Source organism: Haemaphysalis longicornis, unplaced genomic scaffold, assembly GCF_048455015.1.
Source record: "Haemaphysalis longicornis isolate Haplotype H1 unplaced genomic scaffold, Haemaphysalis longicornis Haplotype H1 scaffold_12, whole genome shotgun sequence".
In the NCBI taxonomy this organism is placed as follows: domain Eukaryota; kingdom Metazoa; phylum Arthropoda; class Arachnida; order Ixodida; family Ixodidae; genus Haemaphysalis; species Haemaphysalis longicornis.
Window position 1 is genome coordinate 66,978,633 of NW_027526225.1, and position 68,083 is coordinate 67,046,715.

At 46.2% G+C, this 68,083-nt stretch overlaps 1 protein-coding gene across 1 annotated transcript; it reads right to left on the bottom strand.

Annotated features, from left to right (window-relative positions):
* Positions 1-43,213: 43,213 nt before the first annotated feature.
* On the bottom strand, positions 43,214-55,647 carry LOC144162788 (uncharacterized). Its single transcript, XM_077693453.1, has 11 exons — positions 55,228-55,647; positions 54,451-54,592; positions 54,226-54,342; positions 53,051-53,161; positions 52,257-52,316; positions 52,078-52,154; positions 49,586-49,706; positions 49,018-49,233; positions 48,659-48,928; positions 45,998-46,326; positions 43,214-44,873 (listed from the first exon to the last, which is right to left on the bottom strand). Exons 1-11 carry the CDS (start codon positions 55,387-55,389, stop codon positions 43,647-43,649), a joined length of 2,832 nt encoding a protein of 943 aa, XP_077549579.1. The 5' UTR covers positions 55,390-55,647; the 3' UTR covers positions 43,214-43,646.
* Positions 55,648-68,083: the final 12,436 nt, after the last annotated feature.

Sequence of the window (68,083 nt, forward strand, 5' to 3'; positions counted from 1 at the left end):
GCTTTCTTGCATGGCTTTGGTGTCGTGCTAAAACACCTACCCAAGGAACAAGCCATGCAGTGAGGCTTGTAAGTTTGCATGTTGTGCGGCAGAGCCAACTTTTATTTCTGTATTAATAAGCTTAAAATCAGACCTTGAAGTGAACCAGAGAGCAGTAGGCCATTTGCCCTTAGAAGCGCATGGAAAAACAAGTAACGAAGCAGTGCACAGAGGAATGGCCTGAGCAGCATTTCCAGTTCGAGAAGCTCAGAGTAAAATATGTTTTGAGAGGAGGCTGAGAGCAATGGATCGACGTAGGTGGACAGCTAAGGTTTTCAGGTACATATACATGAAAAGCGTGGACACGCAGTGGTTAAGGAGGACTAGATGAAATGCAGAAACAATAGTGGAGAAGCTAAGACAGCCAAAGCAACCAAAAGGAGGCAAGGCAGATAGGAATGAATAAATGGAAAGAAGAAATGGAAGCTAAAACGTCGTTAGAAATGTACAGGGCTGAGAAATTGGACAATAGAAAGGAAAATTTCTACGATAATTCTAAGGGAAGCATTTTGCTTCTCGAGGCTAGGACAGATTGCTTGTGAACTAAGAGCTTTGTGGGAAAGTATACACAAAGTGATGGGGTATGCGCGGTCTGCGGAAAAGAAACAAACTATGCGGCACATAGTGTTTGAATGCGAGGGTATCCATCCAAACCTAGAGGGAAATGTTTGGCTTCCAGAAGCCACAGGGTTTTAGGGTAGCACAGAGGAAGTCAACTTCAGGGCTGTCGAGGCGACAAAGAGAAGATATGCTAATAGAATGCTGGTGGATGAAAAGCAGACGGGAATATTGCCTAGGACAGCTACCACGTGTAACAGAAAGAATAAGTAGTCTGTGCCTAATAAGTTTTTTTTGTGCCTGCCCTAAGAGCAGAGCTAGTATTAAATGCGTGTAAAACACAGGTATATTAGTTGGTTTTTTTTTGTAAGATGACATGTCATCACCCCACTACAAAAGGGATACCACTATCAGTTATCATCATCATTATTAAAGAGGTGCAAGCCTTATCTGCTCCATGAGGCGAAATATTTAGTGTTATAAGCAGTGAATGGCCTTGATATTTATCAGGTACGCGTGGAGCGTGGCTTATGAACAAAAGTGTGCTAAAAGGAGAAATAACATAAAAAACGAAAGCAAGTCCTTGGTGGCTCTTACAAGACTGCGTGGCTCAATAACCTCCCATCTGAACCCATCAGATTGCCTGGTATTTGTCGGAGCTGTTGGGGGACTACATAATTGTGCCTCAATAGCACGCCAGGCGAACCTATCAGTTTACATGATGTTTCTCAAAGGTATTGGAGTTACTAGCACCGTGTCTTGGTATGGAATGTGCTTGACGTCGGGTGTACTGCTAGATTCTGCACCAGCTAACTTTGGTTGACCAGGCAAGTACAATGACAAGACCAAAGTGCAGGAAGCATATAATGCCAGATGAAGCCACAATGCTTGTTATTTCAAAACCACGTAAGCAGACTAAGTGCCCCAAGGAATTTTTGTAAATTATAAATGCTTCAAACAGTAAACAATGTTGCAAATTGAATTAATAGCAAACACTAATCATGAAGAATTTTATTTTTCCCAACTTTAACATAGCAAATAAATAGACATTTCATTTTGTCTTTAAAATATTTATTGCCTTGGTGGACTTGCTTATTTTACCCATTTTTTAAATGTAAAACTGATGCTTCACTTAATTATTCAATTGCTTCGGTTAAAGTGAAGCAGGAAATTTGTAATGCAAGTTAAAGGTGTCATGGCCATACAACTTTTCATGTGAAACACATATAAACATTTTTTCTTGCATGCTCATGCTCCCAGCGCTGCTGGAGCAGCAAAAAAAGTAAGGAAAGAACGGAAAAAACACTTTTCAAAAATGAACAAGGGCGGGAGTTAAACAGCTGTATATCATGCTTTTGCTGACTGGGGTAAATTGAACAATGCCAACTGTTCAGCTACAAGGTTAGGATAGGTTAGGTATAAAAGAAATTTCATTGAAACACAGCTTTCTAAGGTAATCTGCTTGCCATTTCTTATTTAGAGGGCACCCCTTCAGTGCCCACTTCGCTTCTGTGGTTTCACGTCGCTGTCGGCTTCGGTGTAACCGAATAAAGAGGGCACCAGAGATAAATGAGATAGAGCAAACAGGAAGATGGAGGAGGAAAGTATGGTGAAAGTGTGAGGGGGAGGGCAGTAAGCAGAGACCGCGCGAGACATGCTCGGCGGCAGTGATGCACTGTGATAAAACACCAGAGTTGCGCCCGCTGTCGTGTGTTCACTGATGACGCGGTCACTTCTGAGACACAGCAGCTACGCGCCGTCACAGAGAAGACTGCAGTTTGCACTGCGCTCCGATTTTGCATTGGGGGTATCGTAATCTTGAGCAACCTTTTTTTTCCCCCTTTCTTTCTACACTCTTTTTTTTTTCTTTTGAGAATTATTTCTAGTTCAGTGTTCAGAGAGATTCACAGTATACTAGCTCCGTATTATCATGTTTGCGATTTCTTTTAGTGCAGCCAGTGGTGAGCAAATTCAGTGTCGGATATTCTGCTACCAATCATATCAAAATCACTCTGTACAAACTGCAATGGAGGACAAAACACGCATGGACTGCCGACATAGCTCAGAACATTTATTTTGCATTCCAACTTTTTAAATGCTCCTTTATCTTTATACGCACAGTGGGCAATGGTATCATCATGCTGGACTCCAATGTGCCAGTGTATTTGTCCAACAATGCTCAAACCATAGAAGAAATCATTGTTTCTGAAATAAACCAAACAGAACAAGCTATTCTTAGTTGAGCGCCAGTTTTCTTGTGTGAGCCATGAATCTGGCGGAAAAGCCAGGTTGTTCTATTTCACGCATCTGGAGAATGTAGAAATGTGTGGAAGCTTACCTCAGGTGCCACACACACCTGATTGAACATAGCTTGCAGCATATGGAAAAAACAGTGAAAACATGTATGTTACTGGTGGCTGGTCACAGAAAAGAACAAATAAATGCCGGACTTTTTTGAAAGACAACTCTAGCAGCAAGCCACACGGTCCGCAGAAGCAGCGCGACACAGGACAGTGAGCGTGCTCACCCACTGAAAGACAGCATAACTAAATAAAAATACCTTGTATGTATTAAAATTTTCTGCCAATCCATTATGGTGACACAATTGCTACAAGCGCATTCTCATTGCACCATAATTTGCAACAGGGAATTTTGTGTTTTGTGGATGAATACCATGCTACTTTCGCTTTGTTTTTAAGCTTAATGAGTACCCAAAATCGCAATAATTGTAAGTGGCCTTTTAATTTAGCGAAATGTCGATGCTCGTCTGGTAACATTGATGTAAACAAACTTCAAAGATGGCGCTCCTTTTTTATTCTGACCTTGCCTTGAGTTTGATGCGTGGTACAAAGCGCAGAGAGTTATCGACGACGTTACGGTGCCAGCGCGCCTCCTACACCGCAAAGAATAAAGCATCGCGCAGGTCGCACGACGCTGCGCACAATATTTTTCCAGCTCAGTGGGAGCGTGGCGCCATCTAGACTTGGGCCTGCCCAACAACTGGGCGGCTGCGGGTACATGACGCAGAAGAGACCGAAGGCTTTGATTGCGGGATACAGATGTCGCGCACATACCGGGAGTGTTCTGCCCGGCTGCTGTCATCCTTCATGGCTTCTGTGTAGGGTGACCACACGTCCCGTTCTAAGCGGAACAGGTCCCGTTTTTGAGGTTCGCTTCTACGTAATGTCTGTTTGTCCCAATGAAAAATTTGTCCCAATAAATAAAATGGCGCTGAACAAGTTGATCAAACCAAAAGTGTGCCAACTCGCTACAAGTATATCGTAAAAATATGGCCTTCAGTATTTTAGAATATTTACCAATAGAGTAAAATCTAGATCTGTTCTTACCGAACAATGGTGTGAAGTTTATTACCGAAGACGGCTTTGAAGAGGCATTATTTCACCAATAGACCATTGTCAAGCAAAGCGTCGAGAAGAAACTAGAAGATTCAAACTCTTCAGGTATTTCGGATTCTGAGAGATGGGTGCAAGTCAAGGAGGTTGTATAAAACTTGTGAAGTGGAGGTCTCCCGTAGGCAGCAACGCAGGAAGTTTTATGGAGAAGTGAAGCCTGTTGGCGGCCATATTGGCGTGGGCAGAAAGGGCGCTGAGCTGGAAGGGACGCTCGAGCGCATTGTTTAAATGAGAGAGAACGATAGCTGAGTTGGCCTTGTCGATGAATATATTTGATGGCAGCCGAAAGATAATGATATGATTCGAACAGTGAGTTAGCGTTTACATCCCTTTGGGTGGTGCAGAGAGGCGTCAACTTGGGAAATTACCTAGTTCTGGTCTACAGACACCACTCATGGTTTCATTTCAATAAAACTTTATTCAGTGTCGTGAAGGTTATAGGACAACCCTTGAGGAATGAAATCGCGTTATGTTGCACGCCATGCCAATTAAGAGATGCCGCCTGAACACGGCTGATAATGCGGGATTAGTGAACGCTTGTGTCTTCGAGCAGCAGTGCCGGAATTAATAAGAGCTTGTTAGGCAACTCTCACACCCAAGCAGGCTTTCTCGGAACAGTGTAGCCAGCCGACTTGTTCTTAAACAATACTGCGAGTAGATGAAGATATTACAGTGCTTTAAGTTTTCACGGGTACGTCTTCCGGTTTATACAACATCAATAAAATTGACAGTTGGGCTAGTTGGTTTCGATTCATCGTAAGTAGCGTTTGAAACGGGACACAGAAGAGACGACATACCGTCGTGTGTGTCGTCTCTTCTGTGTCCCGTTTCAAGCGCTACTTACGATGAATTATACAACATCCTCACTGGTTGCACGTGCAAAAGGCTATATTAAGTTTATAGTGGTAGCTTGTCCTGGGTCACAGTATCTAGCCACCGTAGTTACGCGTAACGCGGCGCTCGGCACCCGAAGAGAGGCTTCGAAAAGATCACCGCTTCCCTTGGTCGGCATCGAACCTGGTCGCCTCGCGTTACGAAGCCGATGTCAATTACAATAGGCCAAACAGGCACACGTGACTCATACGCAAAGTTTTTGGGGTGACTTTTTCACTGCGCCATTCCCACGGAAGCTGCCATTGCCTGGCCACAAATTAGTACACAATTTAAAAAATAAGAAAACCGATCTAGTATTAACGCATTTATTACCCCTAATTACTGAAAACGTCACCCAGCGTCTCTTTACAAGTCTTTTCAGGAGCTGCACGCCCTCTCTTGACTACTTTCGTTATCAACGTCCAGCCGATAGTGAAGCTAGGCAAGAGAGGGCGCCACAGCCCCTCCGGAAAATCACTGCTCCACACTTCACATTCTTCACGTTAAGTGGTGCTGCTTTAATTTTCCGCTCCCTCCGATCCGCCGTTCCCATGCGCCTACCAATGTCGCTAGGAGCGGAAGTGCAGCTACGTGTCCTATAAGCCATATTCATACGATCAATCAGGTGATAGAGAAGTGCGCTGAGTGTACTGGACCCCTATATATAGCCTTCGTAGACTGTGAGAAAGCATTTGACTCGGTCGAAACCTCAGCAGTCATTCAGGCATTACGGAACCAGAGTGTAGATGAGCGTTATGTAAAAATACTAGAGGATATCTACAATGGGTCCACAGCTACCATCATCTTCCATAAGGAGAGCAGTAAAATACCTATAAGGAAGGGCGTCAGTCAAGCAGACACAATCTCGCCAATGTTGTTCACAGCATGTTTACAAAAAGTATACAGAACATTGGTTTAGGAACAGTTGGGAGGAAGGGTTAAAGGAGAATACCCGAGTAACCTGAGATTTGCTCATGACGTTGCCTTGCTAGGTAACGACGAATTGCCAAGCATGCTTTCCGCACTGTACAGAGTAGAACCGTGGGCCTGAAAATAATATGCAGAAAAGCTAAGTAATGATCAATAACCTCGGAACAGCACAGCGGTTTGGGATAGGGGGCGAGGCAGTGGAAGTGGTAAGCGAATATATCTACTTAGTCCAGGTTGTGACCCCGGATCCCAACTATGAGGCAGAGTGCATACGGCAGACATTCTCAGATAATGAATGCAGCCTACCATTGTCCCTGAAGAAGAAAGCGTATGACAGCTGCATCTTACTGGTACTCGCCTACGGGGCAGAAACTTGGGCACTCATAAGAGGGTTCAACTTAAATTAAGAACGACTCAGCGGGCAATGGAACGGAAGATAATAGGTATAACATTAAGGGACAAGAAGAGAGCAGAGTGGGTCAGGGAAAAAACGCGTCGAAAGGATATATTAGTAGAAATTAAGAAGAAATGGACGTGGGCAGGGCATGTAATGCGAAGGCAAGATAACCGTTGGTCATTAAGGGTAACAGATTGAATCCCTTCCGCTTATGTTATCCGGTGTCCGCTTATGTGTTTCTCTATGGCTTCGGGCACGGCGGATACCCACCGGCATGTGAGATTGTACCTATCCCGCCGCACTTCGACATCAGCAAACTGGCCGATGAAGCTTGAAGTCAAGTTGTAGGCATGTGGTTTTGGCCAAAAAATAATTCCTGGGGACACTTAACTCTCCATGAGTGTTTTGAAGACGAAAGCCTCACAATACTTATTAAAAACTTCTTTGCTTCAACATTAAATTCAAATCGCTTTCGTCGCTTCTCTTTCTTCTTCTTTTAGGCCCGATTGCGTCGACCGCCTTCCGCTGTGTAACACCATCTATCCATCTTTTTATTCGATTCCGTGTCTTCGTGTTAAGGCATGAATTACGTCAACAAGCAGACTGAAAAGCGCCACAGCTACCATATATTCAGAGTTTTGCGCCGCTAATTTGGACCTCTCCTGCTCAGGTGCAGGTGTCACGTTCACGTGTCATGTTCAGGTGTCTCGGCCCAGGCATTATTCTATAACGTTTACATTGCAAACTCATAGTCTTGTGAATTTTGTGAAGCAGGCACATTGCCCCTCATAGCTCCAGATTCCTTGCAAATCACCCAAGCGCGTTTGTGCCACGGAAAAGGGAACAGCAGCAACGAGAGCTTTTGTTCTGTGCGGTCAACGTGCAGAGATAGCGCAGATTAACCGACAATTGTATCGCTACAGTGAGTCTATTTGGCTATAACAAAGACTTACGCTGTTCAAAACAACTTAACCAATGTTCACATGACCCAGGAGGGAAAACAGAAACCACTGGCTCACAGGATCGAAAGCCTCAGAAAGGTCAATCTGAAGCGAACTGCTCGTAAATTCCAAACAAACATCGAGATACATTCCCGCTAGGCAGTCGTGGCACTCCGCAAGGAGCCGTACTGTCACCATTACTCTTTAACCTTGCAATCATAGACATGCCGAAGAAATTAGCACGGATCCCCCACCTTTACCACAGCCTCTACGCAGACGATATCACCCTCTGGATGAACCAGGGGAGTGATGGGCCCATTGAAGAAACACTGCAATGAGGCATAGAGGTAGTGGTGGAGGAGGCCAGGAGAGCGGGTTTGGCCTGCTCTCCGGCAAAGTCTGAGCTACTTGTTATTCCCCCGAACCAGAAAAAACGGCTACACTCCAGCATCAAACTCCATATTGAAGGTAGAGAGATCCCGGAGGTCCCGGCCGTCAAAGTCCTAGGGCTGCACATACAATCCACTATACTAAATCACAAATTTATCCAAACAATAGAACGGCACATAAACCAAACCATTGGTTTGCTCAAAAGGGTCACCAACAGGAACTCAGGTTTGACCGAGCAGAACAGGGTTCGCCTAATCCAAGCCTTCGTCGTGTGTTAAGGCAAGAGAAGACGGGCAGCAGGGTTCGGTGTCATGGCTGACCGAAAACGGGGTTCTGACCTTTAATGACAGGATTATGTACACGATGATGATGATAGGGATGCTGACAGCACATACCCCACGGAGGGGATTCAACATACTCCCGCCGCCGCAGTTCACACGTCTGCCGCTGGAGAGTTGAGGCACCAACCACACGATGCCACTGAACCTGCCGCTAGTTCGCACTTTTCTCAGGTGCCCCGCGGCTCGATCAAACCCCTTGCAAGCAACGAATGGGACTGGTGTCGGTAAACCAGCACGCGTGGCTCTGCTGATACTCTGCGTTCTAGAGGAGAGGTTGCTAAATTCTTCCTCAGGTCGAAACGGCTCACAACGGCTTCTTTTTCTCCCGCCCGCGAGATCACCAATAGACAAGTAATGAATCCTCAGTCCTAGCTTGTGGTTTTCAGTCCGTAATGTAGATCCTTTCATGCCGTCGTCAAGTCGGGGCACCTCTTCCGCTTCCAGCGGTGCTGAAGCCGGCGTCTCAATCTCAGAAGCGCCGACCGTCGCCAACGTGATGTGCCGCAGAACCACACCGCGTGTCCAGTGTCTGTCGTGAAAGAATTCCAGATACGGCCTCGGACCACTTTCAATGGGTTGGCGGTTTTGGAATAATTCTTGTGGCCTGAGTTGGATGACGCTCGCCCATCGGTCTCACGCATGCCAATAGCTGCCCCTGTTTTCTTGTCGGTTGTCTCCGATTCGGACGACGTTATTTCCACGATGAACGTCAACGGAAAAAGCGATGCTGCCTTTTCTCGATCAGGCGTCGCTATTGCCTCATGTTGATCAGCAGCGATGAGCTGTGGTTGCTCAGGCTTTTCAACTGTAATTTGATGCAAAGACTCATGCTGACGCACTAGTGCGACCTCCCACACTTCGTCGATTGCATCTAGCGAGGTTTCGGGAAGTTGCGGGAAGGATTCGCCCTTCACGAAGTCTGGAACACAGATGTACTCAAAGTCCAGGGAAGGCTGCTCAATGCGTGTTTCTCCAGGAGCTTGTGCTACGTTCGGTTCGATAGGAGGCGTTTCTGTTTCCCCAAGCTCCATGCTTGATGGCAAGTTGTCGCCATCCCCGTTGTGGCGACTGGGCATGTTTTCGACGAACGAGTATAAGAACTCTCCCGGGGTGTTGAGGAAGACGGTCATTTCGGAAAACGATGTAGATTTGATGTCTAAAGGCTGCTTGTTTTTTAGGCACTGTAACCAATGTTGGAGGTAAGCATTTGCTCTGAAGAAGCAGAGGGTGTATCTATCCACCTCCTCTACCTCCTGCTCAATTTCCTCTTCAACTAGGTTAAATATATCAGAATCCAATTCGATTAGGTCACTTCTGATTTGTTGCAGGTTCTCCAAGTTAGCCTTCAGCTTCGTCACGTCGCAAGATTCTGTAATCAAGAGCCGGTCGCTACTGGTCAAAATTCCCTTAAAGTCAGTACGGATATGGTTCCGCAACGAACGCAGAGCATCCAGCTCACCAGCTTGCTCTTCGGTAGCGGTGCTCTTGGTGCCAAGCATGGTGAACTGGACGGGACGGGGAGTGTCTGCGTCGGTAGGAGAGTTGCGGTCGGTTTTCGTCGGTGCACCGGGAATGGCCGCGCCCGGTGTCGGTCGAGTCTGGTTGGTCACAGGTCCCTAGAGGCCGGCGGTAGGAACGCCAGTGTTGGCGTCGGTGCCTTCGAGGGGGTCGGTGGTCAAATGCGGTCGCTGTCAGCCATGGTTACAGTTAGCTCAGGGTGAGTCGACGGTAAACAGTTCTGGGTCTCACATGCCTGCAGCCACTGGCATCCCTGCTGCTCTCCACTTCGGTCCCTGGTCTTCTTCCCGGGTTTGTCGGCATCAAAATGTTAAGGCAAGAGAAGACGGGCAGCAGGGTTCGGTGTCATGGCTGACCGAAAAGGGGGTTCTGACCTTTAATGACAGGATTATGTACACGATGATGATGATAGGGATGCTGACAGCACATACCCCACGGAGGGGATTCAACATCGTGAGCAGAATACTTTACTCGATTCCATACCTTAAACTAACAGCTGCCGAAACCAACAAAATTGATGTCCTCATTAGACGCGCCTACAAGGCAGCATTACGCCTTCCCCCCGGCACGTCCACTGCCAAACTGGAAGGGTTAGGCCTTCACAGCAAGGCCAGCGAACTAGTTGAAGCCCACCTAATGGGACAGTACGAACGCCTCGCTCGCACACCCACAGGGAGACACATACTCAGCAAACAAGGAATAGGATATCACACACCATATCAGGACGCGAAAACAGTTCCCCCTAGTATTCACTCACATATTGTAGCCAAACCGCTTCCCCGCAACATGCACCCCACGTACCACTCCGAGCGCAGGAAACAACGAGCCCGCGCCCTGCACAAGAAGTATAAAAATGATCCGCAAGTCGTGTACGTCGACGCAGCAGAGTACAGACACAAGGAGGCTTTCACCGCAATCGCCGTACAAAATTAGCCCAACACCAGCATTCTCGATTCTATAACAGTCCGGACGCCCATCCCAGAACCGGCGGAAGAGGCAGCAATAGCGCTCGCCCTTTCACTCACCCCCACACCCGCAACAATCATTACCGATTCTAAAACTGCTCTCCAAAATTTTGCCGCTGGTCGCATATCCCCAACGGCGCTCAAAATTTTGCTCAGGAACCCCCCGCAATCCCCAGTACAACTGATCTGGACACCCGCGCATTCTGGGCTCGAGGGAAACGAGACGGCCCATGACCTAGCCGGAGGATTTACTATCCGGGCAGGGCTGAACCCGTATCCTTACCGCGGAGCCCGGTCCGCGCGGGACCGTCTGATCGGTTTTCACGATATTACCACCTACTACCTCCTCTCCCGCCGGCTCTATCCTCGGGCGGACAAATCCCTGACATTAGAGCAAAGCCACATCTGGCGCCAACTCCAGACGGGAGTCTTTCCCAATCCGGCCACCATGACCCATGTCCACCCCAGCCTCTATCCAACCTCGGCGTGCCCCTTATGTGGCGCCCATGCCAACCTGGCCCACATTATGTGGGCATGCCCCCAGGACCCCTTCCCCGAAATACCCTCTGAGGAGAGGTGGGAGGCCTCGCTTCGCACCCCGACCCAGACCTACAGGCCCGCCTGGTGAAGAGGGCAGAAGAGGTCGCCAGAAGGCGCCAGCCTATGGCCACCACGGGACCACCAACCTAAGCCAAGGAGAAGACGTCCAGGACGGGGCGGGCCTGCAGCCCGTTACCTGCCACCATTCGGACTTCGATTCTCCTCGAGGCACTTCCTCAAAATAAAGTTTATCTCTCTCTCTCTCTCTCTCTCCAGGGCTGTACGAAGAATGTGCATATTGGTCTGTATACTGAACGTCCATGCAAGCCTGATGAGGGCCTATGAGCATAGGCTATGAGCATAGCCACAGCAAATTGAAGTCGGTTGAACAGAACCTACACGAAAATCTTGTAGTCCACATTGGAGAGTGTGATTGGCCTGTAGCCAGCGATAAATGAGATCACATTAAAGTAGGTTCCACGCGTCGCAGGCCGCTCGTATTTCAGTCAAGATATTCTGAAAGCAGTTTTCCCTTTTCTGTAAACTTGGGGATTAGGACAGGGTGACTTTGAACGAAAGACGGGGGAAGAGAATATACATCAAGGGCATGGGTCAGAATGTTTAGTAGGACGGGGCACGGAAGAGACTTGAAAAGTTAGTAAAAGTTTCCTGAAATTTCGTCAAGGCCAGGTGCCTTGAAAATTCCCACATCTTTTCGCCCTTTTTAGAACCCCTATGTTTGTAAATTCTTGAATGACCCTGCATTCATAGTTTTAATGTTTTGGACAATGAATGTAAGGTCCTGGCATATGTCGATGTCTTCGCCTTCTGTGTTGACAAGCCAAGTAGTAACAAGGTGATCTCATTGACCGAAGAATTCGGGCTTGCTTTAGGCTCTAAAATTAATTTTACTAAGTGTTCTGGCTTCCGTTTGGCTCATTAGCGCTCATCGCATCCCGATATGCATGCATGGAAGGGTCATGTCGACCCTAAAAATACCTTGGCGTACCAATAGACTGCTATACGAACACCCCACGATATTGGCGGCAGCTGGGGGAAATACTTCGTCGTTACGCTGAGAGTTTGCCGCACAATATCTCAATTTTAGGCAGAGCTAAAGCCTGCAACATGTTTCTCACTACAAAATTACTGCCTCTTATTTCCCTGCGCGCGGCTCCTCGTTCCGCGCTTTCGCAGGACTTCGCGTCATTTGTTTGGTCGTCTTCTCTGAAGCTTAGGAGACGGGATAATCTTTAGATTAGCGCGGGACGAAGGACTCGGGCAGACGCATCCCTTTTTGGGGCAACTAGTCGCGCGTTTTTGTTTTCTTCGTGACTCATCTCGTAGCATTATTACAGCCTTTCGTCAACTGCAACTTGAGGATGTTCTTTCTCGTATTAGTGCCGCTTCAAAATTTTTATCACGGCAACGTTTGTGGGGACAACACATGGGGTATGTTCTCCTGTCAGAATTTTCTTCGCTCGCTTTGCCAACGACTGCTTATTTACGGTGTGGCGGCAGACACGTTACAGAGATTAAATATAGATGCTGTTTCGTGCACTCTTCTACAGATCCCTTTACAATGGTTCACTCGGCCATGATGTCTTCAAACGAGTTTGTAAAATGCCTCTATATCAGTGTACAAAATCTTTATCTTTAAGCTACGTACGGAAACCTTGTATGTTAAAACATGACTGCATAGTACGAAAATTTTAGATGCGAAGCAGCTTCTTGTCGTGCCTGTTCCCTCCGCCGTTGTGCGGCGTCCACACCTCCACTGCGCATGTGCATCCTCCTCCCCCTCCTCTCATCTCCTTGTCTCATCTCCTCTCCTCTCTGGCACATTCCTCCTCTCCTCTCCTCCTCTCCTCTTCTCTCCGGCATTCCTCCTCTCCTCTCTGAAGCTCCTCTACTCTCCGGGATTGCGCAACGAATGGCAACACCTGCGACTCCGCGCGCTATAATGCGAAGCAGCTTAGGGTTAGAGGCGCGACGGTAGCCGCTGCATACTCCGCTGGGGGCGCCACTGTAGCTCCGCGGTATAAATGACGAGCACGCGCGCTACGCTTCCCTAAGCTAGAATTCCTCTATATAGCTCCCGCAGGGAGCTAAGAGTTGCGCGACCCTTTTCCACGCGCCGCCGTGATGACGTCGCTCCGATTATCCATGCCGCGCAGAGAAGCCCCCACTACGGCTGCGCCGCAGCCGCCGACGCGGGCGGCACCACGCCCCGCCCAGGAATAGCAGCAGCAGCAGCCTGAGCGGCATCGCAGGAATCCAGCGTAACCGCCGTAAGGCGCCGCCGACCGAAGCGCCCCCACCGCGCGTCGGCCGCCGTCGGAAGCGCGGTGGCGCGGCTCCTACACTCGCGACGGGCGGCTTTCCGCAGCAATCCGGATAACAAGATAGCGGACGGTCGCGCAACTCTTAGCTCCCTGCGGGAGCTATATAGAGGAACTCTACCCTAAGCTCCTCTCCTCTCGGGGATAAAACTAATGGGAACTTGTGTCGACCGCATGGCTCTTCTCATAATACTCAGGGTTCCCCTACGGGAAGATGGTGAAATTTTTTTGTCTACTGTAAACTGTCGACTTCGTGATGTTCCGGAAACAATTAGGACTGTTTTATTGAATGCAAATGAGCTATACTGTTCTGAGATGTTCTTCAACGAGCTCTCTAAAAGCACTTTGAATTGAACCCCCGCAGTGTGCGATACCACGTAGGTCCCTGCGATGATGGGCCTTAAGACTTGTTTTTTCTTGTGGCTCTACGCAGTTTATGAAATACGCGCATATTAGACAGAAACGTTGAGCCAATGGCATCTGCCAAGTCGCAGACCGAGGCGACAAGCGAAAACGCCTGTGTATTCGAGTTTTCGGCGCACGTTAAGTCCCCAGGTGGTCAAAATTAATCCGAGCCCTCCACTACGGCGCGCCTTATCGCCTGTGCAGCGTCGGCATGTTAAATTCTATATAAATCAATAATTCCGAGTGGCACTTTAGTGAAATCATAGTTAAGCTAAAAGGCTACCCGGACAAAAAGTCCAACAAGACTTTCTTGTTGGGCTGACAGCACGCCTGTGGGGCCAATAAGAAGTTCTGTCGGCACTCTATCGTTCCAATAGCCTAGTCTTCCAACAGGGAGTTTCAACTTGATGGCGTTTGTGGGGTTAATAAGAAGCTCTGTCGCCACTCTATCCTCCCAACAGCGTAGTCTTCCAACAGGGAGTTTAACCGTGATGGCGTTTAGCGACTCGCCAACACGATCAGTGAACGCCAACAGACGCCTTATTGGCGCGAGCGCGCCATCAGAAAGAACCGACAGACGCCCTGAAGGTGTTTTTAGGGCCTAAACAGCAGCGTCTATGTCTGGCATAGACGCTAGACATCAACGTTTGTGTTCTGATTTTTCCCTTGTAGGTAGTTCTGCCTACCGAGGGGGGTTCAGGCAACGGCCTCGTCAAAACATCACGCACAGAACATTGCAAGAGGAACAATCGCGCTTTACTCAAGCAGTGGAAAATGAAATATAAATGGAACAGGGGATACAATCAACCAAGCACATAACAAAAGCACTTCAGGGTCCCAGGGCTTACGGTACGGCGGGACGAACGGCGGGCCTTGCTGACGTGCGTCTTCTTCGAGGTGGCTGACGGCGGTGGCTTCTCTCTTGTGACCGGCGGCGCTACCGGCCGGCAACTCCCCCCGCTACCAAGCACCGCTGCCCTTATCTAGCGTGCCCAAAGATGTGCCACGCCCCCCCTCCATCGCACAGTCTTTCTGCCGTGTGTTCCCAGATGGCAGGAGAGGTGGCGCGCGGCAGTTTGAAACGGCCTAACGTGGGCGCTCACAGGGGAGAATCCCCACACCCTTCAAAACGTAACAGTCAGACGGACGATAACATAACGTTGTCAAGATATGCTTTGGCTCATACTACGGCAAGCACAATCGTGTGTTGCTGCAGCCTCGCTTGCTCTTCGTCAACAGCAAACTCAATCGGCTGTACACCTTTCTTCGAGGGCGTATGTGCAGGGGTTCTATGTTCCTTTTTTGCGCAGGCTGCCTGGGGGCGGCCCGTGTAAAATCGTTTTCGCTCATCACTGCCGTCGAGAGTACCTGTTTGCTGTACCTATTACGTCGCCGCCACCGCATGCTTCGGTCGTTTTACACGACGGGTTTGATGCGCTTGACATGCCAGGAGCAGAGGTCGGCGAACTCACTCATGAGTCCACTCACTCAGACTCATTTGGACTCAAACTCACTCGTGAGTTTGAGTTTGAGTGAGCGCGAGGCTAGTGTGGAATGGTGAGTTTGAGCTTGAGTGAGTTTGAGCCGAGTGATCCCGACTGAGTTTGAGTCCGATTGAGACCTAGTGAATTCTGAGTCCATTTTGAGTTCTGAGTACATTTTGAGTTTGAGTCCATTTTGAGTTCTGAGTACACTTTGAGTTTGAGTCCATTTTGAGTTCTGAGTACATTTTGAGTTTGAGACCATTTTGAGTTTGAGTCCATTTTGAGTTCTTAGTACAATTTGAGTTTGAGTCCATTTTGAGTTCTGAGTACATTTTGAGTTTGAGTCCATTTTGAGTTGTGAGTACATTTTGAGTTTGAGTACATTTTGAGTTTGATTACATATTGAAAATCACACTATACCGAAAAGTATATCCCGCAGTTTCTAGAATACCGACAGCACTTTTTTCGCAGTCTCTCATGCCAGGCACTATTCTCAATGATTGGGGGATAGTCGGGGTAGCACCAATCTTTAAATCAGGAGATGGTACTTCACCATTACATTTCTCTAACAAGCACCATATGCAAGATTGGGGAACATTTCATCCACTCTCAAGTCGCTAATTAATTATAAAATCACAATATCACATTCGAATATCACCACGGTTTTCACAAGGGTTATTTGAGAAACACAACTTTCAGGATTTGTTCACAATCTACAGTGATCCATTGGCGTAGACTTACAAACTGCTGCAGTTTCTCTCAATTTTTCTAAAGCATACAATCGCATTGCACACCACAGACTACTCAAACTTCACCTAATGTCCTCACTTGAGCGAAAGATTTTCATTCTTCTCGAATGCAGTTTACTTCCCCTAATAACTACATACTTCGTTTGCTCGTGCCACTTTTGTTGTCCCCCCAGGCAGTTTGCTTGGTCCTGTCTATCTTCCATGTGGCATATCCTCCCATGTAGGTCTATTTGCAGACGATGTTGTAATTTATCACACAATTTCTCTCAACTACTACCATCAATGCTTTCAATCTCATCTTAACACAATTTACTCCTGGTGCTGCAAATGGCCAATGTCGCTTATCTCTAAAACAAAGTGCATGACTTTAACGGTGGCAAGTCTGGAATTGTAAATACTTACTTCATTAACAACAGCCTGATTACCTTTTGAGACAACGGTGTTTTGGTAGGCCGGTAGGGGAGGGGGGGACTGAATGGTAGATTTCAAAAGGTAGATCAATTGGGAAAATAAGGCGTGTGAGAATGTTTTCATTTGTACTCCAAAACTCGCTGTATTTCATATCTTTAACCCACTGCAGTGGCTAGGGTGGTGTGTTGTGGAGGCGAATGTCGGTTAGATAGCGCTTGGTGTGGCCACTTTTTTCGGTGCACACAAAAAATGCCCAGGTGGTCAAAATTAATGCGAAGCCTTCCCCTACAGTGCCCCCCATATCCCTAGTGTAGCTTTGGCGTGTTAAACCTCCGTTTTTTTTCATGCCTTTGGAATATTACCTGCTGCTGTAGCAGGTGCAACATAAAGGTGAAATTGTAAACAGCCATACAATATGTTTCCAAGAGCTAAATATAAAGGTCATATTGAAGTGCATGTATGGGTCTATCTCATAGCAGTAGTGAAAGGTTTTGTTAAGGTGCGGGTTAAGAACGGCAATGGCTTATGTAGTGTAGTTCATTGTTTGACGGAATGCCGTGTAGGCAGGTAAAAGTATTATTGCATGAATATCACAATGCAGGCTCGAAACTTTTTTAGCCGATTTTGTTTCTTTGCACACGAAGTTAAAAGAATAGGAAATAGGGGGAAAAGCATTTAAGTCATTGCCGTGTCAGATCTGAGCCAAAAAAAGACAGCTCTCATAACCAAAAACGCACCTCGCATGCCCGGCATCTCTCCGTACAAGCTACTTAATTTCCTAACTTGTTATGTGCCGATCGACTGCTTCATGAATTCAACGCGTGAATCAAGTTCAGTGCTGCCTTGTTACTGAGGCTAAGTCACTTGCAGATTGAAAGGCGACGAACAGGTACTCAGTTTTTGTAAAGGTGATTACAACCTCACCATACCTTGACAAAAAAAGAGCGACGGAGATTGGAACAAAGTAAAGGAAGATGCAGAAAAAGATGCTGGCTTTCATTATTTTTAGTAACATATCAACATTTCTTAAAGCATTCTGACAGGCTAGTTAGTCTGATATGATGGACATAAAATTTGCGCTACAAGGACGGGACGACAGAAGAGGACACACCACGCAGCGCAGACGGCAAACTTAGGTCCGATGCTGAGAACATTTGCGACGTCTCGGGAAAGTGGACATCGCCTAACATGTGCACAGAATCCTTCGTAGATGGACGTTTTGCAGGGAGTGAGGCTCGGTGGTGTGGAATTATCAGTTTCCAGTAGAACTCTGTAATGCAGTCAGCAATCTTCAAGTATCGGAGTGGCAGCATAAAGTGCGCATCTTTCGTGTCTGCTTGCACCTTTGACTCCACCGTGCAGCTGATCACCGGACTGCCTGGAACCTCTGGTTACGATACTCGAAGATTGCTGACCGTGTTGCGGAGTTCTACCGGCAACTGATCCTTCCGCACCACTGAACCTCACTCCCTGCAAAAGGTCCATCTACGAAGGATTATGTGCACGTGTTAGGCAATGTCCACCTACCCTAGAACGTCGCAAACGTCCTCATCCTCGTACCTAAGTTTTTCCGTCTGCGCTGTGTGGTGTGCCCTCTTCTGTCGTCCCATCCTTGTAGCACAAATTCTATGTCCATCATTTCTTGTCATGAAACAAAATCAAGAGGTCCGAAAGTTATGATCTTTTACTGTAAATGTTTGTGAGCATTTAGGATTTCTTTTAAGTATGGTATGATTGCTTATTCTGTGGTTCATGCAGGAAATACAGCATTAGTTTTTCATATCTGCGAAGCAAGCTTGCAGCTATTTGCTGCTTGGTTTTCAGAATGTTGCTGTAATCCTTGTGAATGTTTAGTCAATCAGCAACTAACCATTTTTCGCTTTGAATGCTTCGCAGCTGTATGCAGGTTGCGACACTTGGCTGGGCAAGAATGCCTGGGGCACAATGTTCCGGGCTTCAACTGATTCGATGTTTTGCCGGCTTGCGGCAAATACTTTTTGGATGGCGGAGCAGATGCGAGACAGGAGTGTGACTGGGACGCTCTCCAACAAGACCAAGTCGCAAGAGAAAACGAAGCCCGAACCATCCGTGACACCCGAGAAGGTCGCATCCCTTAAAGGTATTGCATGTGATATCTGACATCAGAACTTATAGTTAACTCATAATTTAGCAAAAGCAAGCATTCCCTAATATGAAACTTCTGCACAATAAATGGTCTCACATTGTGCCTGAATGCCATTCATGAATAATGGTTTGCTGCGGGTCCAGTATGTGTTAGCTTGCAAGAAAAAAAGCCGCAGGGTATTAGTTTATTCCCCAGAGTGTTGCTTTTTGCTGGCAACCTGTTTGGCAATATTTGTTACCCTCTTACCACATTGTCTTTTGTTCACAAGGTCATTGAACCCTTAATTCTATATATCTACAGCTCTTTTTCAGATCTATGTGGCCAGGACTGCGTCTGCAGAGCCCACTGAAGCCAGGCTAAAGGTGGTGCGAAAGCCCCCTTCGCGAAAGCTCGACGACGTGCAGCGCAAATAAATGAGGGAGCAGCACAAAATGAACTTCTCTATTTTTATTTTACTAAGAGGCCTACATGCTTGCCAAACTTGTAAACGAGTTCCACACCTCACAGCATGTGTCCTAAGCCAATCACGTCAACGGACCCTATAGCTTCACCAACAGACTGCATTTAGACCAACAGACTGCATTCAGACCAACAGACTGCATTCAGGCCAACAGACTGCATTGAGACCGACAGACTGCATTCAGACCAACAGAATGCATTCAGACCGACAGACTGCATTCAGACCGACAGACTGCATTCAGACCGACACACTGCCATCAAGCCAACAGGCTGCCATCAGACCAACAGACCGATATGCCGAATTTCCGGATTGGCTGTCGGTCCAACAGCCTGAATGTCTGTTGGGATTTCTCTTGGGGTATTATGACCAAAAATGATGTTACGTTTCATTGTTACCCTGTTTTGCAAAGTTTTGTATCGTTGCCCCATAACTAGCGGGAATTGTTGTTAATGTTTTGTTTACCGAATTACAGATTGCTCGTTTTCGTACATTATGAGCCATGATTTGTAAATAGATCTTTTATTCATCTTTCTCTATATTTTAGTGCAGGGTCATGGAAGAAAAAAGAAGAAGAGGTAGTGCAATGGCAGCGCATCCGCTGCTACTCTGCAGAACCTGGTTCAAGTCCCACTGGATCGCACATGTGTTTAAATGCGTAGCTTTCTTTGCCGAGTACCCCCGCAGCCAGGACCGTGTAATGCCCTGCATTCCCACGACAATGCAGAGTTTACGAAGCTTCCACCTGTACTCGTTATAATAGCGTAAATGGATATAACTGGTCGAACAAACTTTAGGGGAAAAAATAAATCACACAAATTTAAAAATACGGAAAATTACAAAACGTATCACGCCCTGCTTTTCCAAAGTAATGCAGATTTTACAGAAGGTCCACCTGTAATTGAAATAATAGCGTAAATGGCGATAATTGGTAAAACGAATGTTTGAAAAAAAAACATAGGAAAAATGTAAAAAATTACCAAATATGGCTAATCGTGTAGCGCCCGGCATTCCCACAATAATGCAGACTTCGTGAAATTTCCACCTGTAATCGTTATAATAGCGTAAATGGAGATGATTTGGTGGACAGGACGTAGAAATACCTAAAAGTTTAGCTTCAAGGAAGTCACGCTCAAAACGAGTGGCATAAGAACGCTACGCGTTAGTAGACAATTCTTTGAATTTATACTGAATTTTTTTTAATATAAGCTATTTAAAGCGGCGATTTTTTTCCGACCGAACAACACCAACAACGATTACGGCGGTTTTTCAGCTAAGCTGATAAACCTCTCTTTGTTCGGAAAATTTCGGGTTGTAAGAAAAAGTTGCTGTAGTTTAGCTTTGGTTAACCTCAGCTGACAGCGAAAGCTTCACAGCCCTGGCTAGGCCCATTTTAGAGGAGTGGTCGAGGTGCGCTTTCAAAGTGATATACAGACATGTTAGCAATAAATACACTGCTTATTCACAATCTTTTTTCGCTTCACAACGTTATGTAAGCCTTGCCGCTGCACGAGGGAACACAGCTGGATGTCCTTCTTCCTCCCTGGCACAGGGCTCTGTGTGCCGCCTTTGGCATGCTGGCCTTCCTTTGTGGTGCGCGCTTACCGCTGCGGCCGCGGCCTCATCGGCTACCTCCGCCAGTTGGCGACATGTATTCCGCGCACGTGTCCATTCCCTCCTCGCTTATCTACCGGCGAAAGCGTTTCAAGCTGAGCTACTTGGAAAGACGTATTCCTGGATGAAACCAGGGAGAACTGAAACAAATACAAAGGAAAGTGGAACACAAGTTGTGTCAACCTGCATTCGAGACAGTTTGAATTGTCAATAAAGGGCCCCCCATAATCCCATCTTTCTTACCATTGTACTAAGTACAGCGGATGTAAACCTAACTTTTCTGCAACGGACAAATTATATAGGCCCCGTGAACGAACGCTCCGGGAAATTGTGGAAGCGTTCCACATAGCAGAAAGAGGAGGCCATTGTGTCGGCCAAGCAAGCGTGTGTCTTCATCCCAAAGAGATTGCATATCTGGGGGGGCCTCCTTTGACTGTAGCCGGCGCCTATCTAGTTGCCTCGTCACCGTGGCTTTTCTAAATTTTTTTTGCTCATGCACAGTTAAGTGTCTATTAAGTTTTGTGTTAAGTGTTTATAGCATTGTTTTGTGTTAAGTATTTATAGTCACCCTTCTTGATGTTAAACTTTGGCTCTAAGACCAGCGGCTCTCCGTGTGTTCCACTTCCTTTATCTTTGTTCAGGTTCACGCAGGTTTCATGCATGAATGAGCCCCGCTTTCCCCGCCATCGAGCCTCTGCTTCGTGCCGGCGCTTGTGGAAAGGGGTGTGGTTTCACCTCTAGCTCTCAATGCCAAAAGCTGTCGCTACGAAAATCCAACCAGGACCCAGCAGTTCTCGCCCAATACGCCCAGCGCATGCGTCGGGCTAGTCAGCCCCCAGCATTTCGCGCTAGATAAGCCGAGCGCAATGTTTCTTTTGATTGAGGCAAAAATACAAGAGGCGGTGATACAGCATACTGCTCAGAATTCGTTCAAAAAATAAAAACAAGCATCGAAACAGCAGGATGGATGATAAGACTCCTGTGAACAATAGGAACCCCCATGTGTTCCTGCTAAAAATTAGGCTTGCAGCTTCTTTCGAAAGGGCGGGGGGGGGGGGGGGCAGGTTGACGTGACTGCGGGGCAAGCGAATGGGTCAGGCTTTGCCTCAGAGAAGCAGTGACAAGCCCGCCGAGACGACGTGGGACATTTCCTACACTTACACATCAGCATGTGCAGTTGACTACAACAGCTTAGCTGGACATCCACTTTCGCAGGGCCGGATGGCGGCCATTTTTTCTGAGGAAAGTGCATTTAAGGCTTTTGGCTTAATACACAACCTTGCCTGAACATCTGATCCTTGCATCATTTGCGGATGGCGTCCCCTTACCGTGTTTTCCGGCACCCGTACCACCGTGGCGGAGACCACTCCCCACAAAACCAATGACAACCCACCCCATCGCCCGATCAACGGCCGCCTCAAGACCAAAACGTTTTCGCAGACTGCTCGACTAATAACAAATACGAAGAAATCGATATTGAGAAGACGGGTTGTTCCTGGGGACCGCGTTTATTGGATGGGTGACGCGTCAGCACGCTGCGGACCCGCGGACGTCTTGTGACCTTGTTCTAGATACCGGCTCACGCGGGAGTCTCAGGCAATGGCAAGGCCCATGAACTTGCGCAACAAGCCCCAAGGGAGGCATCAACTGGGAAAAGCGGCATCACCCGGGCTTACTCCTCCTATTCTGAGCAAGGAGATTCTCCTGAGTTTCCTTCGGTCATAGTGTCATCATCAGCATCTCAGGATGAGCAGATGGATGAGAACTGTGAAAACACAGCGGAGGCACCTTCACCTACTTCGAGCTCAGAATTTTACACCCGCCGCAAGGTGGAAAGGCAGTTGTAACTACGAGCGGCTCTAGGAGTGAAGCGTCCAGTCATACCTCAGCATTGGCTCCGGAAATGGCACACGATCACTCACAGGATTAGAACTGGATCGGCAAGAACCCCACACTTTCGGGCCACAAGATTCGGCAGCCTAGATGACCCCGAGTGTTCGCGGTGCTCAACGAATGATGACATTGCACACATCCTGTGGGACTGTCCTCGTTTTGCCGACTGTCGCGAAGAAGCCTTCAAAACAGTAGGACTGGCAATCCCACCGAGCCTTAATGATTGGCTTTATCCGGGAAGTTCCAATCAGAGGGAAGAACGGCGCCTGCTCGCTGCTCTACGAAACTTCGTTGAGGACTCTGGTCTTCACCATTCCTTTTAATTACACACCCAAATGGATGTACCATTGGATGTATTCTACTTTTTCCCTACTCTAATCCCTCTCCCCTGGACACCAAAATTCGCTAAAGCGTAACATGGCGTCTTTGTATCCTTTGTACATAAAATAAATGCGTGTTACCACCACCACCGAACCTTCCGAGGGGCTGAGCGCAGGATGATGATGACGATTATCCACAGATGATAATGACGGTAGGAGGCTGGCTACGAGTGATCGATGCGCCTACCCCTTGGTGACCACAATTAATGACGATGATGCCGGGTTCGCGGGGAATAATCTGAATGCACATCCTTGATGCTTACAATATTTATACTGATGCCAGCCTGTCACAACCAAATGTCGGAACTGCCTGGGTTTCTTCAGATGACCAATCTATTATTTATTTATTTGAAGTGCTCTTCAATACCGCTGGGCTTCCACGGACGATGTACTGGGTACATGAATATAAGGCATACAAAAAGGCAACATATAGGAACGGAAATAAATCGGGAAGGGGTAAAATCAGTGTGTATGTATACAAAAGACGAGGGTATTTAAAGAAGGCAAAAACACCTTCTGAACAGCAAGAGCTCGGAGGTCGTGTGTAGAATATGCACTGATGAACACATACAAGCGTAAGCAAGGTGGTGATTTCGGAGCGGGAACGTAAGAACGGAAGAGAAAACGGGGTGCCGCCTCTACACAACATGCGCATCCTAAATAGCCAATTTTCAAGCAGCGTTTACAAACAACGATATGATTGTAAAAAAATGTCAATGGAAGATAAAAACAAACTGTAAAGGCATCTTGGCACTGGCTAGCTGGAGCCAGGCTCAGTCAATATGAAAGCAGCCCTGCGGATGCGGTGGTCTGCTTGGCACATCCAGGTAAACGCAGTTTACAAGACAAAAGCAGTCAAACTTGTTGTAGCAGCCCTGCACTCCAAAATTCCTTTCGCACTCACCGAAGAAGTACTTGTCAACAACTACCGTATGTACAACCATCATCAACATATACCAAAAAAAGATAATGTTAACCAAATCATATCCAGCCTATTAAGAACTTTGACGAGTACGTTCGACGCGTTCTTCAGTAAACCACATTATCACGCAAACAAATGCGGAGCGCCTGCACCGACTTGTGCGCAAGGACAAAGTCTAAATGTGCGGACTGTTCACAACCAGATACGCAGGACCATCTATCTCCTGTTCCCCCCTCACCAGCTCCACGGAGCGCTCCAGCGTCAAGGAATTCTCTGTGCCGGCACGGAGGACCTTCTATTCTCGATGAGCCCTCTGGCAACCCAACGGGAAGTCTATGCCCATATGCTCCGTTACTTGGATACGACAGGCCTCAACAGCAGCTCTAGCCCCGGCTCCCGTGTAAATGACTGATGTGCCCGGAATGACTTAGCGTTATCTTTTATTCTTCCTTCTATTTATCCATCCACTTAACACTCTACTCTATCCTTTCACTCACCTTTACTTCCTACCCCGGAACTGGGATGTATGCAAGTGTCCTCCCTGCCAAAAAAATTACACCATCTTCCCGGGGGGAACCCTGATGAGGATGCGAAGCATCATGGGTGTTCCGTGTGGTTCCATTGTGTTGCCGTTATGTTGAGTGATCTGGTGTTGAGTACCACCAGAGGGAATCCCGCGTCCGGGTACACACCGGTGGCCAAGGCATGGAAGTACTGTTGTGTGACGGTGAGTGGGTGGTGGTTCTCAAGGCGCCGAAACTCATCCATCATGTTCTTGTGGATGTTGTCATTTCTGTGGTATAATCGGTAGTCTTCTTCAGCGTTGGTGAGGTAAAGGTTGTTGACGTTGGTGCACCGGCCGAGAGCAACATACACGCCCTCCTTTTCGCAGCTTTGTCTTCCTCTCCTTCTTCTTCAGCGCTTCCCCTACGGGAAGATGACGACGGTGGTTGAACGCGAAGCCATCTCGTGATGGATTATTTGGATGGCCAATCCCTAGGGGCATCCTGCCATCATCATCATCAGAGGCGCTGCGCACGGAGCGCGGGCGCGGAACATCCCCCCGAGCAAGAGATGTTTCGCATCTAAAATTGGGTGCGTATTTGCTCCTTTCGCTGCAAATGTCGACAAAAGACGATATTCTTTCGTCGACATGTGCAAAGTAAATGTCCCCCTTCGCTTTCCCGCTCACATCTCAGGCTGTTCCTCTCCCGTCGGGTTTCTTCAAGGTAAATATGCTAGCGATTTGCTCAAGTCGATTTAAATTTACCGCGTTCCACTGCTCCAGGCCGGGTGTCTCGATGCCAGCGCTGCCACACTGCGGAGCCGGGCGTGAATCGAGGCGCCCTACTTTAATGTTTATAGAACAGCGTTGCCTTTCTCCACGTGTATTCCAAGAGGAATGTGGAACCTATCTAGTGGACCTTTCGTAAATGTTGCCGTCTGATTTCTTAAAATGCCGCCAAAAGCTATTGTGGCGCGGGCAATAGCAGGTGACAAAGTGATTTCTTTTTGGGATAGTGGATGTTGAACTTGATTTCAAAAAAATCAAGGTTCCATAAATGTTTTGCAAAGAAACACTACAAATATCACTTAAAACTACCGAGCATAGCACGAGCGGCATGGGTTCTAGGTCCACGCAGTGCAAGACTTTTTTCAAGGCCCATGATTTTGTTTTCAACTCGGAAATGTTCTCCTGGCTAAATTTCATACCGTGTTTTTGTAAATAAGGGTGTTATGGTATCTTTTAGGACGGTTTAAGGGTGTAGAGCGGCGAACCAATACGGCTAATTAACATTGTGCATCGCCTCGGGAGTGCCTGTTTTGTAGTTTGTACTTGTGTCGGGACGGAATATCGCTGGATGGCTGGTTTCCGGCTGTGTGACTGTTCTCACATTATCACACACTCTTGGACTGCGAGAGGGGCACAGAATCTTGCTTCAGTGGCTGTCAGTTCATTCCGGCATCCAGGGGAACGTCATATGTGACACAACAGCGAAAGATACATGCGCACATTCTACCTGTGTCTGTTGGAACCTTGTATTCTACACAAGAAGAAGCTACGGCTCCTCTCTGCACTGGGATAGAAACTGCAGCTGTCAGCTTGGCAGGACCCTCGTAAAATACCCTTGCCTCTGCATGGAATTGACCCTCAGTGGAACTTTCAGTCTGCGTGAGACCTACCGAAGCAAACTCCTTTACCAACTACGGCGGAACGTTGCCTTCACTCGCAGTTTTCTCCTTAAAGTTGCCGTGAAGAGAAAACACAAGTTTGGTTCATTTGAAAGATTGCCTCGTTAGAACCATAACGACACCACTTATAACGCAAACTTCGCTCAAATAAGCTACATAATTAGGAAAAAAGGAAATGACCATGCGACTCACCAGCTCATTTTCCGTAACAGAACCTGTGATGTCACTTGGGAATGCTCTGCGATTGGCGGAGGCCGGCAAAAGCAAACGCATGTTAGGCAGGGCTTACAGTTTGCATAGCGAGCTAAATGCCCGTGAAACATACTGCACATTCTTTTTATGACAAAGAACGGTGGAGTAAATGGTTGAAGGTCCGAACGAACACGCAAGCGTGTGCGCCAATGCATACGAAACTAGCGCCGGCCGAGCTCGACATCTCGCCGTCGCGCAGACGAATTTTCGGGTTCGAGGCTCTTCGGGGCCAACGAACCGTTCCAGCACGCACAGCCGCGACCTTGCTTCGTATCGTAATCCCTTCACAGGAGGTTGGCCGTCATATCGCCAACCAGCAAAGGTTAAAATAGAAACAAGGGGAGTAAGGAACAGCAAGAAGCGACGAGATAGTGCCAGTCGTCGCGTAAGTTTCGAATGGTGTTGGCTTGCTGCTGTCGTTACGAGCTCGTTTCCAGTTTACAACCACTGAAAACTTCAGTTTGTTCGAGTACTTTACAATGAAATTTCGTTGCTGCGTTTTGAAATGCCCATGTAGTACGGGCAAATCGTCGAGGGAGTGCGACATCCCCGCCGGTGAGGAGATCTCCTTTCATGTGCTGCCCAACGACGAACCTAGGGGAAGCAAGTGGCTACGTTTTGTGAACTTTGCAAACGGAGGAGAAAGAGAGCTAAAGGAAGTACGAGTGTGCTCGCTTCATCTCCGAGGAAGTGATTACGGCAGGGACCCTTACGTTAGCTCACTCCTGGGACATGCTGGCGCTCGTCGCCGACATCGTCAAATCGCTCTGACCTTGGGGAAAAAAAATGCCATAAACACCGCGCATTGACGCTCGTATCTTTCTGGTCGAAGCAGAGAGCTCGCGTGAACGGCTTTCCATACACGACACCGGCCAACTGGCATAAGTGATACTGCTACTGAAATTGAACTATTATTAACCGTAATCAAAATACGGCACATACGTACCAGTCTATATTCGTCCGTCGCGACGGGGCTGACGAGGCAGCGGTGCCGACGGCTGGGCGTTCGTCTGTTGTGGCTATCGCGGAGTGGTCGCTTTCCCGTCCACCGCGTATCCCACAACTCTTGCCGCTCGTGCACTTAGAAGCATTGAGCGTTTTAGTGGTGTGAGGTTGTTAAATGCAAGCCCGCGCTCCTCGGCGAGAGTTTTGTTCCCCGGATCAGGCGATTCCATGACTAGGGCTGCGGGTGCACTAGGTTTTACTAGTATTTTTAAAATGGCCGCCATCTCTATCGACTCCCGCGTGTGGGTGCTATATGGAGTCGACATACTAAGTATCTGTTTCATGGACCGGCTCTATGACGCCATTGTACACGTCACGGAATGTTCAAATTTGGCGGGAGATTTAAAATTTTGGCTTAAATTGCCTTATTTCTCAGTGAATAAAGCATCATTTGCTTCCGGGAAAGCGCTTGGGGTACTATTAAACACCTAATCTTTCGAATAAAACAAACTTTTGTTTTCTCTTCATGGCTCCTTTACGATAGGCTGGGCAGAATCTCCCTTGTGCTCTGTGCACTCCAGGAAAGAGGACAGACGGCACCTCTTGTGCAACTTCCCGCAGCATGCAACCCAATTTAGAACAGCGGAATGAATTCTTGTGCTATTACTTCGCAGAAACTCTTTGAATCACATTCTCGGACCATGGTAGAATCGCGCTGACGTGGCGCTAAGATGGAGGGCTCTTCTGACTTTTATCATCTCACTCGGGATTGGTCGGTGTTTAATACCCCTGAGATTCTGAGATTCTTTTTTCTAACACAGCAAATATATATTACGTGCCTCATTTATTTACTCTGATTCTCCATCTTAATTTTTTATTGTTTCTCGTACTTATACCCAGCGCAGGCTTATTTTTAATCACAAGAAGAATGCCTAACCTGAAAGCGTGTTTCCAAACGCTTCTCTGCACAGCGCCTGACGTAAGATGGCTGATATCACTGTGCCTGCTATTCTATTCAGCTGCTGCTAAAACCATCCCGCCAGTCGGGCTCCTTGGCTTCGAGGTAGACTTCACGCTATTTGCACTGACGGCTTGGATTCGAGCCTCAGAGGGTCTACTTCAATTTTGTTATGCAAAATATTGTTTTCCAAACTTGATTCTTTTGTTTATTGCAGAAGAACTTAATTCTTCGTGTTGTTTTTGTTTTGCATAGTTATTTGGTCTGTTTTGGGCCGCGGTTGGTTGGGGGTGCACCCTATGACCACTTTAATAGGCTTTCTGTATCGCGCGAAGACACATGTCACGTCAAGCGCAGTGCAGCGCAGCGTTGGAAAATACGTAGCCTGGTACCAGTTAGGTATTCATGTTTACCCTCAAATATTCCTAATATTTTGTTTTTGTTCTACAGTGTTGAAAAGCATGATGTATCGTACCAGATTCAGCGGTTTGGAAAGGTTTTGCCTCTAGTATAAACTACTTTCATCAGAATTCTGTCATAATTACGCCGGGTGGCTGAACAGGCAGATATAGACAGACAGACAGGCAGACACACAGACAGACAGACCGACAGACAGAGAGACAGACAGACATACAGACAGACAGACACATTGACCTAAATTTTATTGTTTTAGTAGCCCATGAAAGACGACCGTCTTCAAAAAACCGAGTGATTAGGATGAAAGCAAATGAGGGTAGTTTTGGAATGCTTCCCCTAATTTTTTATTCATTCACTCATTCATTTATTTATCCGTCCCCTGTAAAGGAATAATTTTTTGGTCAATATAAGCTTGTAGCGCTTGTAAAGTGACCAGGCAGTTGATGAAACAACACATTTCAATTGAATTTCATGAAAAGTAACGCACTAACCCTATGAACTGGCCCATGAATTGCAGGTTCTAAGAACTGGTCCAGTTATTGAGTCTACTGAGAACGACCAGCATTTATTTGTTTATTTTCTCTTTCCCTCCCTCCCCATTCGTTTCCCCATCGTGACCAGTGGTCATCCTTTTCTATTAAAGGTTGTCTCTCTCTCTCTCTCAGTGCATGAAACAAAAAAAAAAACGCACACACAAAAGGAGCATCTTCTTGCTCCCTGACATTCATCAAAACAAATTAAATGTTATAGCAACTCTTATGAAACGAATATACCAATAACGCATTAACTTACAGGAATACAAGTCAATTCGACTTCGAAAGCGTACAGACATACAGTAATATGAATATAAACAAAATGCACATAAGGCGGTAAGCAAATCCCCACATTCGAAGCGGAATTTCCAACTCAGTTTTTATTAAACCTGCACACAATTTTGTAATTGCTTGGTACAGTTTCCGTTTCGTGTTTATCGCACATAGTTCGTCAGTTAATTCATTGAATATTCCCGGAGCATAGCAGTTCCGTACTCTTTTTCCATAGTTATTGTACACTCGTGGTTTTACATACCTGTCGGTTTTTCGCAGTGCCACTCTCCTTTTTACCGCAACTCTAAACTCCTTAGTGAAATAGTGATTGTTCAATACTACACATTTAAACAGTTCTTTCATTGGTATTATACCCAGGGCTTGCTATTTTTCCTTTGTACCAACGCTATCTAAAGCTGTACTGTAGATTATGCTTTTTACTGTTTTTCGAATTAGTCGAATAATTTTGTGTTGTTTGTTTTCCGAGAAATTGCCCTATAATGTGATCCCATACCAGATCCTGTATCAGGTGATCTCATGCAGCTAGCGCCTCATGCACTGAAAGCTTAACTTTGAACGGACCTCTACCTCGGAGGAAAGAAAGAACTTTCTTTCCAAATTCTTTATCTGTTCTACGACATCCTCCCCTTTGCTTTTCGAGATTTTCTTGACTGTCAACCCTTATTCCTGTGTAATTTCTACGAGCCCCTCATTTGCTATTCTGATTCGCTACATGCATCGCGAGGGCCTCTGTTCTGGCAGTCTTGGTGCCATAGGGAGCTTAAGAGGGTTCAACGCTGGTTGACCACTCTCGACATGTCGTAGACACTCCAGTCGCGGCCCGGACATTAAAAAGTAGGTCCCCTTCCCCCCGAGAAGTCGGAGTGGCGCTGGCTACCACCCCCAGCACAGGAAAAAAATTACATTGACATAAATAAACCAGAAAGTGGGGGGGAACTGCACTCTGATGAAGGCAAGTCCCGTTGCCGCTACGTAAGTAAACCTTGTTTGTTATTGTTCTTGCTGTGTATCCGACTCTTTACTTATACTATATATATATATATATATATATATATATATATATATATATATATATATATATATATATATATATATATATATATATGTATGTATATATATATATATAAATATATATATATATATCTATATATATATATATATATGTATATATATATATATATATATATATATATATATAGCGTATGAATGAAGTACGATGGGGCCGGTAAAAAATATACAGTGAAAGAGAAGACTAAAGGGTAACGAACGAAAATGTATTAACGTTTCGGCTTCGGAGAAGCCTTCGTCAGAATAAAAACAAATTGCAAGTGAACTGGCTTATAAAGCAGCAGGAGCCAATCACAGTAAACATGGTGACACGTGTTGTGTTAGGCAGGACGACAGCAGTTGATGAACAAATGATTTCATATCAAGGCTAACAGGATTTTTAAAAAACCAGGTCACTTACACTGGCAAGATACAGTGACAGCTGTGCAAAAAAGGTAGATAGAGTAACGGGAAATGGGTGTAGGAAAAGGGCAGTGGATGAAAAACAAAAGTTCTACTTAACAGCGGAGTCAGCAAAAATATATACAATGCGAGCGGGCAAAAAAGAGAAAAAGATAAAACAGTAACATCTGAACAGTCAACCTGTCGTAAGGAATGCAGTATAGATAGCATCACTTGTCAGGCTAATGCCGAAGCTAAGACGGAAAAAATGATAGAAATGCTTAGTTGGTGGCACGCGCGCAACCATATACACGAGGGCCAATGCAAACAAGTATATCTACGTGGACGGCAGTAAAAAGGTTACACAGACGCGATCAGTGCGACAAGAAAGCCAGCGCGCCAACGCTTTCACTTAAACCAGATTTCATAGATTTGAATTTGTGAATAAGATACGATTCCCTGACTTCCCTATCATGATGTGAGCGGAAACCGGATTCAAGAATTGTTGCTTTTATTTTGTTGAATGAATGACCAACTACGTTGACATGTTGGGACAACGGCAGGTTCGGGAGGGTCTTAATATGCGACTTGTGATTATTAAAACGAAGTCTAAAAGACGTGCGCGTCTGGCCAATATACTGAAGCCGGCATTCGGTACACTCGAGCAGATAAATCACGTTTTCGGTTTCGCAAGTAAAATTACCTTTTATGTTTAGTGTGAAATTGGAAGCTGTACTGCTGGCAGTAGCAGTTGTCGTCATTTGGGGACAAATTTGACATCGCGGTTTTTGGCAGGGTTGGCAGCCAATGCAAGGTGGGCGAGTGGTCTTAGACGGAGTGAGTGAATCGCGTAGGTTCGCTGCTCGTCGATAGACTACGCGAGGCGGATCTTGAAAAATGCGTTGGAGCCTCTGGCTTTGCATAAGTATGTTATGGTGCTTCTTAAGAATTGATGTTACTTTAGGGGCTGATGATGAATAACTGAGTACCAGATTAGTGGTTCGCTGAGTGCGAGGCTGTGTCGTCGGGAGTAAAAGTGCGTTGCGATCAAGCATGCTTGCTCGTGTCACTGCATGGTCAATAATCTGCGTTGGGTATTTTTGTCTAGTCAGGGCGGCACGGAGTACTGCGCAGTTTTGATTGAAGTCGGATTCTTGCGAGCATATCCTTTTAAAACGAACCGCTTGGCTGTAAGGTTTACTAGTTTTATTATGTTTTACATGACTGCTCTCGAAGTGGAGGTACTGATGGCGGTCTGTGGGCTTTCTATAAAGATTCGTACTTAGTTTCGCATCCTTAACTGTCACTGTGACGTCAAGAAAGTTGATTACTTCAGCCGAGTACTGGTGCGAAAAGGAGATACGGGGGTGGCAGTTGTTAAAACCAGAGATGAAGGAGAGAAGTTCATTTTCGCCGTGTTGCCAAATTATAAAAACGTCGTCTATGAAGCGTTTATAATAGAAGGGCTTGAGAGCGCATTTATCCAGGTATGCTGTTTCGAGAGAACACATGAAAATATTAGCATAGCTTGGTCCCACCCTCGTTCCCATTGAAGTACCATTTATCTGAATATAGTGTGCATTATCGAATTCAAAGTTATTTAGCTCGAGAATCAGTTTTAACAACGTTGCCAGTGTGTCACCATCAACCGGACTTGATTCGCAGAAGGCTTCATAGGTTTCAACGACAGCTCGTGTGCCATCATCGTGAGGTATATTAGTGTACAATGAGGCTACGTCCAAAGTCACGAGCAGCGAACCGGGTGGAATGTCGAGTTCCACGATATCATTTAAAAATGGTTTGTGTCTTTTACAAATGAAGGGAACTTAGGTGGGATATTGTTTATAAGCGAGTCTACATAAAGGGATAGTTTTTCTGTCACTGTGCCAATTCCGGATACGATCGGATAACCTGGATTATCTTTTTTATGTATTTTTGGCAGTAGATAGAATCTACCTGCTACCGGACTGAGTGGAACAAGGGATTTTATTGCGTCTGGTGCTACTTTATTAGCCTGTGCCAGAGTTTGAAGGGTTTCCTTGATAGTGGCATTAAATTCTTCTATGGGATCGGCATCGACACGTTTATAAAAAGAGCTGTCGGATAATTGTCTCAGGGCTTCGTTTATATAGTCAATTTTATATAAGGTTAGGTTAGGTTAGGTTAGGTTAGGTTCCAACGCATTTTTCAAGATCCGCCTCGCGTAGTCTATCGACGAGCAGCGAACCTACGCGATTCACTCACTTCGTCTAAGACCACTCGCCCACCTTGCATTGGCTGCCAACCCTGCCAAAAACCGCGATCTCAAATTTGTCCCCAAATGACGACAACTGCCACTGCCAGCAGTACAGCTTCCAATTTCACACTAAACATAAAAGGTAATTTTACTTGCGAAACCTAAAACGTGATTTATCTGCTCGAGTGTACCGAATGCCGGCTTCAGTATATTGGCCAGACCCGCACGTCTTTTAGACTTCGTTTTAATAATCACAAGTCGCATATTAAGACCCTCCCGAACCTACCGTTGTCCCAACATGTCAACGTAGTTTGTCATTCATTCAACAAAATAAAAGCAACAATTCTTGAATCCGGTTTCCGCTCACATCATGATAGGGAAGTCAGGGAATCGTATCTTATTCACAAATTCAAATCTATGAAATCGGGTTTAAATGAAAGCGTTGGCGCGCTGGCTTTCTTGTCGCACTGATCGCGTCTGTGTAACCTTTTTACTGCCGTCCACGTAGATATACTTGTGTTTGCATTGGCCCTCGTGTATATGGTTGCGCGCGTGCCACCAACTAAGCATTTCTATCATTTTTTCCGTCTTAGCTTCGGCATTAGCCTGACAAGTGATGCTATCTATACTGCATACTGCATCTATACAGGACAGAAGATAAAGTAGAGAACAGGGGGAAATGACCAGGTCTAGGAAAAAAAGAAGAAAAAAGAGAAAAGATAAGAAAGAAAAAAAGGGAGGGAAAGTACACAAACCCATACACAAAAGAAGAAGCAATAACCCGACAGTTGAAAAGGCACGTGTCGCCTAGGGAAACATCCCTGGAAGAGGCTTGTCCTGAAACTCAAAAACGAAAAGATAAAGTTAGAGTGACGTCCGGGTCACAAGAAAAAGCGGAGAAAAAAAAGAGAAATAAAAGAAATAAAATGTAATTCTAAAAGCAAAGGTTAGGGGGATGCGGGCGCGTATTAGCTGGAAGCGAAGGAATGAAAACAAAACGAATCAGGTGACCAGGTACAGAGCAGAGTGAACGGTCATAGACTTTCGACAAGGTATATAATGCCTAATGCTGTATTCCCGGTGAATATCGCAAGGATTCCAAGTTGCCCCTAGACGCATTAATTTCAGCGGGTTCCATGGAGTTGAATTTGTGAATTAAACAGGATTCTCGGTATTTCCTGTCCCTAGGAGTCTTAAAATTTGACTGAAGTATATACAACTTAAGGTCATCAAAATTGTGTTAAGGTCATCAAAATTGTGTCCTGGTTGGTTGAAATGCTGCGCTACAGCTATGGAGGATTTGCTAAGAGTATCTGCCCGGTGACCATTAAGCCGTAGGCTGATAGGTTGAGTCGTTTCGCCTATATACTGTTTGTGGCACATTGAGCATCCCAACATATACACAATGTTGGTGAAGTGCACGTAAAACTTGAATTAATCTTGTGGACATAATTACTGGCTGTGCTTTTTACAAAGCAGTCTGTTTGCAGGTGCCTACAAGTCTTGCATCTGGGGCGGGAGCAGCTGGCTATGACTGGTTGCTTTGAAGGCCCTGTTTTAGCATGCACTAAAATATCAAAAAAGGGAAAACAGCGCAAACTCAGACAAGACACAAGAAGAAGGAGGTGACAAACACGAGCGCTCGTGTTTGTCACCTCCTTCTTCTTGTGTCTTGTCTGAGTTTGCGCTGTTTTCCCTTTTATAATCATGAACCAACTCGCCCAAGCCCTAACCCTTGCAAACTAAAATATCTTTTAGATTCTTGTTTCTCCGGTAGGTAACCCTTGGTGCTTCCGGGAAAGTCTTTTTAAGTCGGTCATTACTGGCTACAATGGGGTAGTACTTCTGCAGTATATTGTTTACGTTCGGGAGGGCGTTTGAATATTCAGTTTTTAGGGCAGGTGGCCTGGCCCTTTCGTTTTGTCGCTGTTTGTTGATCACGTCATCCCTTTTGAGATTAGACACACGTTGGTACGCCTGATCGAGCGAGCTTTTTGGGGTGGTACCTGTTCATAAGGGTGGCCTTGAGTTTGTCTAGGTGCTCTACGTAGTCACTGTCATCACTGCACACTCTTCTAAGCCTGGTGGCTTGTCCTACAAAGATCCCTTGCTTGCAGTGTCTCGGGTGATGGCTTTTATAATCTAGGTACTGCTGCCTGTCTGTTGGCTATTTAAAAAGCGTGGTTTTATGTTTACCGTTGTCTAGAATGACGGTAGTATCTAGGAAGTTCACTTCTTTTTCATAATACAGGCAGGAGAATTTAATAGTCGGATGCGAAGAATTAAGATGAGATATAAACGTTTCTAGAGTCGTGCGACCGTGTTCCCAAATCATGAAGATGTCGTCTACGCAGCGGAGGTAAACCTGATGTTTATGCGGAAAAGAGCTTAATGTTGTAGCTTCAAGTTATCCCATGAAAATGTTGGCATAGGTCGGCGCGAATGGAGTACCCATGCTAGTTCCAAAAACTTGCAAAAAGTAAGAAGAGTCAAATTCAAAATATTTGAGAGTTAAAACTAGTTTTAACAAAGTTATGTACACTTCTGGCGCATGTTGGTGCGGGTTCACTGATAGAGCTTTTGAAATAGCTTCAATTCCTTCGATGAACGGAATGTTTGTATACAATGCGGCAACGTCAAGAGTAACGAGGGTTCCACTGTGTAGGCGCCCGCCCTTATTTATCTCTTCTATTATGCGGAGGAAGTGGGGGTGTCTTGAACGAATCAAGGAAGAAGCGCCGGAATGTCGGATAGGTAATGATTCGGAAACAGAGATAGTGCTTCGGTTTGGGTATTGTTATTAGAAACTATGGGTCTGCCAGGAATGTTGGCAGTGAACAATAATTCTACGGGGACTTTATGGACTTTTGGGAGGAGGTAAAAACGTCCTGCATGCTTATTATTCGGTTTCATGAAATTTAAGTCAGCAGTCGTTATTAATTCTCTAGATCGCAGATCAATGAGGCTCTGAAGGATTTTTAGGCAGTATTCCTGGCTCGGATCGTTATCTAAGGGCTTGTAGTGGCAAGGGTTATTGAGCTGCCTATAAGCTTCATCTTTGTATTTTCCCATAGGTAAAACAACTACGCTGCCGCCTTTGTCGGCTGGCTTTATGACTATGTCGGTTCTGGCTGATAGGCAATTCAGGGTAACTTCTTGTGACGGAGTTAGGTTCTTGCGCTTGTTTGATCCCTTAATTGTTGCCAATATTTCTCTTGATACTGATTTTAAGTACAGATCTAATTATGGAGATTGATCTACATCTGGAGTCCAAGTGCTAGGAGGGTGGAGGGTGCGTTCGTTAATGTCAGGTTGGTCCTGCTTTTCCGAAGTCTGTGTGTCTGGGGTATGTCTGGCTTGTGTTTGTTTTCGATCCTGGGAAGTACTGTTGTCAGGGTTATCTTTGCTTTGGGCCTGTTGGTTTGAACATCGTGAACAAGAGTTTTCATGGCCTCGATGGTGCTTTCAGAGGTGTTGTTCTTTAAGTCGTTAGTGCAAAGTGAAGAATGAAGTGAGGGATGTTGCGTGGGGCGGCGTCAATCAGTTTTCTGATGTCATGGGTTGTGGCGTCGCTTTGAAAGCTGATGTATGGTGAATGTTGTCTGGAAGGGAAGTGGTCCTGAATATACTTAAAGTGGCTATCAACGATGAGAGCTATGTGTGCCAGGGAGAGGAGAGGGGGCTTACCTTGTTCCGCCATCTTCGCACACGAAATCCAGGGAGCAGTAGAACTTTGAAGTTGGTAGAGAACACAAGAAAAGAAAAACTTCGAACAAGGGAAAAGCTTGGATTGTGGCCTACATTTCAGCAAAGAGACTTGCTTCCTCAGAACAATCTTTCACCTTGCAGGCACGGTTTATATAGGGGTAGGTCACCATGTGAAAGGAGAGAAGGAAAGACTGAAGTGAAATTGAGAAGGCTGATTTGTTTGGGAGTATGGCAGGGGAGATATTGAGGGGTAAAGAAGGTTGTATAGTTTTAGCTGCGACGTAGGTCAGAGGGAAGTCAGGTGGGGGGGGGGGGGTTAATTCCTGGATTTTTTGGAGAGAACGGATGAGAGGGTGCAGGTGCAGGTGCATTCAGGTGCATGTGCACGTGCGAAGCAGGTGCATGCGGAAAGGTTGTCAGAACAGCTGGAAGCAGACCAGGTGGTGAAAGTGGAGTCCTTATCAGGAACTATCGGCAAGCCTCAGGACAAAAGATAAAGTAGAGAAAAGGGGGAAATGACCAGGTCTAGGAAGAAAATCAGAAAAAAGAAAAAAGAAAGAGAAAAAAAAGAAAGAGAAAAATACAGGGAGGGAAAGTTCACAAACCCACACACACAAAAAGAGAAAAGAGCAATAACACGACAGTTGAAAAGGCACGTGTCGCCTAGGGAAACATCCCTGGAAGAGGCTCGTCCTGAAACTCAAAAACGAAAAGATAAAGTTATAGTGACGTCCGGGTCACAAGACAAAGCGGAGAAAAAAAAGAGAAATGAAGGAAATAAAATGGAAATCTAAAAGAAAAGGTTGGGGGATGCGGGCGCGTATTAGCTGGAAGCGAAGGAATGAAAACAAAAAGAATCACGTGACCAGGTGCAGAGCAGAGTAAACGGTCATAGTCTTTGGATAAGGTATATGCACGACAATGCTTAATGCTGTATTCCCGGTGAATATCGCAAAGATTCCAAGTTGCCCCTACACGCATAATACCAGCGGGTTCCATGGAGTAGAATTTGTGACTTAAATAGGATTCTCGGTATTTACTGCCCCGGTATATATATATATATATATATCTATATATATATATATATCTATATATATATATATATATATATATATATATATATATATATATATATATATATATATATATATATATATATATATATATATATATATATATATATATATATATATATATATATATATATATATATATATACACCCATGTCTCCAATATAAACCCCCGCGGTAAAGTCGAGAGAGAAGCCGCTACGGGATGGCGTAATGGTGAGCGCACCGCACCGGTTATGCGGAGATGTGGGTTCGACTCCCACTCCCAGAAAAAACGACGGATTTTTTCTCGACTTATATTTTCGCTTATTTATCAATGTATCAAAGAAATGTGACAAACACACGTCATTCGGCCGTATTCAATATTTCGGAAAAAGCCGAATAGCACTGGCAATGACGACTCCAACCTTGATATGTATCCTTACCGAGTCCCTCGTCCCATATCTTTCTGTTTTCTATATATATATATATATATATATTGAATCAGAATAGGAAATGAGGGGCTCGTTGAAATAAGACAGAAATAAAGGTTGGCAGTCACGAAAACCTCGGAAAACAATGGGGGGGGGGGGTTATGGTCATTGAAACAGATAAGGAATTTAGAAAATACGAAAGTGGAGAAAAAATGCCCGCGAGGTGGGATCGGAATCTACGACCTCTAGAATCCCCGTCTGGTGCGATGACCACTACGCTACCGGCGGGGCTACTTTAGCCTCCACTTTCTGGGTTATTTATGTTCAAGTATTTTTGTTTCCTGCGCTTGGGGGTGGTAGCCAGCGCCACTCGGACTGCTCGGGGTGAAGGGGACCTTCTTTTTAACCCCCGGCCGTGACTCGAGCGTCCACGACATGTCGAGAGTGGTCGACCAGCCTTGAACCCTCTTAAGCTCCCTATGGCACCAAGACTGCCAGAACAGAAGCCCTCGCTATGCATGCAGCGAATCAGAATAGAAAATGAGGGGCTCGTTGAAATAAGACAGAAATACGGGTTGTCAGCCAAGAAAACCTCGGAAAGCAAAGGGGAGGATATGGTCAATAAAACAGATAAGGAATTTGGAAAATAAGAAAGTGGAGAAAAAATGCCCGCCAGGTGGGATCCGAACCCACGACCTACAGAATACCGGCCTGGTGCAATGACCACTACGCTACCGGCGGGGCTACTTTAGCCTCCACTTTCTGGGGCATTTATGTTCAGGTATTTTTGTTTCCTGCGCTTGGGGGTGGTAGCCAGCGCCACTCGGACTGCTCCGTATGAAGGGGACCTTCTTTTTAACCCCCAGGCCGTGACTCGAGCGTCTACGACATGTTGAGAGTGGTCGACCAGCGTCGAACTCTCTTAAGCTCCCTATGGCACCAAGACTGCCAGAACAGAAGCCGTCGCTATGCATGCAGCGAATCAGAATAGGAAATGAGGGGCTCGTTGAAATAAGACACAAATAAGGGTTGGCAGTCAAGAAAACCACGGAAATGGTCATTGAAACAGATATTGAAACAGACCATATTGAAACAGACCATATCCTCCCCTTTGCTTTCCGAGGTTTTTTTGACTGCCAACCCTTATTTCTGTCTTATTTCAACGAGCCCCACATTTCCTATTCTGATTCGCTACATGCATAGCGAGGGCCTCTGTTCTGGCAGCCTTGGTGTTATAGGGAGCTTAAAAGGGTTGAACGCTAGTCGACCACTCTCGACATGTCGTAGACGCTCGAGTCACAGCCCGAGGGTCCGAGTCACAGGGGGTCCGGTCGTCGAGTCACAGCCCCGAGCAGTCCGACTGGCGCTGGCTACCACCCCCACGCGCAGGAAAAAAAAATACCTGAACATAAATACCCCAGAATGTGGAGGCTAAAGTGGCCCCGCCGGTAGCGTAGTGGTCATCGCACCAGACCGGTATTCTGGAGGTCGTGGGTTCGGACCCACCTCGCGGGCATTTTTTCTCCCCTTTCTTGTTTTCCAAATTCCTTATTTGTTTCAACGACCATATCCTCCTCCCCTTTGCTTTCCGAGGTTTTCTTGACTGCCAACCCTTATATATATATATATATATATATATATATATATATATATATATATATATATATATATATATATATATATATATATATATATATATATATATATATATATATATTTACAGTACATTGTAACATTTATAGTAACATTTACAGTACATTGCAGCACCAGTGCGCCCTCTTAAAAGAAAGCATAGGTCATCATTCAGCAAAACAAGAAAAAACGGAAGACAGACATGAGGGGCAATGCACTGCCCTACCTCTTTTTAAGAGAAAAGGTGCGTTACAATGCGCCCTACTTAGAAGTAATGATTGACTCGTGGTACAACACAAAGAGGAAAGAAAAATGCAAAAGGTCGTCCAGGAAGGGGTAAATTGGCACTCCTCCTCCTAGGAATTAACAGAAGAAGGGGGTGGGGGGAGAGAAAGAAATAAAGGCGGCAGAACGAGATACGGAACTGGGGAAAAGCGCGTCAGCACGCCCTTGCTTTTCGTCTTAGGAATGTGTCCTGCTGTGGTCGGCAAGAAATAGCCCCTTCAAAGAAGGGTCGTGCGTCGCGCCCGCGGGAGACGGGTCGCGCGTCGAGTCCAGCATTCCCCGAAACCGTGACAGACAGAAGGGGAGCCGAACAAGTGATGGGTGAGGGAGTGGCATTTGGGATTACGTGGGTAAGTGGTTATACTTTAGAACAAGTAAATGGAAAGTGTCTTTGCGGGTTAACCGGAAAGCACAAATGTCCTTGCCCAGCCTGGAGGACGCAATTTAATAAAATGACGCGAAGTGCGATTCATGAACTACGCGGTAATGTTTCCGGCAAAACTGCATTCAAGTGTCGTTACCTAGAAGGGGCTAAGTGAATGAACCTAATAGGATGAAGCAGGCGCTGGTATGCTTGAAAAGAGAATTGGTCACGCTAGAAGCGAATGGAAGAAAGGCGAGTAATTACTGTGGCAAACATGTCAGCGCGCCCACGCTGAAACCACGTGTCGCTTGGGTCTTTTCTTCGAGCCTCTTTCATCCTCGCATCCCCCCTACGGTTTCCGCGCACATCCTGCTAATCTAAATTCCCCACTTCCTTCCTTCACTTTTTTCCCTTTGTGTGTGTGTGTGTAAGTTAACGCTTGCACTAGGCTTCCGTAATTACCTCTGGGCTCTCCCACCCTTTACCCCTCACCAGTCAATTTCCTCTGGTTCTTTGCATATTTTCTGCATTTTTGAAATTCCCACACCCTGCAGGCTGCCCTACCAGGCACTTGCCACTAGAAACAGGTCAACAAACGAGCCGGAAACGAGCCCCCCTCCTTAGTCATCACATTTTTGCTTTCCTGTCGGACCTTGCAATGTTTTCCTCTTATCCTAAAGCCTAGCCTGCCCTAGTGTCACTAAATAAGCTACGCTTAAGAGTACCGCCACTTCGTGATCCACGGCAGCCATTTTGTTCCTGAGCAGTGTTGCCAGTCCTCCGTACTAAACCTCCGCCTGTTTTGACCGGCGGGTTGGGCAGGCATCGGCGGCGCTCGTCAACTGTGGGGCTATGTTTACTTTCGTTTACTTCAGCTCAGTTCGCGCAAGCAAGCGGCGATGTTCATTTGCGCTTTTGTAAAGTGCATCATGTCCGGGCACTCATGTTGGTCTTGTGAAACTCCTAGCTTTTCCTAGACATGGGACTCGGTAGTAAGTTACTTCTTACGGCTTATTGTAGCACGTTGCAATGAATGTTTAGAGGGGTGATAACACTCGGCTGTACGGGAGGCACTGCATTTTATTTTCAGCTGTCATTTGCGTTAACTCCCCTGGACAGAAAAGAGACGATCGTATCATACGTTTTTAGTTGAAGCCAGGCGCGCTTTTGAGACGGCACTCACCCCGATCTTTTGCGGCTAGTATGGAAATATTACTGAATGTCCAAAAAGAAATTCAGCGGCGACATCCGCGAATGCTTTTAAACAGGTTGTTGTAAAAAGAACATTATAGTGTATTCTGTTCGGGCAATTAGGGTGTTTTCACAAAAACTAGCAAAAATTGGGAGTGGCGTGATCCGCGTCCACACTCCTCGCCATCCTAATATGTAAATGGTTTCAATATGACTAGCTTTTAATCAAACCCTGCGTACATCATCGAGAAACTATAATTTCGTCGTGACCTTTAGACCACGACGTGTAGATTAACGCGTCAGACCAATGAGATTGCAGGTATTCCAACCATTTCTTGAATTCTGAACGTGCTCACATTAAAAATGAAGCATGCAAATATCCTCTCGCCTGCAGTCGTCATCGATTCAAATTCCCATGATTTGCCTTAAATACCTTTTGCAGAGTTCGGAGGGTGTACGTTACCTTAACCGCAACTAAAACATGTCACTTTTCAGCCGCTTGCGCTTGCGTGCATGCATACATGCGCGCGCGCGCGCGCATACACACAAAGGGAGAAATAAAATACTGTAATATGAAAAGCGATGCACCAAGGAAGCACTTGATTGTATTTGTTTATTGTGTATTATGCAAGAAGACATGCAATGAATCCACACAACTGCAAGTCTCAAATAATACGACACGCCCGATACCGATACACTGGTCAGTTTGCCAAGAAATATGTCCAATTCTGCTAGCTACATTCAGGAAGCGTCTCAGCCAAAATATCCCATTTATTTTCTGATCCCTACAACTTCATCACAATTGTGTGAAAGGGTGGGAAATGAAAAGTGAAAAGGGGGGGGAGGGGGGGGGCTGGCATTTAGTAAATTCTGGAAGGGGGTGTTCATAATCATCTCCCTATGTGTAGCGGCTCCTGTAAACCTGACCCCGAAGTCGAATGATGCAGTTCATAGCAACAGTGGTAATTGCCGCAACATAAATGTCGCCCCGTGTCTGTAGTGGGTTACTGATCCCGTATAAGGCGGGTGGTGGCTTCTGACCGTTCATGCTCATCGTGCGATAGCCGGTTAGGATGCTTGTTTGGTGATCTGGAGTATTGTTGTTCTTGTTTTCTTGGCAACCTGGAGAGATAATAATAGAAAATGCCTCATGGGCCGATAAATGGCCTCAAGCCTTCATAACCGGGGATCAATGGCCCTATCGTGACTGCAGAGCTCTCTCTTTTTTTTTTTTCTTTTTTTTTTTTTTTACTGGGCACAATAAGAATTTCCTACCACGGTTGACCACGACTAGAGCCACAAAGTAGCTCATTTAGTGGCTCTATTACTGTGTTGTGTGATTTATTGGCGTAAGGGCGCCTTGAGGCCAAGGAGCACCAAAACATTTAGTGGCTCTAACCACGACATTCAAGCTTAACTAGGACTTTTCCAATTCTTTAGGGTAGCTTGGGCATGTTGACTGATTATAGCAACATAAAACAGCGCAAAAGGACGAGGACGAAGAGGAGCAGACAAACACCAGCGCTGATGTTCGTCTGCTCTTCTTTGTCCTCGTCCTTTGTGCTGTTTTACTTTACTAGCAATAATTGATTTCACTTAATCTTTATTATAACGTGTCTCAATTTTTTTAGAAAGAGAGGGCACACACGGGGGAGTCGCTTTTTGCAATTCCGCCATGCAACAAGGAAGTAGCCTTTAGAAAGGCTGTTTTGTTGTGAGGCGTCCGGAGTAACACTTGTCACTTCTTTCTTCGGCTGTCGCACTTCTTCAGGCGAGTGTCCAGTCACGTACAGCATCACTGGTTCACAAATATGCTGTCACACGTAGCTGGTACCCGTTGCAGTGGCTAAGGCATTGCGCTGCTGAGTTCATGGGTGAAAAACAAAAACACCTGTGTGTAGAGATTTCGGCGCACATGAAAGATCCCCAGGTGGTAGGGGGCAACTCATAGCACAGGTGTAGCTTTGGTGCGTAAACCCTCCATCAAAAAAAAAAAAAAAAAACTTCATACCCAATGACTTAACGGACCTGAGATACAGCTGCTCGCATCCCAACGCTTTTCGATGCACACTTGGACTTGGCAGCTTTCGCCTTGCAGCTCAGCTTTCGCAGGGTTATCCGCAGTCGCAGCATGAGGAAAGATGAAGTGAGGTGCTTTCCCAGTTGATGGCATTGTGGGAAATCATTTGGCAGTTGGTACGAGTCTAGGGTTGCCTTTGTGAGAGCCGGCAGGGAAACGTTCAAAGCATCATGCTCGAAACTCCGGAAGACGGTGTCTGCATGCGTCAACAACCTGACCACGTGGGCTGAAGGACGTACCAAGGGGTTCGGCTGCGACTGTGCCCGGTACGACTTTAGCTGCAAAAGTTGGTCGCTTTCTGCAATGGGCTCGTCCTTCAAATACGCCTTGCATGTGTTGCACAGTGCGTACCGCTTGCTCACACTGCGTGTGATGTATCCCGACAAGTAGACGAGAGATTCCATCTCAACGTCGTCAAGCGGAGTGGCGTCATCGAGGAAACTGTCGTCTAACCGAACCTCCTCTCCTGCTTCAAGGCTCTCTTTTGACGCTGCCTTCACCTCAAGGAACTCCAGCAGGTCAACACTGTCATCGATCTGGTAGCTGCCCTTGCGGCTAGGCCTGAAAAACTGGCTCAACATGATAAGCCGCAGGGTCAGCTTGAACTCTAGAGCCCTGGGCACTGGGTTTTTCGCTCGCACGCACGAAAAGAGATTTTCCAGGGCATCCTGAGTGAGTCGGCACAGCAAGACGAACTTGAAGTTGTAAACACTCAGGAGCTCGTGCTGCAGGAGGAGGGCACTCGTTGTACTTATCAGCACGCCGGTTTGCACGGGCTTGAAGCAGTCTTTCTGTTTCTCGTTCCGTATTGAGACACCAGAAAACATTTCCATGAACTCCTGAAGGAAAGCCACGGCGTCTTCATGTGACGTCTCCTTAAACAAGCTCATTGCTGTGCCGATGTAGCGGGACGTCATGAGAGTGAACCAGCGGAACACCTGCTCCACAAACCACGCCGTGGTCAGTGCCTCTAATGGGAGCAATCCCATTTTCACCAGTACCCGCATTGCTGCCCCCACACTGTGGTTGAGTACGGCGACAGCTGACGACACACTCATCTTCTCGAAGTGGTTCAGGTCGAGGTAGCCAGCCTTGAGATGAGGCGCCAGCTTTAGGTCCCGTTTCGCATCTTCCTCTGCCAGAAGTTTAATGTGCTCCACGGATACCTGCGAGGTGCAAAAATAGCATAAAAAAGGATGAAATGCTAACAGCTGCATGTTTCCGGGGGCTGTTGGCAAAAAACAAACACTTGTATGCCTTAATTTAAAGCTTGGTGTGAAACTCAACAGGGCATGTAACAGATAAGGTTAGTCAAGCCTCATAAAACTGCTACAGCTAACTTATCAATAATTGAAAGGTACACTTCAGGCAAGGAAGCTTGCTTTTAAACAAAAAGATAGCATTGTACAAGACTTCAGGCATTTATTCTGTGCCAGAGGGTACAATACTTCTTTTTATTAAAGGGGTACTGACACCAATTTTTGGTGCTGATATTATTGTACACTTCGTTTCCTTTACCCACCAGGATACCCTGCGTAAAGTATGAACAGCATGCGTCGCCTGGAACATATCCTAAATTGATTGCAAATGTAGCGCCGACGAGACTGCTGTGCTGGTGGCTTCCACCGAAATCGACATCGTGTGACATCAGGGTGTGGTAGAGCAAACGAGGTGACGTAGCCGCGTGCTCCCCTACTCCGTGACGTTCACCTGGCACCCGACTAATGGCAAGGCGCAACCGTCTGGCGCGTGGATGGAGCGTCACAGGTTTTCGCATACCCACGCGATGGCGCTGGCCCCGTTCAGCGGAAACCGTGACGTCCTAGCGTACTTTTGGCCGCCCGCGAACTCCGGGCTTTTTGAAACGGCAGCCGGTGACGGCGGTTTTCGCTGCGTTATATTTCCTCATTTATCGTCCGCTGCTGTATTGAACTACTCTTTCATGATAGTTGGCCCCGTAGGCCTCGATCTAAGCAATAAAAACATGACGTAAAATTTTGGGGTCAGTACTCCTTTTAATTAGTAAGACAAATGTTTCCAATTTTTCTCCCATTTTTGCTTTCCACGATGAGGTAAAGGTGCCTTAAAGAACTACAAGCACCATGAAATTATACAGAACCCTCCAAAATGACATGCTATTTGATAGCTCGTGTTCCTTCAAAGCATTAAAGTTGAAAAAAATTACTGAGGTCCTTTACGTTTATGAACCATCGCAATAAGCAGATACTAAGACTGAATACTTTCGGAAAATGCATTTTAGCATAAAAGCACCTTTTGCGCTTATACCTACCTCTCTTGTTGGGAGCTTGTACTTGGCAACAGTCTCCTTTGACAAGAAGATAGACTGTCCCCTCACCAGGTGGCCTCTAATGTTTTTCAAAACATGTGGTGCGTCAGCCAGAAAGTAGAGTTGCCGGTTGGTGTTGGCTGCGCACGGATGCCTGCAGGAAACTACGGGTTCGGCCACCCGCGTCGCACGGATGCCGCAGCATTTCCAAAGGGCCTTGTTGCTCGACCCCATGTCGGAAATAACCGCGTCCACATGGCAACCAGCAGCCTCACACTCCTCGATCACTCGAAAGACCACATCCTTCAGGAACGTGCCATCAATGGAGTCCCCTGCAAGACAATTGAATGCAACAACACTTTGAACAGGGCACAAGTGCATACAGGAGCTTTGTGAACACGATGCAAGCCATTTGTGGACGTAGCTGGTCAAAAAAGCAGAAATTACGCCCCAGCACTAGGCACAGCGCTAGCTGAGTTGGGATTCCTGGCTTATACCCATGCTACACGGGCGTTTGAAATGACATTCGAGTCAAAGGGCCTTCGAAATTCCAAATATCATTCGAACTGAAAGGAGTTTCGCCGATCTACACGGCCAATTCTCAAAGGCAGTTGAACGCTTCCTCGTTCACCCGCCATGTTTTGGTGTCGCTACTGCTGCACAGTTTCGTTCTCGTAACTTGACAAAAAAAATAATTTTAGAGTTGACACCATCGCGAGTGATGAAACTGATTATAACCTACGAACGCACGCAAAACATGCACAAAATAGCATGGGCACTATGGCTTCCATAGTTTTTTTTTTTTTTTGCATTGCCGGTGTGGAGACTGCAAAGTTACCTTTTAACCGTAGTTTGAGCGATAGGAAAGTAGAAGAGGTGAAAAATTATTAAGAACATGCTCTTTGAAAACCAAGTTTACCCTTTTCTGTAACTGCGGCATGCAGAAACTGCGCCCGAGAGTACAAACGTTCATGTTTCAAAGGCCTTTGAGAATCTCAAAGGTCGGTTGGGGTGCTCATTTGACTCAAATGGCATTTCAACCCAATGCCTTTGAAAAGCGCCGTGTAGCAGCTCAAAGGTGGCTTTTGAGTCAAATGACATTTGGTTCAAAGGCCTTCGAAACGCCCGTGTAGCACGGGTATTAGACACTGCAGCATACTGTGACAGAACTTTTGAACCTCGAAATGCTCCCTACAACCCCTTGAACTGCCCTCCTGATGATGATTGATGATTAATAATGGTATCCCCTTTGTACCGGGGCGATGACATGAGTCATCTCACCAAAAGCATAGTTAACTAGGTTGCATAATGTCTATATTTAAAGGAGTACTGACACCAAATTTTGCCTTTTGGGTTTTTATGCTGGAAACGGTACCTCTTCGGCCACTAATTATGAAAATCGATCCAAAAGCGGCCAGAAGCAAGCATAGAAATAATTAAAACGCAGTAATTTCAAGCAGTTTCGGTTTCGGTCGCCGGCAGCGCAAACGGATGTTCAAGAGCTAGTCGGAGTACGTGACGTCACACTGTGGCCGCCGCAAAACTGCAGGTGATAATGCCAATCGAAAACCCGTGACGACGCGCGTTTTTCGTGACCACCGTGACACCAGCAAACGTGACCACCGACAACAGCAACGCAGGAGAGCGTTTCCGGTTCTAGAAAAAGCTATACGACGTCACCCTCAACCGGCCGGTTCACAGGGCACGGAGTACGTGTCGTCACGATGATAGCGATTTCGCTAGTTCTGGCAATCTGAGGAAGCTCGCGGCTGGGGCAATTAAAAGGGATTTTCGCTGTGTTTCCGGCCACCGATGGCTGTCAAAATTGGTGGGAGTGATCTCCACAAACTACTGAAGCCAATTACGTAATTTTTAACGATTCTGAATTTGGTGTCAGTACTCCTTTAACGCTATGTAGGATGAGCTCAAAATAAATTATGTTCGTTACAGGTGGTAGCTGCCCTAGGCTATAATCCCCTCTCCTCTCTTCTTCCACCAGTATTCCAATCTCCTTTTAGTCACCTCTACAGCCTTGTAATTTATTGTCTCTGCGCTACATTTAAATCCGAGGGCTTCGGGAAGGCGAATATTTACGTTATATAGATTTGGATGGATACACTCACATTCCAACACAATGTGTTGAATCGTTTCGGTTTCATTTCCGCAGACCACACATACCCCATCATTTTGCGCATACTTGCCCACAAAGCTCTTTGTTCTCAAGCAACCTGCTCTAGCCTCAAAAAGTAACGCCCTGCCCTTGGAATTATCGTAAAGATTTTCCTTTCTGATCTCAAATTTCTCTGCCCTGTACATCTCTAACGGCGTTTTCGATTCCAGTTTTTCCTTCCATTTATTCGTCTCTGTCTGCCTCGCTTTTTTGATAGCCTTGGCTGTCTTCGGTACGAATACCTACACTTAATTCTCTCCAATACTAAATTCTGTCCTATACTTAATTCTCTCTCTCTCTTCTCTCTCTCTCTCTCTCTCTCTCTCTCTCTCTCCCTATCTCTCTTTCTCAGCAGTGGAGGAATGGTGGCCCACTTGTACCCTTTTTATTAAAGATAAATACATGTGGACTTGGCGTCACCACCTTTGTGTCCACTGCAAATGTATTGTTAAATGATTGCTTGCTTAATATTTTTGTTAGAAGATTGCACTTACCTGTGAAATGATAGGCAACAACTTGTTTCCAGCGGGAGGATAATCCAGTCAGCATGACGACAAGGCCGTGTGTTGCGTACACCAGCTCGCCTTCAGGCCCTTGTTTTACAAGTGGGGCTGTTGCCAGGCCAATCGGCTTCTTGACTGTAGGGTCGAAGTCGAGACCAGCAGTCAGCTGCATCTCGTCTATGAGAAGGGCACAGTGTCGCTCCTCTGGCTTCATCGTTTCCAGCTTTGCCTTCAAGGCTGGAAGAAGCTCGTTGAGGATTCCTTAAAACAAAGTAAAGGCAATCTTGTAGTGTGCTTGTCATAAAAAACATGTTGACAACATATGAACACTGGTACACCAGCATACACACCGGGTTCAAATTTGACATCCTCAATGCGTCTTTGCAGTGTCCGTTCAGATGGAAGAGGTAGGACTTCATCCTTCAGGAGCTCGTACCCCCTGGTGCCACATGCGAGTCGCACCTGCAGGGCCTTTTGAACCGTCTTGTCGGACCACCTGTTGCCACGTGAATCAGGATGCCCAACATTCAAAACCTGGTCAGGAGCTAGGTGTGGAACCTTGTTGCCTGCAAGAGAACGGAATGCCACAAATAAATGCGACAACGCACTTCACAAATTCTAGTTTTATTGTGGCAACATTAGGCTGAGCAGAAATGCAGTCTTCAACATTATTTTTACAAAAAGCTATCATTAGAGCTACTAACTGAGCCTTCAAAATGCAATTTTAAATGTGGCCCGTGCAGTGCCACATTTAAAAGGTCATGAAGACAAAGTTAACTTTATTATGAAAGAACCAGTATTTGGCAACTCGCTGAACTCCATTCTAGCCCAGAAAAACTTTTCAACAAGAAAAGGTATTGACGAACCTTAAAATTTTGCTTTCACTAGAGTTTTTGTGATTAAAGATAAAATGCTCACCGATAACAGCTTCCAACTGCTTTTCCAGCTTCCTGGTCTGCTTCTGTTGCAGATCCAGCTTGCGCTTTAACTCCTCAACAGTAGCTTCGTGCACACACCTGGGTCCACTGCACGGAGCCTCCTGTAACATATCAAAATTTTGAAAACACCCTTGAGAACCAACACAAAAGCAGCTGGTAATCACTTGTAGCCTAAGCACATTTCGCGGTAACTCTTGAACACATGCGGGCAAGTTCATAGGTGCGTTAAAGGGACACCGAAGACAACCAACAAGTTTGTTTCAAATGAAAGTATTACCTTCTAATAGCAATCTTAGCATTTATTCGGTGCCAAAAGATGCATTAATTGCTGATAAATCACTAATCAAACAACACACTTCCGTTCCTCATTTCCCTCACAGCGATTCGATAACGCAAACGGCCGGCAGCCGTTTGCTTCACGATGAACCGGAAGCAAGGGAGGCAGCGGTGGTGTATAGCTTCGGGCAACCGAATACAAGGCTATTACGTACCAAGCGGTTTCGTCCGTTTGGGTCAAATCAGTCGTGCTTTCCTGAACTCCCACGTACTTTGCTGTTCATGACAACTAAGCAAAATGTTTCTCCATCGGACGTGCGATCAGGTTTGATGCTCTGTTGAAGACGAGCACATAAGCCGTGTGACAGTTCTAACCAACTGCTCGTGTGCACAAGCTCCATCACCCGCTGCTTGCACAGCACCGCGCACCTATGTACGAACACCAGACATTTCCTATGCTGGAAGTAAAGAAGCCCTCGTTGGGAAAGAGGCAAATAATACCAACGTTATTCGATATAAGATCCACTCTCGTCCGCCTCGCAGCGTGCGTAGCCCACTTGCATTCGCTCATTGCACACTCACCCACAAATACTTTCGGGCTTGAAGAAGAAATGTTTGCAGGATGATCCTCTGGCTCACTTAACCATCTCATGACTAGTCTCACGTCGTCTTGGTTGTTCCCATTATTCCGTCTACCGCTGTTCCCGACCGCAGAGGAAACAAAAGCTTTCCTCTATGCGCGCAACATGCATGCAATTGTGCCGCAACAAATATCACAAATGCTGTAAAATGCTTGCCTATGCGGTGCATACTAGTAGTTGGTAACTTGAAATCAATTGACTTTAGCCAAAATAGGCATACTTACGTTTTTTACTACAGCAAAAGCACGCAGAAAGGTCATAATGATACATGTACATAGAACCGTACAAGTGAAGTGCCACACAATGAACCGGTCGCGCAATCGGGTATTGCACCGAAACCGAAACCAATTTGTTGTCGTTTGGGGTCGCTGCGTAATCTATCAGTTGGGCTTGTATCATATTGTTTCTAGGCTTCTTTCTGTTCGTCGACGTGACACTATAAAAGCTTGCTGTTAAAGGAGTACTGACACCAAATTTTACCTTTTTGGTTTCTATGCTGCAAACAGTACCTCGTTGGCCACTAATTATGAAAATCGATCCAAAAGCGGCAAGAAGCAAGCATAGAAATGATTAAAACGCAGTAATTTCAACCAGTTTCGGTTTCGGTCGCCGGCAGCGCAGATGGACGTTCAAGAGCTAGTCGGAGTACGTGACGTCATACAGTGGCGGCCGCAAAACTGCAGGTGATGACGCTAATCAAAAACCCGTGATGGCACGCGCGTTTTTCGCATCTGCTGTGATGGCACGTGGTCTGCATTGGCCCGCCTGAGCTTGCGGCGGTGACTGGGACGCGGGAAATTCGAAAAGTAATTTGCAAATTCGTGTAATTAGGTGTTATTTCCCGTGTTTAATGTTTAATTGGAACACATTTGAGTTCGTGTTTGTTCAGGATGTTTGTCTTCCATTGGTTTTTGAAAGCCTAGCGTTACTCTTTTGCCATTTTGACGAAGTTGAAGATGCCATTGACAGAAACCGTCTGGCGAAACGAGACCACCGACAACAGCAGCGTAGGAGAGCGTTTCCGGTTCTAGAAAGGGCTTTACGACGCCACCCACAACTGGCCGGTTCACAGGGCACGGAGTACGTGTCGTCACGCTGAAAGCGATTTCGCTAGTTCTGGCAATCTGAGGAAGCTCGCGGCCGGGGCAATTAAAAGGGATTTTCGTTATGTTTCCGGCCACCGATGGCTGCCAAAATTGGTGGGATTGATCTCCACAAATGAATAAAGCCAATTATGTCATTTTTAACGATTCTGAATTTGGTGTCAGTACTCCTTTAAGTTTTTATAAACTTAGGAAGGCGTATTGTTTTAATATTTTTCACACAATTTTAACCACTTCCGGTGTAAGTTGTGCGGAATAGCCAGTGGTGGCGATACTTGTTTTTACGTTTTTTCAATTTTCTACCTTATTTTAAAGATACGCATAAGAATGGTATATTCGTGTTCTCTGTAAGCTATCGATCTAGAGCAACTTGTATTTTGCCTTCAGTGTCCCTTTAACATGTTGCACGCTTACACATGGTCTCAGAAGCCAAGATAGGCAGTTTTTCATACCGTTTGGACAGCCTGGTCAGTTGTACCGGCAGCACACTGTTGGTTGCTCGTTGAACAGCTCCCATGCACTCCTCTAGCTGAAAATATACGCATCGTGTTATAAACTTGCTTCTGCAGCAGATGTGCAGAAATACTTAAACCTGTGAGCTTTGCATCGCTCCCCATACTAGTTCACTTACTTGGTTCATCAGGCATAGATGTTGAAAAGTCCATGGTCTCAGCCTCCACAGCACATGCACCTGTTAAAAAAAAAAAAAAAACCATTACTGAACATTTGTTTTTTCTCCCTCCTTGCTCATGCCATCATTTTTATTGCTGGTTCATGAAAAAGCCCCTTGCTGGAGTTTAGAGTAGGGAGGGCATGGAAAAAGCAGTAGTACAGTAACTTAAAAAAAAAAAAGTTGCCTGAAGGAGGTGGAAACCGAAAACGCTGGTATTGAGATTTCGCTGCACGTAAGAGACCCCCATGGTTTACATTAATCCATAGCCCTCCACTGCAGAAGGCCTCATGACACAGGTGTAGCATACATACGTAAAAACCCCAAAGACAATTTTTAAAACAAATAAAAGTTTCAGGCTTGAAGTGGGGCTCTCGTGCATAAGACACGATGGCTGGTCACCCCAGATGCCATTGTGCTCTGCTCAACCAGTCCGGCTATTTCTGCACGCTTTCTGCAATGTGTGCACGGAAGGTTAGAAACTAATCCTGGAACGCCTTCACCCAAATTAAGGGGGATGAGTCAAGGCGCGTTAATGCAACTATGGTGCTGCTCCACCTGAACTAGTTCATGAGAATGACTTTGTGAAACCAATTTTTATGTGAAGTACTTTAAGCATTTAAATTATTACTGCATGCAAGTGCTTTGCACCGAACTTGACAACTTTAATTCAACACCCACTAATAGCTATGTTCTTGATGTACATGAAACGGCTGCTGCGGCCACCATGTTCTTGTTCTGAATGCGATACCTACCTGTTTGTACTTCCACTTCCACCGTAAGCAGTGGCACAACGTAGCCATCCCCTTGCATGACGTCAGGTGAAGGTGCCCTCACTCCTGAAACTTCAGCCGTGCTTGGGGTTGCTGGAAAGGCAACAACACATCTCAGCTGTGGCACAATGGTCCCTTATATAGTTGTGCTAGGAGTGGCTGTTCTGCCTCACTAATCTAATTTTCATGACAGCGAAATATAAGTACACTTGGGATTTATAAACTGGCCTGCAGCCCAAACCACGGATGATTTGTCTCAACGAATTTATGTGATTCTGACTTCCCCTTCATTTTTAAAGGAGTACTCACACAAAATTTTTACGTTGTGTTTATATTGCTTAGATTGAGGCCTGCTGGCCTAACAATCATGAAACAGTAGTTAAAATGCGCATGATAAATAATGAAATATAATGCAACGAAAACCGCTGCCTTTGGCTGCCGTCGAGAAAAGCCCGGAGGGCACGGGCGGCAGAAACTACGGCGTGATGTCATGTTTTCTGCTGAACAGGGTCGGCGCTATCACGTGCGCCCATGCGAAAACCTGTGATGCTCCATCGGCGCGCCACATGCTCGCACCCTGCCATTAGCCAGGCGTTGTTACGTGACGTCACGGAGTTGGGGAGCACGCGGCTCGTTCACTCTACCGCGGTGTGATGTCACACGATGTTGATTTCGGTGGAAGCCTCCAGCACGGTTGCCTTGTCGGCACTGCAATTACTATCAAATCAGAATATGTTGCACGCGACGCATGCTGTTCATACTTTACGAAGGGTATCCTGGTAGGTAAAGGAAGCGAACTGTGCTATAATATCAGCACCGAAAATTGGTGCCAGTACCCCTTTAAAAGGTATATGGAAAGGGTGATTCTAGGCGATTCCAATGAAATGACATTGCCCTACATGAAGGACTGGATCTTTACGCTCCTCCTCACAACAGCTCACTAGGTTCGTGATGACGCTTCTAATGTGACTCCACATGTTAGGAGAGAGTCAGATTAAATGCCACGGTATCTCATGAAGGAAAAAGTCATGATTTCACCCTGTTTTTGTTTTCACTTGTCACTTCTGTGTGCACCAAGGTTAAAAGTCAATCTCTCATACAGTCGACATCACACTACGTATGAAAATCAGTGCTTGCGCCCCCCAAGAAATACTTACTCGGGTTGTTCTGTAGAACTCCGATTGCAGCTCCAGGCGTTCGGGGCTGCACAACACACACCTGGGGAACACAGACCTCGGGTGGGGCTCCTTGAGCGCCTGTGATGGCTGAAATGCCTGAAAGCACAAAATGTGCTCCAAAGTTACATCTCATTGCGACAATGTGTAGTGCTGCATTCCAAAGTGTAGCAAATGACAAAGTACTATGTGCATCACGCTACACACCATTGTCTGGCTTCTGGGCGATTATGCTCCTCGATCTCCCCCGTGCATTCTCGCAGGCTGGGATGGTGGGCACCGCGTTCCACTTCAGCAGCTTTCGACCATCAGCTCGGTGTCCTTCATACTGGTCAGCTTCAAAGTGGTCCTTAAGAAAAATAAGTCCACATGACGATGGCTACTCAATCAAAGATTTGCAAGTAACATTTAACATGAACACAATAACTTTTCAAACTGCTTGGTACGTGGAAAGAACACATTCAAATATAATAAGGGTGAGGTAAATTTCGATTCGAAGTTTACATACCACAAGTGGCATTGATTGATTGATTAAACTGGCAAATTCATAAAATAAATATTCATGCAGTAAATAAAATGACTCCGCAGCTATGCGGCAGTGATGCAATTGCCGCTTCAACGATGCTTTATTACGGGCAACGAGGCGTACGGGTCTGATCGCACACGCAAGACTTCCATGCGTTCATTTGGTGTCAGCGAGCAGGACATTTGGATTAGTGTCACTAAAGTTTCGCTGCTTTGTTCAGCGGCTCCAGCTGCACAACACTATCTTTTGAGGGAAGCGAACCACACGAAGCGCGTGCGTACTCTATACGGGCGGGGCTACAAAAAGTTTTTTTATGATCGCGCCAGCACAGTAATGTAAGGGGGAAAGTTGCTCCTTAACGGTAGTGCTTGGCCGACTCCGATCGCGTAGCCGTACGTTTAGGCTCTGGAATTTTCACTGCGATGGTTGCATTACAGCTGTGCTTGAAATAAACTCACCTCACAGATCCTCGATGATGGAGTAGGCTTAAAATCGTCGCGACCGACGAGTTGCAGCCACGCACGGAGTCTCTCACCGGCCTTTTTTCCCAAGGGAAAACGCATGAGCCGCTTTCCATCGTCGGGCTTGTTGCAGCAGTGGATCACGGAACAACAAGGCATCGCAAAAGGCTCATCAGGCGGCGAAAAACGTGGAAAAAGCACCCGAAACAGGAGCTGAACGACTGCGACGGGTCGCTTCAACGTCCGCGCAGCAGAGGCAAGCCACAGGGCAGGCACGGGCAGGCCGAGGCCAGAAACAAAATGGCAGCGCCCATGGGTAAACAAATGTCACGTGGTACAGACCGACCAATGACAATCGTGGCGGCACAAAACAATGAGAGAAAAGAGTGTCGATACTCTAAAAGCCTTTATTTAGTGACACTAGCCTGCCCTGATTATGCCCCCTTTCCCCTCGGTTTCCCGGCACCACTCCAACAAGCCTCCACTTTTTTTTCTTCCCCACCCCTTGCGGTCTGCGGATTCATATGCTTCTGTGTCGCGTAGAGCCTACGTTTTTGCTTGATACATCTTCTTGTCCCGCACACAACTGAAATGTATATAAACCCAACTGACCTGCACTATTTGTATCTTTGAAAAAGACCTGCACCCGGTCGAAACGTTAGAATAAATATTGTTATGTTTTTGAATGTGACTTGTCTATCATACAGTTAACCTTATAGCCAGGAACCTTTCTCTTAACTATATATATATATATATATATATATATATATATATATATATATATATATATATATATATATATATATATATATATATATATATATATATATATATATATATATATATATATATATATATATATATATATATATATCTATATATATATATATATATATAGATTTCGATGAGTTTTGCAACGGGCCAGAAGAAACGGTCAGGTAAAAGATAAGAACAACTTTGCGGTTAACTTGTTTATTATAAATTAGTCCGACAGTTTCGGAAGTGGAACTTCCTTCCTCAGGGACAATCCCACAATGAACACCGAATCCTTATGCACACTGCATGCGAGGGAGAGTCTCTCCTCCTCTCCCTCATGAGGAGGGGAATACGCCAGAGAACGTAAAAAATCGGGTAACAACAGGGCACTTGCTGAGTGGAGAGGATTTAAATTAAAAAAAAGAAAGAAAAAGAGGAAAGGCGGTGGTTTTAGTGAGAAAACGGCTCTGGTGGGGGGAGGGAGCGGGACCAAAGGTTTCTGTCGGCCCGCTGCGGCTGGGATGAAAGAGAACTGACAAACAAAATACAGACAACGCATGAGCACAGATGGGAAGAGCGGGGCGGTGGTGTAGTAACTAAGGACGCGGTCTTGGCCCGGCATTTGTTTTGTGGGTTCACCTAGAACAGACCGTTAAACGGAGAATCATTGCTTTTACCAAGAAACCGGTGATAAGTCTACTTTGTTTGCCCTTTGAAGGGCCGCGACATGGCGACAGAGAAAGGCACTAGCGGCAGCCAGCGGCGAGCCGCATAGCGGTCGGACCGCGCGGAAGACAGGGATCAAGTTACACAGGGGCGCGGCGAGTTCGGAGAAGGCGACGAGTACCCCGTCCGTCCTTGGCCGCAGCGTAGAGTAATGTAAAGGCACACATACGACGCGACAAGCGTGAAGTTCAATGGAGGGTCGACACAGAAAACCACTGAATTACGACACTGCTATGTCTCAACAGAACACGACAATCTCAAGGTACGGCCAGATTGGCACTGCCGTTCAACGTCACCTCCCTCTCTCTTCTTACTCTTCTTAGTTGTCCCAATGTGGACAGCATTTATCGCGCAGCACGTGCAGTGCGGGGCTTAGGCGGCTTTTTTGGGCGGCGCTCCCTCTCGGTATGCGCCCGTTGTCTGCTGAGCTAATGGCGGGTGGTCCTGAATGAATTAAAAAAAGAAAGAAAAAAAAAGAAAGAAAAAAAAAACTTTTATGCTAGGAGAAAGGGGGTGGAACAATGTGCATCCACTTCCTGTTGTCAATCAACGTCCGTGGTCCTCCGGAGGCACGACATGCTGCCAGCGCTCTCGTTGATACCATGAGTCAGCGTTTTGAACTTATAAATAAGGTACGATTCCTTCTGTTCGCGCTCCCGTTTAGTGTGAAAACCGGTCTCTAGCAGAGTGACTTTAATTTGGTCGAATGAATGTCCTGGGAGGCTGACATGTCTTGAAATGGGCAAGTTCGGTTGTGTTTTAGCGTGAGAACGGTGGTTGTTAAAGCGTTTACGGAAGGCGGTTTCTGTTTGTCCGATGTACTGCATGCCACAGATGTCACAGTGAAGCATGTAGACGACATTTTGGCTGTCACAGTTTAGATGCGCATTTATTTTGAATACGTAATCTGAGGAGCTGGCTTTAGCAGTAGTGGTGGTAGTCATGTGTGAACAAACCTTACAACGTGTTTTCTTGCATGGCTGGCATCCCCGTTGAGTGCCCTCAATGGCAGTCGTCTTGGCTCTGACTAACATATCTTTCAGGTTTTTTCCGCGGCGATAAACAACTCGGGGGGGGGGGGGGGGGGGGGGGGGCTTTTGGAAAATTTAAGATAGCCGGCTACTTTGTTGCAGTATATTAAAATGTCTCGAAAGAATGTTATTAAGTTTGGGCAACGCAGATGAGTGGGTGAGGACAAGATTTGTCTGGCTTCCTTCATTCCTGGGATTCCCTCCATGTAGAATTTCCTCGCGGTTTAGGTTACGAGCTCTGTTGATGGAGTCATCGACCACTGCTGCTGGGTACTTTTGACGAATGAGGGCATTTTTTAGTTGTTGGGAGTTGTGGTCAAAGTCGGCGTTGTCAGAGCAAATTCTGCGGTATCTGTGGGCCTGGGAATAGGGAATGCTCATCTTGCAATGCCGTGGATGGTCACTTTCAAAGTGCAGATACTGCTGGCGATCTGTGGGTTTTCTATATAGGGCTGTGATCGTGGTCGTGCCCTCTACCTGAATGGTGACGTCGAGAAAGTTCACCGATGTCCTTGAGATATTATGCGTAAAAGATATAGAAGGGTGGACCAAGTTCAAATCCGAAATGAACTTATGCAAGCTTGCCTCGTCATGCGGCCAGACAAAAAAGATGTCATCCAGGAATCGCTTGTATATGAGCGGGCGAACGGGTTGAGCTTCCAAGAAGGGTCCCTCGAGTGCCGCCATGAACAAGTTCGCGTAATTAGGTGCCATTTTTGTGCCCATAGCTGTGCCGCTAATTTGAAGGTAATGTTTGTTTTCGAATTGGAAATAATTGTAACGAAGCACAAGGTCAAGTAGGGTAGTAAGGGCGTGCTCATTAATCTCTAGTGCCATATCAGCGTTTTGACATGCCTCCACGGTATACCTGATGCCGTCTGAATGGGGGATATTGGTGTAAAGCGATGAGACATCCATTGTAACCAGGAAGCTGCCAGGGGGGATTACCAGTCCAGACATCTCTCTCAAAAAATGGTTTGTGTCCTTGATATAGGCCGGAATTTTGGGAACTGCGTTTTTCAAAATAAAATCAAGAAAGCTGGAAATTGATTCTGTTGGAGTGCCATTGCAAGATACAATAGGGCGGCCTGGATTGCCAGGTTTGTGAATTTTAGGGAGTAGGTAAAAGCGTCCCGGTGCTGATTGGGTGGGCGTCATTGCTTTAAACATGTCTTTAGTTATATCGCCATTTTCAAGAAGCCTTGTGAGTTCAAGGGTGATTTTCGATACGAACTGCTGTGTTGGGTCCGCAGGAAGTTCCTCATAAAAATTCTCATCACTCAGTTGTCGGAGTCCTTCCCTAATGTAGTCGGTTTTGTTAATTACGACTATTGCTCCGCCCTTGTCCGCCGGCTTTATAACAATGTCATCCTGTTGGCGGAGGGAGAAAAGGGCCTTGCGCTCATCAGTTGATAGGTTGTTGCGGACAGGGTTTGTTTTCTTTAATGCATTCAACACGTCTTTTTGTACGGCCGAAATGTACATATCGAGATGTTTGTCCCGACCATCGCTCGGTGTCCAACATTTGTCTGATGCTCCCGGAATTTTTTTGTCTGGGTTCGTTTCCCGGTCGTAGAAGTATTCACGAAGGCGTAAGTTCCTCGCAAAATTGTCTAAGTCCTGGTACAGCTGAAATTCATTAAATTTACCCGTAGAGGGACAGAATGTGAGACCTTTTGACAGCAGTTTAAGTTCAGATTCTATGAGCGGTACGTCCGATAGGTTGACAACGTTGGATTCTGGATGCGCCGAACTTTCAGATGGGGTTTGACTCACAGGACATACGCTTTTCTCCTCACCCAAGGGTACAGCAGCTGGATTATCCGGAATGGAAGAATTCTCAGTTCTGGTTTGGCTTCCTGAGCATCCAACTCCCTGCTCCCCAAAGGAGTGATCTGGAATGGGGATATTGTCTCTCCGCATCTTTTTAAATTTTTGGTTCATCACACCTCCTTCTTTTTGAGATTCGTATCTCTTGAGTTCCATTCTTTCCATTTCGGATATCTCCGGGCTGCTCCGAAGGGAAGTTTCCAACTTCTCTAATTCTAATGTCTTTCTTTCTCCGTGTCCTATTATTACCTGCATTAGCTGCAAGGATGCGTCCTCAAGAATATTGTTCCACCGCGCCATTTCATCTGCATTAAGATCGGTCATTGCCGGTGTCAGCCTTAGCCGCAGTCCTTTAGGTATTTTACGTGCTGTTGCATATGATTTTAAAGTAGCACTGTGCAAGTTGTAGCGCACTCGCTTATCTATGCTTTTGCGAAGAGAGAGGAAGGCGCGCGACCAGGGTCGTGTCGTTCGGGCCGTACCTTTACTTGGGCGGAGTCAGTCGTTGCGAACCCCCGCGTCAGTCGTCTCAGGGGGGGTCTGGCGTGTCCCGTTGGGCCGGCGTGGCGAAGTCTTCGGGGTCACAGCTGTGGTGGGAGAGACCTCCGGAGAAGGGGGAGCCCGCTGACGTTCCCGCTGTGCCGGCGTTGCACCTGGTGTTGGGTTGTTCGGTGCCCGTGGTTTAAAGGGTCTCCGCTGCCAGCCGAGCGCCCTGAACGAGAGAGCGTTGCGGAAGTGCTCCGCCAGCAGCGCAACGCCCTCAAAACTCGCGTGGAGCCCGTCAGCAGCAAAGACCCTCCGTGCCGATAGTTCGTGGAAGGCGTGATCGATGTAGCGCACGTCTGCTCCTAACTCCTTCCGCTGGCACAGGCGGCGGACCTCGCGCACAAAATGGGAGGCTTCGCAGTTGAATGATCTGACAAACCGCCAGTCTCCCCCTCGTCGGCGCCGGTTCAGGGTGCGGGGAAGGGGCAGGCTCAAACATATCCTTTTCAAGGCCGCACGGTGGAGGCGAACCCTCGCAAGCATTCGTCTCAACTTCTCCAGGGATGAGGACGATCCGCTTTCTGCTATATCAGCAGTTCCGACGTGAAGCACCAGTGTCTCCACGGTTGGGGGTAGATATTCCAGGGCGGCGGTGACGTCCTCAAACTTCATGCCGCCGTATGAGATAAATCCGGGAGCACCTCTCTCACTCGGGTGGAAATGGCCGTGGACGGCCATTTCCACGGCCCAAGCTAAGACAGATTGTTTTGGTCTTCCAGCAGAGAAAAAAAAATTGGAAGATTAAAAAAGGGATACAGGACACGGCAGAAAAAAAAATGCGAAAACAGTGGTAAGACTTTATTGTAAAAAGTGAGTGAGCAGTAATTGACGGAAAGTATTGTTGTCTGATACTGATGCGATGCTGTCTGGAAGATCATTCCACAAACGTATGGCGCGAGGGAGAGCAGATGAGTTGAACGAATCAGTTGAGCCATATAACCGCGTGAAACTGAGGTGATTATGCAACCTACGTGAAGTAACGGAAGGAACATCAAGGTGAAGTGGGGTTTGTCTATTGCTGTATACGTATTTGTGAAAGAGGCAGAGAAGGGAGATGTCGCGGCGAGTGCTGAGCGGTTGAAGTGAAAGGTTGTGCTTAATATATATATATATAAAGTGAAAGGTTGCGCTTAATATATATATATATATATATATATATATATATATATATATATATATATATATATATATATATATATATAAACTGTTACCAAAAACCTCTCGCTCTACGTGCATAAACTCTTTTGCGACATTCCGCCGAGCTTTCCCTCCTTCATTAAGGATACCAATGACTTTTTCTCAGACATCTCAAAAATGGAAAATCCTGATAACTGCCTCCTAGTCACCCTCGACGTTGCGTCACTGTACACTGACATCCTCCATGACGATGGCATCACCGCGGTATCCCATGCGTATGAGCAGTCATCGTGCGACAAAGCTATAGATTCTTCTATGCTCCAAACTTTCCTTAGGCTTATTCTTGAACTTAAAAATTTTCAGTTTGTCGGAGTTCATTACATGCAAGTCAGCGGAACGTCAATGGGAACTCGAATCGTACCTAACTACGACAATATTTTAAAGGAGTTCTGACTCGAAATTTCAAAGCTGAAATAACTATGTAAAGCACTTCTTTTTTATTCGGAGATATCTCCCAGCAAGTTTCAACAGCAACCCTTCAGCGAAACATATTGAAAATCCATTTTAATCTTCACCCGCACGATAAAGCCCAGAGCGGGCCGACATGACATCATGTGCCACTTGCCCCAAACTGCCGACATCGGGGCTCCCGTGACGAAACCGACGCGCTGGCTGTGGTTGGCGCGCGCTGCTCGGGCGTGTGTACACGTCATGGTTTTGGGACTGACGTCATGGTTCCCGGGCCTGTGGGGACGGCGAAGACCTCGGCCAGTCTGGGCGCGCGCGTGCGCTCGCTCGTGCGCGCTTCCAGAGAGGCAGCGATGCGGCAAGAATGGTGACGTCACTTGATACAACCTGTAATGGCGGCCACTCAGCGTTGTTTTGTCGAAACCGAAACTGGCACGAATAAACAACGCCGTAAATGAATGTTTACGCTAGGCTCGACCGTCTAATCTATCGTTCTATGATTAGTGGGCTGGTATGCACGCATAGCAGCGAAAACAACGTAACACAAAAATTTCGTGTCAGTACTCCTTTAACGGCTCAACTTGAATCAAACTTTCTTGACACCGAAAATTTCAAGCCACTGTACTATAAGAGGTATATTGATGACATATTCATGATCTGGCAGCAGTGTGGCGCGGAGCTCCTCACATTCAGTGACGCATTTAACCTAGCCCGTCCTAGTATTTCCCTTGCTCATTCCTATTTGGAACACAGTGTAAACTTTCTGGACGTCACCGCTACTACCTCCGAAGATAGGCTTCAAACTGAACTGTATAGAAAGCCGACCGACACGCGGCATTATTTGCACTTCCAAAGTAGCCATGTCAGACGCTGCAAAAGAGCAATACCTTACAGCCAAGCCCACCGTTTTAGGAGAATTTGCACAAACCATGCCGACTTTGAGTCAAACTGACGAGAACTCAAGACCGCCCTCCTGAATAAAAAATACCCGGAACAATTGTCGACGACTCTATTTTGCGATTCAACCAATTAGACCGTAAGAAAATCTGTAAGAAAAAAGCCCCGAACGTTAACCCGCACACAAACATGGTTTTAACCCACTCATCGTCCACTCCAAGAGTGTCAAACATACTAAAAAAACATCACAATATCCTAATTCAAAGTGAACACTTAATAAGCATATTTCCCGAACCACCACGTGTTTTCTACCGTTGTAATAAAAATTTAGGCGACTTTCTCACTAACTCTCGTATCAACCGACCGGAATTTACTGGCTCCATGACCTGTAATAAACCCCGATGTAAAGTATGCCCACACATGACCACTCGACAGCGCGCCACCAGCATGGCTTCAGTCTACTACGTTAATATAAAAGGTAACCTTAACTGTGACTCCGCTAATGTCGTATACCTCCTAGAGTGCACTGTTTGTAGGCAACAATATATCGGCCAAACTGAAACACCCTTCGAATACGGTTCAATAATCACCGCTCTCATGCAAAAAGCTGCCCTTATTTGCCCCTGTCAAGACAAGTGAACAGTCCCGGGCATACATTTGTACATCTTAAAGCAACAATTCCAGAATCCGCGTTCAAAACTCACCGCGACAGCGAGGTTCGGGAATCTTATCTCATTTATAAATTTGGGTAAGCGGCGCTTGGTACAATGAAAGTTACGGAAAACTAACGTGCTTATCCCTCGATTAAAATTGCCGACCTCATAATTTTTATAACATTGTTCATTAATCCTACGCTTGAGTTCCCATTAGAATTCGCAGAATCCCTCCAAATACAGGAGCTTTATTATGCCTAATGCGGCTCGACAATGCCGTTTCTCCTTGGGAAGGAGGCCGCGTTCCAACCACCACATAGGAATGTTTAACCCTTTGCGATCTATGGACCCTACCTATTTGCTGTTCAGTTGCTAGCTCCTGTGCAATGCTCTTTTGTGCGCTGTATCTATTCTCTCCATCTGCGGGTGCCTCAGCCTTCCTCGCTTCCGCCCCAACCAGTCTCCCCACCCACTGAATACCTCACCGTATACTCTTCCCTTCCGCTTGAAACCGCGATTGTCGAGTTTTCCGCGCTGTCTGAAGTTGCAGCCCACGCCGCTTACGTTGCCCCGTCATGGTGCAACCTCGAGAGCTGCTTTGGTAATACGACCCCCCTCTGTCTGTCACTCTCTCTCTCTCTCCTTTCTCTTTGTTGTTGTTGTTTTAACATAGGCATAGCCCAACTGCACGCATACCCTCCGTTTCCGAAACATCTTCCACTCCTCTTCACAGCTTTCTGCAAAGCTATATGAGAAATGTGTTCCAAATGTTTGTGACAGCAAAATCATGTAACTGTACTCTGATGGCGGCAAGTCCCGTTGCCACTACGTAAGTAAACCTTAAAGGAGCCATGAAGAGAAAACACAAGTTTGGTTCATTCAAAAGATTGTCTTATTATAATCATACTGACACCACTTTTAACGTAAACTTCGCTCAAATAAGCTACATAATTAGGAAAAACGGGAATGGTCATGCGACCCACCAGCTCATTTCCCGCAACAGAACCTGTGATGTCACATGGGCTAAGCTCTACGATTGGCGGAGGCTGGCAGAAGCAGACGCAAATTAGGTAGAGCTTACAAACTAGACGAACGAGCGATTTGCGCTTAAATTTAGGGCACATTCTTTACAAAGCAATAGGAATGATGGGACAAACAGTGGAAGTTACGAAAGCACATGTAAACATAGAAGTACTGATGCGTTCTGCTGTTCGTACTGCGCACAGCATGCTTTGGTTTAGCTGCACAGCACTATGGGGCTTGGGGTTGTCTCAGACGACACTGGCCGATTGACGCAAGCAACGGTGTCTTACGTGACCCCATTTGTCGAGCGAGCACTGTTTCAGGGAACGAATATTTTCTCCCAGAACAAAAACAAGCCAGGTTTAAATGCGGGCAAAAACAAACCAAACGCTTGCCACGGTATGGTGGCGCCATCTAGGTTACGGAACGTAAAGAAACGCGGGAACAAACCAACACCGCTACAGGGTGGAGACAACCTTTGAACGGTCCCGTGCCGCCGCAATTGGGCCAACGGGCTCAACGCGTTATTCTTTTCGTTTCCCACGAGACCTAGAAACGCGAAACAGACAATATGATTCAAACTTCTTCAGTAAACCGCGTTGCGGCGATAATTTTAGCGCGGTTTTGACACAATGACTTGCTTCGGTGGCGAGCGAGCAACCGAACATGGCGGCGCCAGCGTTACGTGTCTCTACCCTGTACGGCGGATGCGTGAATGAAGGTACTCTAGGCTGCAGAGCGGTCGGTTCCCGTGATGTCACTTGGGACCACGAAAACGCACGATTGAGCGGGAAAATCAAAATTTTAACCTAAATTGTTTAATTTCTCAGTGAATAAAGCACCGTTTGTATCCGGACAAGCGCTGGGGGCACTGTAAAACACGAAATCTTTGGAATAAAACCAACTTGCATTTTCTCTTCATGGCTCCTTTAAGTGTATTCTTCTTGCTGTGTATCCGACTCTTTACGTATACTGCTTCTGCGCGCTTTGCGAGTTTTATCATTGTCTATATATATATATATATATATATATATATATATATATATATATATATATATATATATATATATATATATATATATATATATATATATATATATATATATATTTTAAAAAATGGGTATACCTTCTAACAAAACTGTTTATTGGTCGACGTTTTGATCGGATGCCGATCTTTCTCAAGACAACATTTCGCATTTCTGTGCACGTATTTATAAGCTCGTCGTCCAACGACGCCGAAAAAAGAGAGAGGGGGGATTTGGGGAGAAAGGTAGCAACAAACACGCTCTCGGCGAGGTGAGGTGAAGGTTTGCATGCTTTGAGCCACAGTGCGGAGATCGTACCTACACTCTTAACGAGCCTGCCTGTTTGTTTTGTGGGGTTGGCGTCACGGAGATATGTGTGCGGCTGCGCCCGCTTCCTGTAAACTCTTGCCGTAAGGTCAGTGACCATTAGAATTCTGTGCCTCCCAGTGATGGTGTGAGAGCGTCCCTGTTACTGCTTTGCGCTTTCGTTTCTTAAGCAGAGCGGCCCCCCTTGAAGCGGGCGCTACCTGTCACTCGTTCTACAAGCTGACGAACGACGGAGGACAGTATTTGTGAAAGAGTTGTGTACTCCTCTCTCTTTTCTGCATGTTTGGGTTTGTCTTTGTTTTGCGTTTTCTTTCTTTTCATTTTTTTTTCTCTCTCTCTTTTTTGCAAACCTTCACCTCACCTCGCCGAGAGCGTGTTTGTTGCTACCTTTCTCCCCAAATCCCCCCTCTCTCTTTTTTCGGCGTCGTTGGACGACGAGCTTATAAATACGTGCACAGAAATGCGAAATGTTGTCTTGAGAAAGATCGGCATCCGATCGAAACGTCGACCAATAAACAGTTTTGTTAGAAGCTATACCCATTTTTTACTATTTGCTACGGCAACCAAAGACAGCCCTTCTCGCAATCATATATATATATATATATATATATATATATATATATATATATATATATATATATATATATATATGTAAGGTTAGTAGAGACAGAGACAAACGAGAAAGACATAGAAAATAGAAAAAAGTTTACTGACGTTTCAGGGAGAGGACTCCCTTTCTTCTACTCTGAAGAAAGGGAGTCCTCTCCCTGAAACGTCAGTAAACTTTTTTCTATTTTCTACGGCTTTCTCGTTTGTCTCTGTCTCTACTAAACTTATTTTTTTCGCGCTGTGTGTGTTTTTATCTTTTCAGACTATATATATATATATATATATATATATATATATATATATATATATATATATATATATATATATATATGTCTATATATATATGCACAAGTCGTTTTCGACCACGCTGAAAAAAGAATGGGTGTAATAACGTTTCGGACGAGGGTCCCGCCTCCATCAGATTGCAATCTGACAAAAGCCGGCCGCTCGGCCGAAGCGTTAATTAACCCACTTTCTTTTCCCCGTGGTCGAAAACTACTTTTGTGGATTTGCCAACTGGCGTCCAGGAAAACTGTGTTTATATATATATATATATATATATATATATATATATATATATATATTGTCACGAATGACAAGACGACAGATGGATAGAGTAGGGCGAAACAACTGTTTTAATTAGGCGAACTTGTGCCCACCGAACTGAAGACACGCGAACAGGGACGCCGCCGTCGAGAAAGAGAAAAATTTAAGCCGTTCCTCTCAACGTGAAAGCTGTCGTAAATTCAGAGCAGTGATTCGCCATAACGGCCTGTGTCACCGTTATCCGCTTACTGCTACTACCCATCACGCTCTTAGCCTCCCTGTCTCACTTCTCTCTTGATGAATTGAACGGAGGTTTGTCCAAAACAGTTCAAATTTCCCGCCTTCACAGTGCTCGCGCGCCCCCTGCCTGGAAATAACAGCGCGAGCGGTTGTCGCACGTGCCGGCACCTTACTGCGCAGTCCACAACGCGTTGTTTTTGGCGGTCCCATCTCCCCGCCAGGGGGACTCGAGTAAATGCGTCGCATAGGGGGTGGGTGTATTGCGTTAACGTTTAGTGTTTGGGAAGTTGGTGGTAGTGAATGCGTTGTATCAGCAGCTTCTTGACGTAGTTTGAATGAGTCAAGGATATAAGGGGCGTTCGTAGCCTCCCATTCTGTGTCGGCTTTGTGGCGCAGTGGGTAGAGCACCATGTACATTGCGTTCCGCCCGCAGGGTCGAGGGATCGAAACCAGGCGCCGGATAGTATTTTTTTTATATAGTGTAGGGGGAGGGGGGCGGACAACGACGGTGCGGACTGCGACGGACGTCATCGCGGGTGACATCTTGAGTTACTGAAATGCTCTGCATTTAAGAGCTCTCCTGCACTGCGAACGCGTTGCTCGTCGATTCCTCTCACGTGCGGCCGCGAGCTGTGCGCCGGACGCCACTCGGCACACTTGCGCGTGCTACCCGTCGCAGAATCTTCTCGAACGCGGTCGCATCACGCGGCGCTGTTCCGGTGGTCGCTGGCACTCCCGGCTCTCACTAAAATGGAACGCTTTGTCGGAGCGTGTGGCACTATCCCCCCCCTCAGAAAAGCTGCATCCTCCCGATGCTGCCTAGGACAAAAACAAAAACAACAAAGCGTTCAATACACTCAGTGTACTAACGAGAGTAGTACGGTTTCAGCCGCACAACGTGCACCACCTCTGGACGAAGCGGCCGCCGGTTGGATGACGCTTGAGTGTCGTCGGGTAATACTTCGTTGGTCAATTCACTGACACGGCGGGTTATTTTGTATGGACCAAAATAGCGTTTCAAGAGCTTTTCGCTGAGGCC

Excerpts from the sequence above, each read along its gene's own strand:
- LOC144162788 (XM_077693453.1), bottom strand. The coding sequence starts at position 55,389 with ATGCCTTGTTGTTCCGTGATCCACTGCTGCAACAAGCCCGACGATGGA. Across the intron at positions 49,234-49,585 it reads GCAGTTGGAAGCTGTTATCG|GCAACAAGGTTCCACACCTA; the intron begins GTGAGCATTTTA and ends GTTCTCTTGCAG. Across the intron at positions 44,874-45,997 it reads ACAAGCTCCCAACAAGAGAG|GTATCCGTGGAGCACATTAA; the intron begins GTAGGTATAAGC and ends TGCACCTCGCAG.